At 41.5% G+C, this 72,089-nt stretch overlaps 1 protein-coding gene across 4 annotated transcripts; it reads right to left on the bottom strand.

Moving 5' to 3' along the window:
* Positions 1 to 14,838: 14,838 nt before the first annotated feature.
* LOC143291702 (vang-like protein 2-B) lies at positions 14,839 to 66,326 on the bottom strand. 4 transcript variants are annotated; one of them, XR_013056567.1, is made up of 8 exons: positions 65,044 to 66,326; positions 64,279 to 64,389; positions 57,222 to 57,262; positions 54,874 to 54,942; positions 29,690 to 30,081; positions 27,676 to 28,666; positions 19,741 to 21,652; positions 14,839 to 18,700 (listed from the first exon to the last, which is right to left on the bottom strand). XR_013056567.1 is itself a non-coding variant. In XM_076601724.1 (8 exons), exons 6-8 carry the CDS (start codon positions 30,011 to 30,013, stop codon positions 21,225 to 21,227), a joined length of 1,743 nt encoding a protein of 580 aa, XP_076457839.1. In that variant the 5' UTR covers positions 30,014 to 30,081; positions 54,874 to 54,942; positions 57,222 to 57,262; positions 64,279 to 64,389; positions 65,044 to 65,159; positions 65,944 to 66,326; the 3' UTR covers positions 14,839 to 21,224. The 4 variants fall into 4 exon arrangements, 3 of the variants coding, with proteins under 3 accessions (XP_076457839.1, XP_076457838.1, XP_076457840.1); XM_076601724.1 differs by having other exon boundaries at positions 14,839 to 21,652; positions 65,044 to 65,159; positions 65,944 to 66,326; XM_076601723.1 differs by having other exon boundaries at positions 14,839 to 21,652.
* Between the last annotated feature and the right edge of the window lie 5,763 nt (positions 66,327 to 72,089).

The following is a 72,089-nucleotide window of genomic DNA, read 5'->3' as shown; positions in this document are numbered from 1 at the left end:
TACACCACACCACACCACACCACACTACACCACACCACACCAGACCACACTACACCACACCACACCACACTACACCAGACCACACTACACCACACCCTACACCACACCAGACCACACTACACCACACTACACCACACCCTACACCACACCAGACCACACTACACCACACCACACTACACCACACCCTACACCACACCACACCAGACCACACTACACTACACCACACTACACCAGACCACACTACACCACACCCTACACCACACCAGACCACACTACACCACACTACACCACACCCTACACCACACCAGACCACACTACACCACACCACACTACACCACACCCTACACCACACCACACCAGACCACACCCTACATCACACCACACCACACCACACCACACCCTACACCACACCACACCACCACACCCTACATCACACCACACAACACCACACCACACCGTACATCACATCACACCACACCACACCACACCACATCACATCACACCACACCCTACATCACACCACACCACACCCTACACCACACCACTCCACACCACACCACACCGCTTCACACCCTGCACCACACCACACCACACCACACCGCTTCACACCCTGCACCACACCACACCACAATATAGTGTATTCATTTTACATCATAATAACAATGCAGATTTGTGCTTAAACTTCTTAGGCAGGAGACTTGTGGCCTTTACAAAAAAAAAGAAAAGAAAAAAAAAGAGTGCACATGTACATAACTGATTCAAGTTCATACTTGAGCAAGCATGTGCACTCATAAATGCTCAAAGAAACATATCTGCAGATGCACACACATTAGCAGAAAATGTCCAAAAAGCACATCAGTCAGTAAGATGGTAGGTAGGATTGAAGAGCTGTGTTTTGAGATACATTTTGAACTGAACTGGGAAATATATTTTGAACTGAACTGGGAAATACATTTTGGGAAATACATTTTTAGCTGAACTGGGAAATACAATACATTTTGAACTGAACTGGGAAATCCATTTGACTGATTGAGAAGGACAGTTTGTCCCATAGTACTGGGCCAAGTGGGCAACATGACAGTCTGTGTGACAGCCTGTGTGGATTTACAGTGTGAACTTGTTATTCCCCCTTCCCGCCATGGTCTTTTACCCCCACCCTCCTCCCTGTTTTCTGCAGGCGTCACCAGAGCAGCACCTTGCTGACTTGACAGTTGTTGTCAGGAGGGAGTGGGGGGGAGGGGGGGGGGTAACTTCACATCCTAGTGCCTTTCCAAGGACACAACAACAGACTGAAACAGGGCTTCAAACCCTCATCACTGGTGAACACTGGATCAGAAGTCCAATGCCTCACCATCTGTGCCACGGTGCTTGCTGGGATGGGAGATAAGGTGTTGCTTTTGGACCACAGCCAGACAGCATGGTACCAGAGAGGATGGACAGCAGAAATCTGACTGAGGACTTGGACTCCAGCCTGTAAAGGGGTGGACAACTCCAAATGTGTCTTGGTTGAAAACATGGGCCATGTGCTGAGTGCTAATCGTTTATGTTCCAGGTGATGTTCCAGACTTGGGCAAAAAGACTTGCCACTGTTCTGCTGAAACTACCGTTAATTCTGTGTAAAATTTACTATGTGTCTGTTCTTTCTTTTTGTTTGTTTTTACTTTTGCATTTACTTGCTGGTTTGATGAAAGTGCTAAATTTATAACAGTTGTGCATTACAACCCCTGAATCATTAGTTTCTCAGAAATTAAACCCAAGGGTGCTTTACTGAACAAAAATCTGAAACAGCTAACAATTAACTCATTGCTTATTTTTACCAGAGTATGTAATATTTTGCTTTGGATTTTTTTTTTTTTTTTTTTTTTTTTTAAATTTTGTGAATGGTGAAATATAAATCTTAAATTTTTTTTTTTTTAAAGGATCTGGATGTATAAAATCCTGTCAGTCATTAATAGAAATATATCAGAGGATACCAGTGACTGACCTTTTGTTCTGTATCCCAGTGGTGAAGAATCCTCAAAACATTCCCAGTGGTCTCAATACCAGTCCAGATCTGAAGAATCCTTTAACAAGTACTTGGTCCCTATACCAATCCAGATCTGAAGAATCCTTTAACAAGTACTTGGTCCCTATACCAATCCAGATCTGAAGAATCCTTTCTAAACATTCCCTTTATCCCATGGAATGATACCAGTCCAGATCTGAAGAATCCTTTAACAATTATGTGGTCCCTATACCAATCCAGATCTGGAGAATCCTTTCTAAACATTCCCTTTATCCTATGGACTCAAAACCAGTCAAGATCTGAAGAATCCTTTAACAAGTACTTGGTCCCAATACCAATCCAGGTCTGAAGAATCCTTTCTAAACATTCCCTTTATCCCATGGACTCAATACCAGTCCAGATCTGAAGAATCGTTTAAGTTTAACAGTTACATGATCCCTATACCAGTCCAGATCTGAAGAATCATTTAAGTTTAACAGTTACATGATCCCTATACCAATCCAGATCTGAAGAATCGTTTAAACATTCCCATGGTCCCAGTAACAATCCACATCAGTCCAGCGGCTTGGTTTGTGGCCTACATCTGACAACTTGAGGAAAATCCGCCCCACCTGTCTGCCTGTTGTGGACAGATAGACAGTAGAGGGTGGAGGTGACTCCTTCAGGCACACCATTGGAAAAAACATGAGGAAGTGTATTACATGGATTTCTTGTTAAAAAAAAAGAAAAAAAAAAGAAAAAGACCATTGTCATCTGCAGAGTGTTGTTAGGATATCACATAAAGGGGAGCATTATTTCATATCACATGGGGGAGAGCATTTGTGTTTCACATGGAGATGTTCCGTTATTGCTGAGAGATGTGGACAACACGGTGTGGGGTGGGGTTGTGTGAATTCACATCAGGGCCTTCTTTGTGGTGGAGAAAATGAAGGGGAAGACAACTGAGATTGCTCATGCTGTGCTGATAGACGGCATTTCTGTTTGTAGTGATCTGCTTTCTTCCAGCTGAAGGTAAAGAAATTCAGTTCATTATATGCCAATGCATTGATGAATGACAGTTTGAATAGAAGAAAGTGCATGTGGGAGAGTGTGTGTACACATGTGTCTGTCTGCATGTGTGTGTGTGTGTGTGCGTGTGACTATGTTTGTGGGTAGTTGGTTGAACATGTTATCCACTGGAAGCTTTACATTTCCAGAAAACAGAAAGATTCCCAGTCCTGTTTTCTGTGCATTCCAAATTTCTGTTGTTTTGGGGATGTGAAAGACAGATTTTGTGTATCTAGCTTTAGTTTTTATTGTAATGACAAATGAATGTTTCCTTTTCCATTTTCCAAAATAACCATTCCCTTTTGGGAATGAAAATTATGTACTTTTATCTTTTTCAGTACAACTATTATTCAGCATTTTTCTTATACAATTTGAATGCAACGTTGTTCAAACTTTTATATTATTTTGTAATGATATGGAGTTTCATTTCCTGCATCTGTTTTCAATGAATGCCAAAACATGCTTATCAAAAACTATATATGTGTTAATTGGTTAACTTATTAGTGCACTTTCACTGATGGTACTAAGGGTTTTGTGACAATCTGACAGATGATCCTGGTATTATTTGACCTATCTTCAAACTTTAGGTAGTGTCTGTTATTTTATTATTTCAGTGATGGTGATGATGATGAGGGTGATGACAGTGCTTTTGTAGGGGCCCATTTAGGTCTGGAACTATTTGACAAGGCTGATCTCTCATAATATATCCCGACATCAACCATGCTCAGAAATACGCACACCTGCAGTGTTGGTCAGGAAAGTTGAGCAACATTCCCCAAAGACGCATTTGTGGAATGGATAACCCTTGACTGTTTAGTTTCACTCTTCCCATTTGAGTTCATATCACTCTCAACTTTGGGTAGGAGCCAGTATGCTCCTGGTATGCTGAACTGTCTTTGTTTTAAGCAGGACTGATTGAGTATTTCCTGACCAGTGGGAATGCCACATACCTGCAGTATAAACAGTTTTCATCATCTGGAAGATAACTGTGCGCTAGAGATTTCCTCTTTTCTATTGCTGTCCTTGTGGCTTTTTCCACTTCTTTGTGTCACATCTGTCTTTTGTCTTTTCCTACATTGCTTCTCACTAAACCATTACTTTTCTTGTAAAAATGGTCATGCTTTCTTTTCTCCTGAATTTAGTAATTTGGCTTTTGCTGTATTATATTTGTAAACATCCAGTTGTTGACTTAATGTTCAGCACTTACTATGTTTTATTTGTTCACACCCAATAATTGACTAAATGCTTGGCACTTTTTATGTTGCATTCACGTCCAGGAGTTGACTGAATGCTTGGCACTTTTTATGTTGCATTCACGTCCAGGAGTTGACTGAATGCTTGGCACTTTTTATGTTGCATTCACGTCCAGGAGTTGACTGAATGCTTGGCACTTTTTATGTTGCATTCACGTCCAGGAGTTGACTGAATGCTTGGCACTTTTTATGTTGCATTCACGTCCAGGAGTTGACTGAATGCTTGGCACTTTGTTGTATTTGTTAACATCCTGGAGATGTCGTTTGCCCATTAGCAATGTTCAAATGAATTAAGTGTAGTTATTCTCTCATATTTGGTTTTGTTATGTTGGTTGTTGTGGAGAGAAATGTTATGGAGAGAAATGAAAATTGCAGTCAAAGCCAGAACTCGGGACTTTTGAGGGGGAATGTTACTACTTGTGTTCAAGTTTCTCTTCTAGGTGATTTTCTGTTCAGGATTCATGGGACTAACATTGACCCTGTTATTTTTAGACATGTCTTGACCAGAATGTTTTCAGCCCTGTCTGGTCAGCTGGACATGAAGCCACATGGAACAGCACTGTGCATTCTGTGGGATGGAGCAGGTCCCATTCACCTGTTCCCGACTCACCTATTCTTTGACCACCCAAGGTGTTCTCTTTGGAGTTTGACTCATTGTCCTCTTTTGCCCGCCTGCTATTCTATTTCACCTTTTCAGCCTTTCTCTGTTAAACACACACACACACACACACACACACACACACACACACATGCTCTAGATATGGATGAATATTAAAACGTGTTTGTTAACAGTTTCCAGTGCTCAAATCACTAACAGAACAAAAAGGCGCGGAAATAGAAAAATTTGGATCACCAATTTAGTGAAAAGTGAATGGGGAACATGAGAATCAGGATGACATGTGATATAACACTGCAGCCATGCAAATTCTAATGTTGCTGCATGTGCATGCAGAGCCTTCACTGTTAACCCTTGTGCTGCTGAATCTTTGTCACCATAAACTGGTCTGTCAACTGTTGTGTTTTTTGTGTGACTGACATGTATTTGTGTGCACCCGTGCGCAATGCTGCCAAGTGATGCCTCGAGTGTCTACGAGATGCAAATGATGTTGTGTGTGTGTGTGTGTTTATGGTGGGGCCTGGATTTGTCAGTTGAGCGTTTGTCCTGGGTGTCTGCGAGTCTGCCCACTATGTATTTCTGTGTGTGTGTGTGTGTGTGTGTGTGCGCATTTTCACACTTGTGTGAGAATGAATGCTTCTCTGGGTGGGCACAGTATCAGTATCAGTATCAGTAGCTCAAGGAGGCGTCACTGCGTTCGGACAAATCCATATACGCTACACCACATCTGCCAAGCAGATGCCTGACCAGCAGCGTAACCCAACGCGCTTAGTCAGGCCTTGAGAAAAAAAATTAAAAAAAATCTATATATATATATTATGATGAAAAAAAAAAAAGATAGTAGTAATGAAAATAATGATAAAATAATAATAATAATAATAAATAAATAATTAAATAAATAAGACAACAATGATGATAAATAAGCAAATAAATATAAAACATGAAGACACACATTCACACATACACCCACACATGCATAACAGATATGCCCCAAAAACGCAGTTTCATAGATATGAAAGCACAGTCAAATACATATAAACGTACATGAGCTCCAACACACACACACACACACACACACACACACACCACAAATTTCCCTGCACCTCCTCTACCCCCTCCTCCACACACTCGGAGTTTCTAGTCTATGTATCGCAGCTTCCACGGCACACACACACACACACACACACACACACGCCCATATCTCCCACCCCCAACCCGTTCCAATATCCTGATGCTCCCACAGTGTAGGCATGCATACACTCACATACCTCATCCTCTATCTCACCTCCTCCCTGCACCCCCACCTCCCCCTCACACACACACACACAACACACACACACACACACACATGCACAGAACTCTCCTGACACTTGTGTACACTTACACTCTCACGCATGCACAAACGCACTTGAAAACACAGACCCACACATACGCACAAACACACACATACACACACGCACAGAGGCTGCCACTGATTGGCCGCAAGAGGGATGGGAAAAGATCTCTGATGCCAAGAATGTGGCGTCTTGTGTGTTGCTCAGTCTACTGTATTTGGAAAAGCCCACAGAGACTCTGTTCCGTTTTGAAGAAATTTGCGCAATGTTGGTTTGGAAATGATGCCGATATTTGTTTGATTTGCAAAGCATCGTGCTCTACCTTTCATGTTAGACTTACGGCCGCTCCCGCTCTCTGCTTTTATTTCTTTGAGGCGATCGATGGTGTAATGGCCTTGTACCTGTTCTTTATATTCTTTGACTTTTCTGAGGATTTCCAATTTTCCTAGATGTAGGCCCCTCGTTGGTGTTGCGTTACCAGCAAGTCTGTCAGCTCGCTCATTTCCCTTAACTCCTGCATGTCCCGGGCAGTATGACCATGTGAGTTTTTTTATCTGAAAATTGCGCATTGCCTTATGCCACTCTGGGCTTCCCATTCCGTTTTCAATTTTCTGTATGAGGTTCATTGAGTCTGTTAGAATCATGGCATGTTGGTTTCCGGGCGTATGGATGGACGATAGCCACTGGAGGGCATGTGTCACAGCTTCAACTTCCATCGTTAGGCTGGAGGTTGTGACTTTGTAGGCAACATTCTCTTCCCTAACTGTTTTTCCATTTTGTTTCGCAGTGAATCCCCAACCGGATTGGTCTTTGGTGACTGAGCCATCTGTGTATATGATGATGTCCTCTTCTTTACTGTTTTCTTCTATGAGTAGCTTCACTTCCGCATCAGTTTTGCCCTCTGGCCATTCCTGACAATGTCTTCCTAGAGTGGGTGAAACGGCTGTGTTGAATAGATGGTTGAGGTTTTCGGGGTTTTTCTCCCATTCTTTTGTTTCTTTCAGGTCTTGTAGTCGGCATACTAGCTGGATTGTGTCTTCTGCTTGCCCCATCCATGATCTTCCTCGCCCTAGACGGCTGCCTTTTGGTTCTTTGACTGCATCATGCAGTGGGTTTTGAGGGTTTTCTAATGCTTTGAAGTAGGTCTTGACCTGTTCTAACTTGTTTCTGGCCTGCACTGAAGGAAGGTCAAGCAGGTATCGCATGGTTTCTGTGGGCGTGTCTTTTGTTGTTCCAAGGATCAGCCTCATAGCTTCATTTTGTACTCTTTCTAATTTTAGGAGGTTGCTTTGAGACGGTGTTGTTAGCCCAAGTCCGTAGTCGATCACACTGAGGACGAGTGATTGGTATAGCAGGAAGAGGTGGCATTGTTCAATACCTTTGGTTGCCATTGCCTTTAAGACTGAAAGGCCTTTTTTGCATTTGAGAACAGTACAGAACTGGCTGAATGTGACCCTTTTTACTTGGTTTACTTCAGTCATTGGCCTTCTATATTTCATTTTATAATTTAAGACATTTACTTCTTCTTTTTTCCATTTATTTCCTTACCCTTTTTTTTTTATAAAAGGGTATTTCCTTACCCTTTTTTTTTATAATACTTTATAGAAACCTAGGGTGGGCTGTCAAGGCCTGACCAACACATTGGGTTTATGCGAAAGACAGACATCTGCTTCTCTTTGCTTTATTTTTTTTAAGCAGATGGGGTGTTGTGGTGCAGTGTACATGGATCAGGCTGCACGATCTGACACCTTCATGAAACAGAACCTGTGTGAATGCAGTGTATCTGGTGACTGGCTGGGTGCTCACATTAACTGCTGTTCTACCCTTTGTTTTCATTAACCTGAATAAGAAACGTTCAAAATACTACTGATAATAATAATGCTAGTAAATTACAGTGCACCTGATCTGTGCTTCTCAGTGAATGCTTGAAAAGAAATGACTAATCTTTGCAACATTCTGACAGTCTTTTATTTGTTGGTATTGTACCCAGTCTGCAGAGACTGTTCCTTTCATTCTCACCTCTTCACTTCATCTCGGGACAAAAACCAAGCTGGAAATAAATGGGCACTGTGCATTGGCAGATTTGAGTTCAGTGGCCTATTGTTTGACACTGTGAAGGTCAAGTAATGCATGGTTTGGGTCAAAAGTGACCTATTGTCTGATATTCTGAAGGTCAAGTGATGGTTTGGGTCTAAAGTGACCTATTATCTGACATTCTGAAGGTCAAGTGATGGCTTGGTTCTAAAGTGCCCTATTGTCTGACACACTGAAGGTCAAGTGAAGGCTTGGTTCTAAAGTGACCAATGTCTGACATTCTGAAGGTCAAGTGATGGCTTGGTTCTAAAGTGACCAATGTCTGACATTCTGAAGGTCAAGTGATGGTTTGGGTGTAAAGTGACCTATTGTCTGACACACTGAAGGTAAAAGTGATGGCTTGGTTCTAAAGTGACCTATTGTCTGACACACTGAAGGTCAAGTGAAGGCTTGGTTCTAAAGTGACCAGTGTCTGACATTCTGAAGGTCAAGTGAAGGCTTGGTTCTAAAGTGACCAATGTCTGACATTCTGAAGGTCAAGTGATGGCTTGGTTCTAAATTGACCAATGTCTGACATTCTGAAGGTCAAGTGATGGCTTGGTTCTAAAGTGACCAATGTCTGACATTCTGAAGGTCAAGTGATGGTTTGGGTGTAAAGTGACCTATTGTCTGACACACTGAAGGTAAAAGTGATGGCTTGGTTCTAAAGTGACCAATGTCTGACACACTGAAGGTCAAGTGATGGTTTGGGTGTAAAGTGACCTATTGTCTGACACACTGAAGGTCAAGTGATGGCTTGGTTCTAAAGTGACCTATTGTCTGACACACTGAAGGTCAAGTGATGGTTTGGGTGTAAAGTGACCTATTGTCTGACACACTGAAGGTCAAGTGATGGCTTGGTTCTAAAGTGACCAATGTCTGATGCACTGAAGGTCAAGTGATGGTTTGGGTGTAAAGTGACCTATTGTCTGACACACTGAAGGTCAAGCGAAGGCTTGGTTCTAAAGTGACCAATGTCTGACACACTGAAGGTCAAGTGATGGTTTGGGTGTAAAGTGACCTATTGTCTGACACACTGAAGGTCAAGTGATGGCTTGGTTCTAAAGTGACCAATGTCTGACGCACTGAAGGTCAAGTGATGGTTTGGGTGTAAAGTGACCTATTGTCTGACACACTGAAGGTCAAGTGAAGGCTTGGTTCTAAAGTGACCAATGTCTGACATTCTGAAGGTCAAGTGATGGTTTGGGTGTAAAGTGACCTATTGTCTGACACACTGAAGATCAAGTGATGGCTTGGTTCTAAAGTGACCAATGTCTGACGCACTGAAGGTCAAGTGATGGTTTGGGTGTAAAGTGACCTATTGTCTGACACACTGAAGGTCAAGTGATGGTTTGGGTCTAAAGTGACCTATTGTCTGACATTCTGAAGGTCAAGTGATGGCTTGGTTCTAAAGTGACCTATTGTCTGACACACTGAAGGTCAAGTGATGGCTTGGTTCTAAAGTGACCTATTGTCTGACACTGAAGGTCAAGTGATGGCTTGGTTCTAAAGTGACCTATTGTCTGACACACTGAAGGTCAAGTGATGGTTTGGGTGTAAAGTGACCTATTGTCTGACACACTGAAGGTCAAGTGATGGTTTGGGTGTAAAGTGACCTATTGTCTGACACACTGAAGGTCATGTGATGGTTTGGGTGTAAAGTGACCTATTGTCTGACACACTGAAGGTCATGTGATGGTTTGGGTGTAAAGTGACCTATTGTCTGACACACTGAAGGTCAAGGTATTAGGAATTGGGTTTTTAGGGTTCTAGAAGTGAATGGCCTGGAAGAAATATTAAAGTTAAAAATGAATTAATGATTGGGAGGGGGGGGGGGGGGGGGGGCTTTTTTATGGGAATGTCGGCCATCAACTTAAGAGTAGTTTTGTTCTTGTTGTTGGTCGTGGGTGGGTGGGGGTGTTTAATAACTTTTTTTTTTTTTTTTTAATTCTTCCAAATCCTCACCTTTTTAGATTTGTTCAGTTATCTTCCAATTCTCTCACTTTACAGAACTTAGCTTTCTTCAGAGTCCTCCCCCTTTACTGTTCAGTTTTCTTTTGAATCCTCTCTACTACACTCCAGTTTTCTTCCAATATTTTTTGCCCTTTTATACTTTTCAGTTTTCTTCAAAATTACCTTTTAAACTGGCTTTGAGACTGGGAAAATATATCACCAAATCAAGAGTTGTCCATCAACTGTGGACAGAACAGCGCGCGCGTGTGCGCACACACACACACACACACACACTGCTCAATACCAACATGACCATCCACCGAAAAGTGTTTTAACACCATTCCGCCGAAAAGCGTTTATAAAAGTTTCCAACTCAATATTCTCTAATCAGCTTTTATTTAAAAAAAAAAAAAAAAAAAAAAGTATCAAAATAATTATTTTTAAAATAGCTATGGTACACATCTTCCAAAAACATGATTTCTACATGACAATGTTATAAATATTGGAGACCAAAGAAACTGTTCATGACATATACATATATGGTAAGAAAATTAATAAAACTTCATGACACTCAGATCAATATGGACAAGTCAGTTGAATTACAACTGAAAGCAAAAAATCAAAGATTAAAAACAGACAAATACACAACTGAACAATTCACATACTTCTTTACATGCATCATGTTTTTCACTGGGCCAGTTACTGGAATGTGAACTATTACATGTAACATTACACTATTGTGACCGTCCACAACCCTGGCTGACAGATAGGTCGTCAACCAAGAAACAAAATAAAACATCCACAGAAATAAATGAACAAGAATATTATTGTCTGTCTCCTGACAGAAACATCTAACAGGATTTCTGATTGACTCTATTTTACAGATTTACATACTGACAGAAAACTAACTTCAGTCCCGATTAAAGTACACGAAACAAGATTTTTCTCAGAAAAGTACACAAAATGAGATACTTTACCTAAGCAAATGTAGTGAAATATATATATATAATACTCTCAAATACTTTATGGGTATTTATCTTTTTACTATCTCATGTTTTCTTTTAGCTGTTTGTGTTGTTGTTGTCCCCCATCCCACCCCCACCCCCACCCGAGATCTTCATCTTTGAATGTAGAACTCACTATGCTCAAAGCTTTGACAATGACCAGTAAATCCCTTTTCTCAGTATCATTCTGAAAACCCACTTTGACAAATATTCCAATTTAGAAAACCAGTATATACCTTTCAGATGAATCTTCTAGTTGTGCATCCACTTCAAACCATTGATCAGACTATGCACAAAGTCATGGCACATTAGTTAGTATATTTTAAATCACACATCATGATACAGAACAGGAAAAAGCATTATACACTTTTCTTTAGCGGTTTATATAATGAATATTTTATTTCAGTAAGCTCGAACCTACTTGGTGCTGAAAACACAAAAGGAGTGGGTGATGTAAGCAAGCCAACTCCAGAAGAGAACTAAGGCAAAGAGCACAGACATGAACAGTATCAACATTAACAACACTGACAGAAATACATAGTATAATGCATACCTCATCCATCTTGTTCCATATCCTTTTACAGCCATAGGGACAGTCAGTTCATATCCACTCTGTCTTGGACACAGAGACAGGACCCAATCCTCTCCTTCCACTGTTTTAATCTTCCCTATCAAAACCAGGCACCCATTTTCACCTCTGGTTGGGTGAGGAAAATCAAAGTAAACTCTTTTCCCAAGGAGACACCACCATGCTGGAACAGAGCCTTGAACTCTGATCACTGGTAAACACTGGGTAAGAAGTGCAACATCTGACCAATGCTGCCTGTGGAGTGACAGCATTAAATGAACTCCACTAACAGCCTGGAAAGGCATGATAAGGTACTAAGGGGGAAGACTGTTCCCTTCCCTACCTCCTTTCCACCTTAAAGACGTGTGTGTGAGTGTGTGTGTGTGCCATTGGGACGTTTTGTTTCCTGTATTTTAAAGATGATGAATGATGTTGGGGTGATGAAGATGGGCCATGGCGGTCCATGTATGTTCGGACTACCTGACCTGGCTGCACTCTTCATAATGTATCATGTTGTCAACCAAACTGAGATACAGACAGCTGCAGTGTTGGTCAGGGAATTAGACCAACACACCCAAAGACGAATCCATGAAGTGGATGACTTTCAACTGTGTGGTCCCAATCTTCCCATCTGAACCCATGGCACACTCAGCTCTGGGTTGGAGCCTATCACCGACCAAAAAACAAAACAAAACAAAACCCCCCAGCTTAGATGGAGATCACAATCTGAAGCCTCTGGTGACTGGTCTGGCTGCTACGATAAACTGAAGACTGATGAAGCAAGCAGTTAACTCCTTTTCAGGGTCTTTTTTTTTTTCCTTCCTTTTCCAGTCTACCAAGGAGCTTAAATGCATGGTGAACATTTCTACAACAGATATAGCTAGCCAGAAAACAATTTACTTGTTCAGAAGAGAAAGATTTGTTTAGAACTTTCCATGTCATACATGATTCTATACCAAACATGATTCTATGCCATACATGATACATATTTCCTTCAACATCACCAACATGGAATGATGGATAAACACTAGTCAAGACTGGTCAGTTCCCCCCCCCCCCCCCTTTTTTTTTTTTTTTTTTTTTTAAACGAAAACAATGTTGCAGAATTACCCAAACCAATTAACTCTGAATAGAATATGTTTTGAAACAAATGGCCAGACAGGTGCTGTCATATATGTAGTTGACACTTATGAACCCAGCAATTCTGAGTCTTGTGAAACTGTGCTTACTAGTTCCCCAGACAACCAAAGTACGCATTGTTTTTCTTCTTCTCTCTATATACTTGTAAAAGACTGAAAGAATGAGGTAAAGCAAAATAACCTTTTCCACTTTCTGTTATGTTTACTATAAAAATAAAAAGGATTTTTTTCTAAATCTGTGATATTTATTTTTACATCTCCGCATAATGTCAATTACAGGAAAACCGAATGCACAAAGCTGGAGTTTCTTTGAATCAGCTGGACGTGTGTTGACCACTCTGCCTCAGACTTTCTCTCACCCCCTCTTCCCCTCACACACACGCACACTCCACGTGAGTTTCTTTGAATTAAAAGATGGCACTGAAGGATACACGTCTAATACTGATGCCTAAAAATGTCCAGTCTTTAAATGTAACATATAAATATCTACCACAGTCTGCCAATAGAAGAAATTTATGCAAATAAATGGATTGGTGGGTGCTGTAATAATTACACTGTCATCAGTAAATGGCAAACAAGCAAAGAAAAGAGCACAAACTGAAAAAAATGAAACCAAATAATATACAGAATTATACACACAAAAAAAACCAAATAGATGATCAGTCTGATTATACTCATAAATATTAGTTTTCACAAAATCGAACAACAGACAGCAGACAATATTTTATGGAACAAGGCAAACGTACACACACACACGCACATGGCACTTGTGCACACACACACACGTTTTATAGGTATAGCTGCTGTTGTGGATTCACATACACCCCAACCAAAAGAAATATTTTCTGGAATGTTTTACAATAGTCGTTACTATTATCATCACCAAAAGTCACAATACATAAATGGCTTCACAGCAACTGGCATTTTCTAACCGGTACACAAGTCGAAAATGTATTATTCACATAATGTACATGAAATTAGCATAGTCTATTCATATCTATTCACATTTTGTCTTTTTACTTCCCAATGGTTTTATTTCCTTTACAAAAAAAAAAAAAAAAAGGCAATTGGTTTTATTTCCTTTAAAAAGAAACTGCCTGTATTTTCTTTCTTTATCTTCACTTTCTCTGAAAAAGATAAATCTGTATGTGGACTGGGCACTGAGGTTATTCAGCTCTCTTTACTGAGAAAAATGTGTTTTCACAGCACGCTACTCATCTGGGATTTTATCCCCCACAGATGTCTTTAAACCTTAAAAAATTGCCATCAATTCATTCACAAGATTTAATACAAACGCTTAACCCTTTGACTTCTGTTGATGAGTAAACTCATCAGTGAAGTGATGTTGCCCACTGAGAAAGTCATGGTCTAAGACAGGTAAATAGGATGCTGGTCAATATTATTCACTTGGACTTAGGATGGCATCACCTTCATTAATTAAAATCAATTACCTCATTTAAAAGTACACTAGAAGTCAATCCTGCACCTGGAATTCTCGTCACACAGATCATGTTTAAGTAGAGAAGGGGTTAATGGTTAGTGCAAAGGGTACAACACTGAATAAAAAGAAATCTTCCCTGATCAAAGTCAAGACATGCAGTGACATGAATGCAACACAGATCTCAGGAAGACGAAATGCATGTACCTTTCACAAAAATTCATTTTCACAGGCAGTAATTTGGAATGTATCATACTCCACTTTTTAAAACTGTCAGCACATAATTATTGTTTTCAAGTTTAAATTAAAACACACAAAATATCATGAAATGTGACACCATATTTCAGTCATGTTCAGAATTGTCCATGAAAGCGTTACAAGACAACAGTTTATTGTGCACTGAACGTCTTTTACAAAGCCTCTGATATCTTCTCCAGACTAATCCACACCTTTCACTTTAACCCTGTGGCTGCTGCTGACAACCATGCTCATCACATCAGGCTGTGGCTTCAGCGAGACAGGATTCAGATTACAGACCACAATGTCAGTCACCATTTTCCTCTCAGCATAATAGTACCTTTGTTCAGCAAAGTCAACTACATAACTGTAATGTACACAGAGAAAATGCAATGCAACTGATGCAACACAGATCATTTCACCAAGGGTCAGCAGTCGAGGGGTTAATGAGACAGCAACATTTACACACTAAAAATTACAGCAATGTCTACATGCTAAAAAAGTACATAATATCTGAATGATGCAAACATAAACATATAATCAAACAGGTGCAGTCCTATTAGATTTTCATGCACAGGGCAGATGGATGATGGAGTGTTTCAATGTCAGCATGAGCAAACACTGGATGTTGTTCTGAGCACCCATTTTTTTTAACCAACAGTATCATTTTGCTGCATGTCCACAGATAAGCTGGACTCAACATGTATCTCACCCTGGGCACTCTTCCCCTCTTTGTTGCCAAACAATGCATACATGTGTGCTAAAGGGTATGTCATATTTTCTTTGCAGACAGGTGTGCTATTGTACACTCACATCCCACAGCAATGAACTGTTCCTTCACAGAAACCATGGGTCACTGCACACCCACAGTGTACAGCAAGGTATTGTTAATCTACAGTGAAAATGGGCAACTACACACCCACAATGGCCAGCAAGGTATTGTTAATCTACAGTGAAAATGGGCAACTACACACCCACAATGGCCAGCAAGGTATTGTTAATCTACAGTGAAAATGGGCAACTACACACCCACAGTGTCCTACATGGAGTATATTCCTCTACAGACACCACAGGTTTTCTGCACATCACGACATACTGTGCACAAAATTTTAAGTGACATACAAGAAAGGTTAACACACTGCATTCAACACCACACAGTATTGATGTGCTAATTTCAGAATGCATCATTCACACAATACAAGTGCCAGGGCTGAGTTGCACAAATGATCTTATCAGTGCTGAACAATGCTCCCAAGTCTATGGAATTAGTGCGTACTTATGGATGATGGATTAGTGTGTACTTGTGGAATGATGGATTAGTGTGTCCTTGTGGAATGATGGATTAGTGTGTACTTATGGATGATGGATTAGTGTATACTTGTGGAATGATGGAGTAGTGTGTCCTTGTGAATGATGGATTAGTGTGTACTTATGGATAATGGAATAGTGTGTACTTGTGGAATGATGGATTAGTATGTCCTTGTGGAATGATGGATTAGTGTGTACTTGTGGATGATGGATTAGTGTGTACTTGTGGAATGATGGATTAGTGTGTACTTGTGGATGATGGATTAGTGTGTAATTGTGGAATGATGGATTAGTGTGTACTTGTGGATGATGGATTAGTGTGTACTTGTGGATGATGGATAAGTGTGTCCTTGTGGATGATGGATTAGTGTGTACTTGTGGATGATGGATTAGTGTGTAATTGTGGAATGATGGATTAGTGTGTCCTTGTGAATGACAGATTAGTGTGTACTTGTGGATGATGGATTAGTGTGTACTTGTGGAATGGATTAGTGTGTACTTCAGACTAACGGTGGACTAGTGGTAATGCACCTGACCAGGAAGTGAGTGTCAGCAGGTTTGAGTCCCACATATGAACCAGAACTTTTACCACCCCTCCTTCCACTAGACCTAGAGTAGTCGTCTGGGTGCTAGTCATTCAGATGAGACAATAAACTGAGGTCCTGTGTAGTGCCAGTAAAAGAACCCATGATGAAATAAGCGCTGACCCTGTCAAAATTCTGGAAAACAATCCACTCTGGTAATGGAACAAGTAAACTTGCAGACAGGGAAAAAAAAGGTTGGCACTGCTCTGTGGCAACGCACCATTCCCAGGAACAGTAACCCAAATTCTACACTGAGAAATCTGTTGCGACAAAAGGTAATACAATACAACACAATATGACCTGTGCATGGGAGAGCAGCCACACACACAGTTTTCACATGGCTGTGCTTAGCTTTATTCATCAATACTTGGGTCATTTCCCAGCTTCCTGTCAGATTCACATCAACAATGAAATAAAATTACAAAAAATGAGGAATAAATAATCTTTTTATCTAAATGTCAGAAAATGTTATCAGATCTTTTAATCTTTGGCTACAACAAATCAATGAACTCTACATGCACGCCCCTGCTCTTCCTAAGAGTACAAATAAAGTACTCTGCCTACTCACTCCTTCCCAAACTATAACACTGTAACACAAAGATGTGTCACCACACATCTCCACCTAAAACACACACTGTCCAAGCCACACAAACCATTTATTCTACAGTTTGAGTTTCAGTTTCTAAGTATTCTGATTCTGATCTATACATGCTAAATGTCTACTTTATTAAGAAAAATACTTCTTTTTTTTCAAATGAGCAGATGCCTAACCTTTGCATAAACCCAACATGCTGGTCAGGTCTTGAGAAAACAACTCTTTACTCATTAACTACCGTGACCAGTCTGCATGATGTAAACGTAGTCTCTCCATATTCTCAATGTTTCTTCACTGCAGTGTGAACTTCCAGTCATCTTGAGCCAAAGGCGGCAAAAAACACTTCATACACTGTTACAGTCAGCCTGGAAAGTCTGTGAAATTTTGGCTTTTCATCTCAGGACTGACAAATCCTCATCAACTAGGAATAAAAGTGAACTGAACGGCTGAACAAGAATATGTCAATTAATACATCGTCCTGTGCTTGGCTGGACACACCATTCCCAAGGTCCTTGATAAATGAAAAAGGAAATAACTTTTGATCTGACATACTGACCCACTGGCACAGACTCCAGTGGGCCTTGGATTCCTGTCCTGTGCTAGCTGTGTTAACTGAAAAAATACAAGTGTTACAATTTACCACAGACATGCATGAACACACACAAAGGACTGAGACAAATTACATAGAAACATTTAGTAAATTCCAGCGAATAATAAATCAAAACTGAGACATTGTTTCTTGTATTTTTTTTTATAGTCGTTAAAAAACTACATCAAGGGGTAAAAAAAGGTGCACTATTATTTCAAATGGTAGAAGTTAACATACAATGTATGAACTATGAGTATGATTGACATATCAATAATAGAAGAACATGTTTCAGACATAGACAGCAGGACAACTTGAAATTTCTTTTTACATTAAATTAAAAATATTGATCACCAATGTTCAGAACTGGTTAAAGATTAAGGGTATTTCAATCCTCTCCTGCCACCGTTTTCACTTTCCCCAACCAAAGTCACTCATTCACACCTGGGTCCAGTAAGGAAAGCTGGAGAAAGCACCTTTCCCAAGGACACAACATGATGTTGGAACAGGGCTTCAAACCCTGATCACTGGTCAACACTGGATCACACGTCCAACAACTAAACAACTTGCCTGTGGTGACTCCAAAAACTGACATCAGTCTGTCTCCACAGACAACAGTCTGTCTGTCTGTCTCCATAGACATCAGTCTGTTTCCATAGACATCAGTCAGTCTGTCTGTCTCCATAGACATCAGTCTGTTTCCATAGACATCAGTCAGTCTGTCTGTCTCCATAGACATCAGTCTGTTTCCACAGACATCAGTCGGTCTATCTACACAGACATCAGTCAGTCTCCATAGACATCAGTCTGTCTCCATAGATATCAGTCTGTCTATCTACACAGACATCAGTCAGTCTCCATAGACATCAGTCTGTCTCCATAGACAGTCTGTCTCCACAACACCAGTCTGTCTCCAAAGACAAGTTACCTGGGATGTCACCTGAAGGTTTTCATTAACCCCTAGGCTGCCTGCATGACGAGATAACTCGTCATGGCAAGCATGTATGCTTCGCTGCCTGCATGACGAGATAACTCGTCATCGAAATATTCTGACTTTTCCCTGCTTTGCATTCAGTTCGTTGACAAAAATGCTGGTAGCTTTAGCTTGGGGAATCTTTCTGGATTCTATTCATAGCTAGAAACACCATCTGCGTCATAAGGCAGTCCTTTATTTGAACGTTTTGGTTGGGTTACTGGCCGCAGTCTTTGCCTGGCTCCTCTTCTCGCTTGCTCAACAAAATGTCGGACTGACGCCGTGCTCAAGACACGCGATCGTGACGAACTAAATCAACCAAGATTACTTTCTTTAGCTAATGCTCAGAAAGAATTGGAGCATAAATTCGAAGGAGAAGACAGTGGTGAACATTTATAGGACGATTTGATAGAAAATAAAGGGAGCAATCAAGAGAGTGGCCAAGATACAACTATCAGTGAGTGATGCAGGCTGTTCAACTCTAGCAGACGAATTTTTAGCAGGGCACCGTATGAGCTATTGTCTTGGCACTCAGCCAACGCGGTCTGATGACGTGACGGTGTGAGAGGGGTGAAGAGGAGGGGGGTGGAGACTGAGGGGGCGTGGCCTCACATTCATATTATCACTTGCAGAAGTCACAATGCATCTATTTCTTTTTCAGTTTTTTTTTATATTGTGGCTGTTCTAGTATGATTTTGTGTGTGCAGATATCCATTTGTCCAGAAAATGATATTTTTGTGCAAATTACCAGACTAATGTTTGTAATGAACAAGTTGAAAATGTGACAAAAAACAAAACACTGATTTCAAAACAACAGCATGTCACTTAAAATGCATAAAATGGGAAAACATCATGTGTTTTGTATTCTTTATTCATTTCCCTTTCAGAAAATATATACTTTAATGGGTCTTTCTCCAATAACAAAGAGCACAGAATTTTTTGAAAATTTAGACCCGTTTTTTGTGAAAAAACCCTGGCAAATAGATTTCACTTAAATCTTATTTTCCTGGCAGCGAAAGGGTTAAACAAAAAACTTAGACCAGCCACAAGAAGTGTTCTTGTCCCTTAATTTTGCTTTTCATCAAAATGTCATCACTGGATACTAAGTGGTTGACTCATAAAATCAACTGTGTGTTTGTATAAACTGTCATTTATTTTTTTCTATGCTTTGTAATGCATTAATGATTAAGTAATGTATTTAAAATGTCAAAGTTGATTTTTCTGATGAGTGTTTGTGCACTTTTTGAAAGTATTAGTTAACCTGTCCAAGTTTGTTTTTGTTTTTTTTCCTCTCTCTTTTTTGAGGAAAGATATGTGCACTTTTTAAAAATGATACTGAACTAGTCAAAGTTTTTTTCTTTAGGGAGTGTTAAGGACACTGTCTCAAAGAAATACCTTAAATTTGACACCTTATGTTAAACAGACAAGTGGTGTGATGGCTAGCTGCACTGAGCATACATGTAGCAACATACTAACACAGAGAAACTCCTGGTTTCAGTAAATTACAACACAATACACTTTGACACAAAACAAAATGGAAAAAAAAACAGGATAAAAAAGGCTAAATCAAGTAACAAAAGTGAACACAAAGTCTAAAACTAGTAAAAGGTCAAGATTTTGTTTTCTCCATTCTGTAGAAGGCAGTTACTGGAGTTAGGATCAATGTCTTCACACTGACAACATTATATATATTTTTTTTACAAACAGAGTCTGATGTACACACCTGAACACATACTGTGCCAAGATGGTGTAAAGTCTAAAAGGAAATATGGCAAAAACATGTCTACACTTAAAAAACACATGATATGATGCACTGTAAAGCATATGTGTAGGGTACATTACTTAAACATAACCTAGTGTGTTAGTATGCAGCCAGTGAAACATACACCAACTGCTACCAATCACAGACACAGGCCACACTGATTCACCACTGCCAGTCACACACAGCAGTTTTTGATGGGATAAAAAAAAAAAGAGTTTTTTTAAGGGGGTCGGGGTAGGGTGTGGGGCTGGGAGATAAAATTCACAAAGATATTGTTGTAAACCACAGTGCTTCAAAATTCTACCATTCTGAGACTGTAGTGATGAACTGCCATCAAAGAACCAGCTTGGAACTTGTGGAAGTAAGTCTGATGAAATTAAAAATTCTGGAACTGGAAGGGAGAAGGAGCAGAAATGTACTTCAGCAATAGTCACCATTTGCATTAAAAGCTTTAGAAGCAAATTCCACATGCCAGACAAAGGGTTTCAGAACTAAGTCTCAAGACAAACTTATTCTTGGAGTTTCTAGCTAACCTGAGGGAAAATCCACTGCTAGACAGACACAGAGGTTTTTTAATTGAGTCTCGAGACAAACTGATGCTAGACAGAAGTTTCTGAATTAAGTCTCAAATAGACAGAATTTCTTAATTAAGTCTGAAGACAAACTGACGCTAGACAGAGTTTTCTAAATTGAGTCTCAAGCTGATGCTAGACAGAGGTTTCTGAATTAAGTCTGAAGACAAACTAATGCTAGACAGAGGTTTCTGAATTGAGTCTCAAGACAAACTTGTTGTTCTTGGGGTCTCTGATGTCCTCCGTCATGCTAAAATGCGGCAATTTGCGGATATAACACATGAGCGATATGTCGCCATGACGAAGCTGGAATTGCGTGCCCTCCTCCACCTCCCGCACCACATTCTGTTCACAGACAATCACCCAGCGGTCCACAGCACGCCGGTCGTGCTCACTCATGATGACGGCACCCTGCGTGAGGTAGCGGGCAATGAAGGCCCGGGGTGAAAGGTCATGGGAGATGCAGGTGGCCAGGTGGGCCAGCACGCTCTCCATGGAGTATCGTGGCTGCTGCCGGGTGATGCGTAAGTACTTCTGCAAAGCTCGTGCCATGGAGGGAAACACCGCCTGGGCTGCCTCCTGGGGATCCATGGGAATGGTGGGACCTGCAGCACACACACGGGTTTGTAGCTGCATCACCATTCAATCGTCAGTCAATCGTCTTAACGTTAGAAGGTAAAGGTCCCTTAGCAACAAACTTAATCTTTTATTGTATTATACAGGTTAGGCCTTTGTGACCGACTGTCATTCCCGCGCTGGTCTCTACAGCCATAAGCCATGCTGCTCCAGATGAGCAGATAGCCAAGATGAACAGGATATATATATATATGTATATGTATATGTGTGTGTGTGTGTGTGTGTATGCAAAACTGAAGTACAACTTAACAAGAGGAGATACTGGAGAAAATGCATATATATACTAACTGATTAAGTATGCAAAAGGTACATTTTGGGTGGAATGTAATTATGTATCTTTCCATAAATCAAATCAATCAAATCAAAATCAAAAACACTTTATTAATCCACATGGAAATTAAGTTGTGCAATCACAGGCTCATTGTAAACACTGGCATAAAATCATGCGCAACATAAGAAGAGATTAAAACTAGTCAAATAAGAATTCCCAATAGCTGACGATATACTAACCCCCCCCCCCCCCCCCCCCACACACATACTCATGTTAAGACAATAGGGTATTGCACAACAACATTAACAAATGAAAACATCCAACAAAAAAAGGGTATAAGATTACCAAAAATGACATGCGCGCACGCACGCACACACACCCACACACACATACACACACATGCACACACACACACACACACACACGTTAAGACCATAAGGTATTGTACAACAATACATAAATAAAAACATCAAGGGAATAAATCGTATATATAAGTAAAATGCACACACACACACACACACACACACACACACTCACACACACAACCAACGTATGCATGCACATAACATATGTCACGCCAATAAGATTAGAACATTAACATTAAGATACATGAAATCCAAGTAAAATAAGAAAATATTTAAAAATCACTTCCGATCACACACGCACAAAAATGCTTGCTTGCCCGTGCTCACCCGCTTACATATATATATATGTTACGCCCAACACTCAGCTTATATCACACATTCACAGATTGACATAAGTTTACATTTGAGCCAACAGCAAAGTGAGAGCTGTATTATCAATAGTTTCTCCAGTCAATGGGAAACCATTTACAGCTTAGTCTTTTGTGAAGGACTATGACTCTCAAACTAGGAGGCAAAATTGCACTGGCTCTTAGTGCTGCAGCCTTGTGGGCTAGTTGGCCTTTGGGAACCATCCCAACGCCGACTGTCCTAAAACCCTCTTGGCCGAGAGAGTGGGGATGTACTTGGGCAAGACACTCTCCACTATAATCAAATTCTAGCCCAAACAGTCGGAACAACAGTTGCCTCCTCTGCAGTTCTGATGGTCATATATATATATATATATATATATATATATATATATATATATATATATATATGTGTGTGTGTGTGTGTGTGTGTGTGTGTGTGTGTGTGTGCGTGCGTGTGTGTGTATATATATATTTTATATATATATATAAGCAAAACAACTGTGAATATATGCATAAATCATTTCAATAAGTCATCAAATATATATATATATTTCATTACAATACTGTACATGTATATATATGTATATGTACCATATCTATGTATGACATTATGTTTGGTTTATTTTCATCTTTGGTTTGTCTTCTGCTTGCTACATATCCAATTTGTCCTTTTTTCTGAAATACACATAAATTTATGTCAAATGTCTATTACTGTATTATTATTACTCTATCATCTATGTATTATAAGAATATTGAAATTGGAAAAAAAAAAGAAAAAACAACAAAAAAATTAACCTTATACTAGTTATAGTACCATCAGGGCGGTGAATTCACACCCACTGTGTCTAGGGCTCAGCAATGGAAGGTGGGGCCCAATCTTCTCCTTCCACTCTTTTTCACAACCTTCCCCATCTGAAGTCAGGAACCCATTCACAACTGGGTGGAGTGAGGAAAAACAGAGTAAAGTGCCTTTCCCGTGGACACAACTCCGTGTTGAAAGGGGCCTTGAACTCAGAACAGTGAATCAGAAGTCTGATGCCTAACCGACTCTGCCATGGTGCCTCCTTCAGTTTAAACACTGACTTCCCAATAAAAGTTCATCATCATTTAATGATTTATGGTTTATTCTGTAATTATGAAAATAAAATAAAAACCTCTTTGCCTGCCAAATTTTACATAATGGTAGCTGTTTCTTGTCAGAATTATTTCCTTCAACTGTCCAAATTCAGACAATGAACGTCTTCACATTTTCTCATTCTGCAAATTTATAATCCATACAGCAAACAACAATACTAATAAAAAAAAAATTTTTAATTTTAAATTAACTCTTTCGTTACTATTTTTCTATGAACTATTGCTCCCCCTTTTCCGAGATTCCTACAATACATATATTCCCTTCATTCCTGGATTTAGAGAAGAGAAAGAAAGCATGAAGCAGTGTACTTATTTCGGAGACTTATGGCATCGTTCTTTATTTATTATATATAGTCTGTTCATCTAAGATGATGATATTAGACTGAAAAAAAAGAGATATTATTATAATTTGGATTATTATCATTTCTATCATAATGATAATTGTTATCATTAATTAGAAATCGACATTTCTGTATATTCGAATGAAAAGGGGGGTGGTTGAGGTGGAAGGGAGGGTGGGGGGGATGGTGGGGGGGCAAGGAGGAGGGAACTAAGAAAGGAAGAGAGAGACAGACAGACAGAAAGAGACAGACAGACAGACAAACACACACAGAGAGAGAACAGAATGTGGAAAAGAGTACGAAATCTAAACTGATGGAGAGGGTGAGTGTCAGTGATTGGAAAAAGAAAAAAAACATAATATTGGAAGGGTGTGTGTGAGAGACGGGACGGGGGAAGCGGGATTCGGACAAAAAAATTATCAATAATCAAATACTGTATGCACTACTTCTGTAGATTATTATTTGAAAAGAGGTTCGTGTGGGGACCTACAATAAACAACCAACTGGACTATTTAACACATAGCTAGCTAACTTTAATAAAGAACAGTTTGAAATATATAACTTTTTTAAAAAAATGTTAACATTTGAAACTGGTAACACATGTTCCGCAATTTCTGGAGGCAAAAAAGGTTTCATTACTAAACAGCGGGTTAAAACATGCTCTACCGTTCAACGTCCCTTGCAAATGCATTCAATATTTTCACAATATTTTGTGTATGGAGCTTACGGCAAGTGGGTAACACTGCTTATTACAATACACCAAGATTGTCATATAATGTTGTGTACAGAACTGATGTGAGAAGTTGTCTGTGACCCTGTTAACACTATATGGTGACACCTCTGGTGACACTCAGGTGTAAAACAGCTGAGTCTGGAGTCAAACAGAATGCATACGAGTACACACCACATGCAGGACTGTTTTGCTTGCAGAGTATGCACATCATGCAGGTACTCACCGAGTATAAGTATCTCAGTGCCACACTGCTAGTCATATTGATAAAAAACTCACATTTGTCACTACTATTGTCCTTATCACATGATTTGAACATTGTCTCAAAGAGATATATGCCTTTCAATACACTAGCAGTCACTGAGCCAGAATCAGATCATTATCTACACAATTCTTGAACAAAAACTATTCAGAAACAATACTTTCTCTAAATGTGCATGTCCGTGTCACAGTCATCATGTAATATGCCACACAAAGGCGACATGTGTGATATACCTTGAAGCAGTCACGCTAGTTACTGCACAAATATACAGTAATACACCACAATTTTTCCACTTGCACTTCTTGAAGTTTTCATCACCTGCTATCAGTGCTTCTTCAGCAGCAGCTAACTGCACTCTCTCCTCATCATTCATTTGAAACAGATCGAAATCATTATCTGATAGAGCGTTGTAAAACTTATCAGAAAACTGGTCACAATCCGAACTTTCTACACATTCCATTTTTCTGTGTCCATGTGTCTATACAGCACAGCGGCAAGAATGTAGCGGCGCCCACTTTCCCATGGCCTAGGGAGGGGGAGGGGGGTGTCTAGCATCCATTCCACTCATAAACACTGCCCCACTAGTGACCCGGTCAAAGATAGTTGATGCGCACTGATGACGCGACTCGCATGAAGTTCAAAGTTCTGGGCTGCAGGAAGGAAAGGGGGAATTCTCTGCTGCACGGTTTTCTGGCTTCCTGGAATGAAGGGTAAAATTCCTGTAAACCGGAAAACCGTACTGCAGGAATGAAAGAGTTAAAAACTGGTCAATATTCAAGCATATTATTTTGCTAACTGAAAATTTCTTAAGTGACCAGTCAAGTTCAGAGACCAGCACAGTTGTAAACCATGTATGCTCTGAAATGCTTCAACAATTGAAAAGCACCTTTATAATCAAAAGGCTTTTTTTTTTTTTTTTAAACGCACTGCTGGTGGTGAGCAATTACATTACTGTTAAACTAATGTCTGTAAGAAAACGTAACTACTGTATGTGTAGTAATAGTACAAAGTAGTAGTAATATGTGTGTACAAAGACCAGAACCCCCGAAGAGGTACCTTTTATTCGCACAAGCTGGTTTCTTTTTTACTACTATAATACAACACATTAATCCATTCAGTGTCTTTGAGACACAAAATGTTGCCACAGTGCCTGTAACTTGAGTGTAAGACATCCACTGACATCCTGCATCTATTCCTATTAAACAGACTTGAAAGTTTAGTTTAATCAATTGGTGTGTCTGGATTATAAATTACTGAAAAAACATACTATATAAATGAGTATACGTCAGGTGGATGACTGGACCCCTTTCAGTTTCTTCTCCATGTTTTGCTAACTGGACTACATCAGCTGCATGAGAAAGGTGGGTCTGAATCATATATATATATATATATATATATATATATACATCAACTGCATGAGAAAGGTGGGTCTGAATCATATATATATATATATATATATATATATATATATATATATATATATATACACATCAACTGCATGAGAAAGGTGGGTCTGAATCATATATATCTATATATATATATATATATGTATATATATATATATATATATATATATGATTCAGACCCACCTTTCTCATGCAGTTGATGTAGTCCAGTTAGCAAAACATGGAGAAGAAACTGAAAGGGGTCCAGTCATCCACCTGACGTATACTCATATATATATATATATATATATATATATATATATATATATATATATATATATATATATATATATATATATATGTATATATATGCAAAAAGGGTATATATATATATATATATATATATATATATATATATATATATATATATATATATATCATTATATGCAAAAAGGGTGTCAGAAACTCTGTCCACCAAGGGCAGTGGTCACTGTCAATGGATCTAAACAATTTTCCAGGCTGTGCAGTTGATTGTGTACATGGTAATAATGATCTATCTTTCTTGTCTGATGACTGGTTTGAACAAGGTGGTGATGACAGGACAATGAAAGTGATAAAACTGACACAAGTGACAGCAATATCCGATGCTATGTCCAGTCCATCTATCCAATCAAGACATCAGTTTTGAGTAGGTGACGATGACTCTCATTGTGTCAGTAAGGGTGCAGTAATTTCGCATAATTTGAGAAGAGGGGGAGGAAAGAGGGAGGAACAGTGTAAGAAGATAGGTTTAAGACCACACTGATGGCATGAGAGTGAGTGTGGCCAAGACTGTCAGCAAACTGTCTTTCACAGTGTTCATGAATCTGGCAGGAACTGGACAACAGCCAATAAACCATGATTTTCATGAAACCCAGGGATGACAGAGACAATGGACATGAATTACAAATTCTTATTTTCATACTTTTTGTCACTGATTCGTTGACTGACTTCTTGGTAGAGAAGTCAAACCGGAAGCACAGCAACACTTTATTGGCTCAATCACAAGAAGAGAGTGTGTATCATCAAAGAGATTCCCCTGTAAAGGGGGGATGCTCTTCAGTGTTTAAAAAAAAAAAATGATGAAGCATGTGTCCTCCCCCTCTACAACTCACCTTGCTCTTCCTGCAGACGCTTGATGTGAGTGAAAGCTTCCTCCGCGGCCACCACCAGCCGGGCCTTGCGTTTCCTCACTCTTCTCTCATATTCCACCTCATCATAGAACCGGTCATTGTGACCTGAATCTCTGCGCCGGGCGGCAGCAGCAAACATGGCCCGGGACCGGCCCTGGCTCACTGACTGGTTCTGTTCAGTGCCGTCCACGTCATACACTTTGAATTCTGTCAAGTTCTGTTTACCTGAGCGTCGCCCCACCATGTCCAGGTAAGGGTTGTAGGCTGGGAAGTCACGGTAGTAATGTTCCAGAACCGTGACCGCCGCCCGCTGTACCGACAGAAGACCGATGTTATAACAACGGAACTCCCCGTCAGGGGACCGCGTCACCCTGACCACAAACTGAGGCTGGAGCTGTCGGATTTCCAACAGGACCACTGCCAGGTAATGAATGAAGAGAAGTCCATCCACCAGGCTATCAGCAAACTGCACAATCCTGTGATATTCTGTCTGTCCCTCCTGCACAATGCGCACACCATAGAACAGCCAGAAGGCAAAGGTCAGCACGAAGACCAAGAACAACACCACGGCACGGAACACAAACATGCGGGGCATGGTCGCTTTTGGGTGACGGAAAAACACTGCCAACGTGCCCAGCAACAGAATCAGCAGTTTGAAGGAAAAAGAAATCAGCAGGCCCTCGCACTGTGGAGGACAGCGCTTCATCTCCCACTCACTAAGCTCTCCATATGACCAGTCAATAATGTTGAGCCGAGGCAGGATCACCATGGCGATAGGAGACAGAAAGCCGAAAAGGGAGAGGATGACGGCCACTGCTGTGCCCAGGTAGTGGACACAGTTGAAGCCCTCCCTGCCAGAGAAGTCATTATGGGAGTGAAACTTGTTGAGGTTTTCCATGGAAAAGCCCGTCTCACTGGTGTTGCCCGTCACTGCTGTCGTGTTGTCACCCCAGTTGTCGTCCTGAGGTATCACCTGAACAACAAAAAGGCAATAAATAGATAATTAAAAATATACATGAAAAATCAAACCCTTTTATCAATATAAATCATCTTACTCATCAGTTTATATTCCTGGAATATCACTGACAATAATCCAGTACTAACAAACTTTTCTCCTTGATTCACTTTCTGGTACAATCATCTGAATAGTGAGTATCATCACTTCCGAGAGGAGACAAGATGATGATGCCCATCTGCTCATTCCAGTTCCCTACAAACAGCCCCAGGCTGTGCACAGCAGTCAGCAACAAACACAACACTTGGACATGTCCTAAATAAATTCCATCACCAATCCATGTTTGTCGATTACTATAACTGACCATGTACAATATACACTGTGAGGATTTACGCACAAATGATCTTAGGATTTCTACTGAAAAAACAACTTGTTTCATTCATGCTATTACAATTGATATATTTATTACACTGCAGAGAAAATTTCATAATACAGCAATCAACTCTCGATGTTACAATGTAAAATCTTTTCAGCATTCCTTAACATTCCCACCACAACACAATAAACCACTCAGAGCTCATATTTTCTTTGACTGTAAACTGTGTATGTCTTTGTCGTCTTTAGAAACATAAGGGAAAATAATCCACTCTGCAGCCTGTAAGATTAGTTCTTCTTTGAAGGGAGGAGATGTATGCATGCACACCCAAAAGTGTGCATGGAACTGATTGTGTGGTTTTGAATGCCGATGTAAGCATGTGCATATGCATGGACCCAAGCATATTCAGCAATCCATTCTAGTCTCATGTGCATATTTATCTGCATGTTTGTATACACGTATGCTCAACATTCAAATATGAAACAAATAGCTTTCATACACTTTGAACGCTTTTACTTCCATTCAATCATATTACAATTTGAAACAAGTCTACAAATAATGGTATCAAAAATGAAAAAAAAAAAAAGAACTGGGGGAAAAACAAAGGGTGATCATAAACAATAATGGGAAAACTCAATGTCTTGATACTGCACAGCCCGACTCACCTGCACCTCAATGCGTTCCTCCCGTGGTCTGTGGTTCTCCACATCTGACTCCTGACCCGAGAGATGACCCCTTGCCATGTAATGGTCTCCCTCCCCTCCACCCCTCTCCCTGTCTCGCCCACTCCCATGACGACTGTGGGCATGACTGGAGGCCGAGGAAGGGTGACGACGAGGGTAGGGGTGGGGCATGGGGTGGGGGTGGGCGTCATGAGGGGGTGACTGTGGGGGCGGAGGGGGGGCCTGCCAGTGGGGTGCGGAATGGTAATAACTGCTGCCCTGGCTGCGAGTGGAGCGCTCAGAGCGCACAGACTCCGCACCATCCATGGCACCAAGGGTCACTGATGGTCTGTATCACTGAGGTCAGGGCAGGCAGGTTAGCGTTCACAGCTAGGCTGTAACAGAGAAAACATCAAGCTGAGAGAAACTGTGGTTTAACATCAACACTGTGTCTTTAACACAGAGAAAACATTATGCTGACATAATATGTGGTTTAACATCAACAGCTGGTCTGCTGACACAACCAAAACTCTCATTTGTGCATTGGTCTTGACAAAACTGGATTATACTGTAATTATCTGCTTTAGTGCTTGCTAGTTCTCCACTGTACATTTTTTCAAAAACCGCATATAGTCCAAAACTCAGGTGCCGGTCTTCTTCTGAAGCGCCACAAGAGAAAGAGTAACCATATTCAGCCTCTTCTGAAACAACTCCACTGGTTGCTGATACAGTTCAGGATTGAACATAAACTCTCCACATACTGCTTTCACACTTTCTCTGGTTCTTCACCAAACTATCTTCCTGATCTCTTCACTGTTTACATTCCAACAAGACATCTATGTTCATCATCAGACAATCACATTCTCCAAATTCCCTCTGTTAAGACTAAGTCCTTTGGTCAAAGATTTGCATTCATACTTGCTGCCGTAGCGAAGTGGTTAGCATCGTGGACTGACGGATGGCGGGACGTGGGTTCGAATCCCAGCGGAGATGGGTTTTTCAGCCCATGGCCAGCTCCTACCTAGAGTTGAGTGTGCTGTGGGCTTAAATGGGGAGACTGGGACCACACAGTCGAGTGTCATCCACTTCAAGGATGCGTCTTTGGGCGTGTTGCTCGAATTACCTGACCAACACTGCAAGTGTCTGTATCTCTCGGGCCTGGTTAACGCTGGGATATCATTATGACAGGAAGCGTAGAGTACAGCCTTGTCACGTAGTCCCAAACCAAAATGGACCTCCATAGCAACATCGTCATTGTCATCCTCCTTCTCCTTCATAATCATCAATATAAACAAAACAGTCTCAAAAAGTCTGTGGCCTTTCATGCCCTGCTCTCATGGTGACCTCAGTTTCGATACCCCTCCACATCTGTGCTTGGGGTGAGTCCTGTCAATGTCTTCAGTGTCAGCAGATTCATGGGCGGCTGTTGTTGGGACGTGGTGGCGGTCTCCACTCTGGGAGGGGCACTCACTCAGTCTGGCTCCGCTGCTAAGCCATTATTGTCGTTAATAAGGGGCTTAGTAGGTGGCGTCCTAAGTACGTTGAATCAGAACAGGCACCACTGAACACCACCGAAGTGACTCAGCAGCAGTGCAAGGCCTCCTCTGGTGTGTGGCCTCCTGGCGACCTAACATCATTGGTTCCCTGCAGACTGCCAACACTGGAACTGTGACAGATGAACCCAGGTGTAGCCGTGATGGGGGAATCTAGATAAGCGGCGTGGGAGTAATACCACTGAAATGGTGCAGATGATGGGGCAGCAAAAAAAAAAAAAGATTTGCCTTCATCGATCTCATCCAGTGGAACTCCTTGCCATATGAATTAAGACACTCACAGTCTCTTTCCACCTTCAGAACCAACCTCAAGACTCCAGCTTAAAACTGCTTTTAACCCTTTCGCTGCCAGGAAAATAAGATTTAAGTGAAATCTATTTGCCAGGGTTTTTTCACAAAAAACGGGTATAAATTTTCAAAAAATTCTGTGCTCTTTGTTATTGGAGAAAGACCCATAAAAGTATACATTTTCTGAAAGGGAAATGAATAAAGAATACAAAACACATGATGTTTTCCCATTTTATGCATTTTAAGTGACATGCTGTTGTTTTGAAATCAGTGTTTTGTTTTTTGTCACATTTTCAACTTGTTCATTACAAACATTAGTCTGGTAATTTGCACAAAAATATCATTTTCTGGACAAATGGATATCTGCACACACAAAATCATACTAGAACAACCACAATATAAAAAAAACTGAAAAAGAAATAGATGCATTGTGACTTCTGCAAGTGATAATATGGATGTGAGGCCACGCCCTCTCAGTCTCCACCCTCCTCCTCTTCACCCCTCTCACACCGTCACTTCATCAGACCGCGTTGGCTGAGTGCCAAGAAAATAGCTCATACGGTGCCCTGCTAAAAATTCGTCTGCTAGAGTTGAACAGCCTGCATCACTCACTGATAGTTGTATCTTGGCCACTCTCTTGATTGCTCCCTTTATTTTCTATCAAATCGTCCTATAAATGTTCACCACTGTCTTCTCCTTCGAATTTATGCTCCAATTCTTTCTGAGCATTAGCTGAAGAAAGTAATCTTGGTTGATTTAGTTCGCCACGAGCGCATGTCTTGAGCACGGAGTCAGTCCGACATTTTGTTGAGCGAGCGAGGAGAGGAGCCAGGCAAAGACTGCGGCCAGTAACCCAACCAAAACGTTCAAATAAAGGACTGCCTTATGACGCAGATGGTGTTTCTAGCTATGAATAGAATCCAGAAAGATTCCCCAAGCTAAAGCTACCAGCATTTTTGTCAACGAACTGAATGCAAAGCAGGGAAAAGTCAGAATATTTCGATGACGAGTTATCTCGTCATGCAGGCAGCGAAGCATACATGCTTGCCATGACGAGTTATCTCGTCATGCAGGCAGCCTAGGGGTTAATTGATCTCCTCATGCCTGCGATAGTGTAGGTGTGTGCTCATTCTGTTTTCCTTAGGGGTTGTTGAGGTGTTGTGTGGAGGGGAGGGAGTTTATGGTGTTGTTGAACGGTTTTGCTTGCTGGGCATTTGAATGTATATGCGACTGATTTGGATTGTTTTGAATGTTTTAACTGGGTACTGAATTCAGTATATAATTAAGTATTTTGGATCTGTTTTAAGTAGTGATTGGTTTTAAATATTCTGTGTATGCTGCTAAGGGGTTTGTTTGGGGACAGGGTGTTTTTAGGAATTGTGATTTTAGAATGCCTATTAAGTATTACTTCAGAATTGTGATGTATGTGACCAGTTTTAAATACTTGGTTTGGTTTTGAGTATTGTGATGTTTTAAGTCTTGAGATATTACTATTGGTGTTGGGTGTTTTGATATGTGGAAAGTGCACTGGTTGGGTATTATGGTGTGAGGTGTGTGTAGTAAGAGTGGTGTTGTGTGCAGTGTGTGTGTGTGTGTGTGTGTGTGTGTGTGTGAGAGAGAGAGAGAGAGAGAATATGCTCTGGTGTTTGGCTGGATGTCTGTGTTGGTTATGTTTGTTGGTTTTTCAGTTTGTGTTTTAATGTTTTACTCATCTGGTTTTACATTGTACAGTGCAACTGAGCATGTTTTTGCATGAGGGATGCTGTGTGGATTGGATGTTGTGTTGTTGTTGCTTTTGGTGCAGTGTCTTGTTGTGGTTTGTAGTGTTTGCTTCTTCACTGGATCAACCTGTGTGGATTATAATTATATGTTGTTGTTTTTTAATTGGAACTATTGGAACTGTAAAGTACTTGGAGCAAAATGATTTAATAAAACACTATATAAATAAACATTATTATTCATGTTCTATTAACATGGAAAACATGTCATGCTGTCAAAATGCGTGGTTTAACATTCAGACATACATACAGTCTGTAACAGTAACACAGTGAAAACATGAGGCTGACCATTCATGTGTGTGGTTTATTATCAACAGCTTGTCCATTGATAAGAGCTGGTATGTTAGGTGCAGGTCTGATTCACCTATACCTGTTTCACCTACACTTTGATCAATGGCCTCTTGAGAGTTTACTCTTCGTCCCATTTCGCCTACCCGCCACTGGCGCCAGTCTCATTCCGCCTGCTCAACCATTCTCTCTCTCTCTCTCTAGCACACACACCCACACCCACACACACTAATGTCTGTAGTTGTTTCAAAATCTTAACTCTGATTTTTTTCTTTCTTTCATTGCAGTGAATTCCGTGTGAATGTAATACAGTTCAGTTTAAGATAAAGCTTTGTCAGTATCCAAAGTGAGAGAGATGGACACATTTTGCTGTAGCAAAATTACAGATTCAGAGATCAGACTGTCACCAAAAGAGACTGAGCCAGCAATGAAGAAAATGAGCTTTTCGTTATTTTTTTAAAACATGCACAGTTGCACACACACAAAGTAATCTAGCACTGTATTGGTGAATCAGGAATATATGAATCAGGAAAACCAATTTAGTAATAGGTGAATTAAGAGAATTGGGAATAGGCAAAACCAGAATATATATATATGAATCAGGAATAGGCGAATCAGGACAACACGGTATGTAACATGGTGAAATCTTTTTTGTGTCACTGTGTGGTTTAATTCTAACAGCTGGTCTAAAGACATGCTAAAAGCTAGTCCATAATAAAGTTGAACATAAAATTTGCTGACTATTATTTTTCATGGTTTCTTTTTTCTTTTTATCCCTAACATTATCCCCCGTTTTTCTTCTGCCCTTCCACTCATCATCCTCCCCTGTACAATCCAACCAGAAACAGCTGGGGAAAATGTTACGAAACCTGAAGGATCATTTTGGAATTTTGCTCTTGCCAGAAATTTGCCAAATAAATGAAATAGCTGAACAGCAGCCAGTCTCCTCTCCCTCTCTCCCTCTCACCACATGCACACTCTAAACTTATGTATCTTTCAGAGCCTTTCTTCTTCTCCCTTCAATCATCCAAAAATCTCTTTTCCTAACAGCTGTTCCTATAGGTCTTCACCACACTGTTTTTCAAACTCTGGGGAGCCAGATGTTTCAAGTGCTACACCTGTGTAACTGTTTGTGACTTCTTTAGTGTGGAAAGGATTAGCCAGCAGTCACTCCCACAGTTCTAATCCCAACAGCCACGCACACAATCACACACCCTCTTTGTCCCTACCCTGTGAGCAAACAAACCTTGACATATACAGGTCTATGTTTGCACAGCAGATTTCACTTTGCTATTATTTGTTTGCTTTGTAAAACTGTGGGCATGCAGTCTGAGACAGTGGCACTGAACAGCACAAATCATGTCTTTTGTGGCTTGTCAAAGTGGTCATATTCTTTTTTTTCCTTTTTTTTTTTTTTTCCAATTTAAAGGTATAAAAGGGTACAGAATCAGATTCACTTGTTTTATTATGGATGTTTTTTGAGAGAAACATACATGTAATAAAGACATAAATACATGCAAGAGAAAAACCATGCAGAACTTTGTGAATACATGTGGTGGAGTGCGAGGGGGCGGGGAGGGAGGGAGGAATATATTGAATAATCAGAACATTATTGAATAATCAGAACATTCAAATGAGCCGGTCTCAATAATTATCACACTGTTGTGGGCTAACATATAGACTCAACAGATCCCCCTAAAACTGATGAACAACCTCCCATGTAGAGAAACACAACCTGAACCTCCAAAGCTGTTTCGTGTACATGAATGATACAACTTACTAGTATGGCTCTCGAGAACCTCATGAGGGCTTTCTAAAATCTTTAACTGTGTTTTAAGTCCATGAACTCCTTTAGCAAACCATCAATAAACCCAGGCGTGTGCACAGCACAGTAGACAAACATTCCAAGCCATACACATGAATGAAATGGAAACAAAATTCCAAGTACTGACTGATTTTTAAAGGTGACCTTTGCACTCTTTTATACTGGTTGTAGCAAGAAATCAGGTGTTGACTCTGTAACTATTGTAAGCATGATCACATTTTGTAAAGTCCAATTTAATTACTTACACAGATACAGGTAAACTCAAAGCATTCCATTTTCAGTAAAACAAATCTGATTTATTACAAAAGGTTTATCTGAAGTTTGTTGTTGTTTTTAAATATGATACAAATTACAATTGACAGACCTTGCAGGAAATAAACTGTAACCACACTACAAAAGTGCAATGGTATTATAATGTTTGTTACCAACCAAAATACACACACACTAATGAATGGATGGTAAAGCTGAATGGAAAAATATCTGTTACTAGTGTTAGTGAGGTGTGGTTAGACCTCCTGAAGGTGATTTATAATGTTCCACAAAAAAGAGAGATTATTAGCTGAAATGAAAGGTTGCAGCATGCATGATTTTTTCACGTGGACTCAATCTAACTGTCAGAACTCACTCACTCAGTATTGGTCATTTGGTGAAGCCAGATCAAAGAACACAAGTGTTACCGGAGAATGTGTACCCCACAGGTGTGCTAGGATCTACCCTGTTTATCTGGAGTGGAGTGGTGTAGTAATCTGTAATGTGTATGCCTAGAAAACAAGAAAATCATGAGGTACAAGATCCCATACTCACCAGAATCTTCCTCCCCTCCACTAGACCTTGAGTGGTGGTCTGGCTGCTTGTTATTCAGATAACACAATAAACCGAGGGCCTGTGTGTAGCACAAACTTAGCGCATGTAAAAGAACCTATGGCAATAAGACAGCTGTCCCTGACAAAATTTTGTAGTAAACACCACTCTAAAATACACAAGTGTGTGTGTGTGTGCACGCATGTGTGTGTGTGTGTGTGTGTGTGTGTGTGTGTGTGTGTGCAACTGAAGCCTGACTGAATGACACAGGAAATAAATGATGAGCAACTAAAGGCAGCTCTCACACCAGTCTCAGTCTCTCCACCCAGGTAACCAGCCTGTTGTGCAAATGACTGTCAGTCTATGTTTGTAAAGCATTTAGAGCTTGGTCTCTGACCAAGGATTGGGACAATAAAACATAACTTAAGGATCCACATCAATAATCACTCCATCAATTTCATCCTTCCTGTCTGTGCCAGACATTACAATCTGCTTCACAATGATGTTTGCTGAATATACTATTACTGTTTAAAACTAAAGCATCCGGTGTTCCTTATATTTTTCTATCCAATTACAAAACAGATCTGCATGGATGAACTAACAATTTGGTCAAGAGGACAAACTTGTGGCAATTATATATATATATGTAGAGAGAGAGATGTAAATGTGTGTGTGCGTGTGTGCGTGTGTGTGTGTGTGTGTGTGTGTGTGTGTGTGTGTGTGTGTGTGTGTGTGTGTGCAAAATAGTATTATATTGGCATGAATAATCTCAATCATTACTATGCCGTATACGTATTATTGTAACAACAACTACTGATGGCTGCCATCTAATATCAACTGATGCATAAAAAGACCTAAAAGTAGAATATAATACAGATTATAATTATATACTTTGCACAATGTACCATTCCCACAACTGACAACAACTGCAAAGATATTTGGCCAAAGGGCCTTTCAGTATTAAGCACTTTCTGTCTGGATTTTTCTTCCTCTGGATCTCTGTCATTTACCAACACTTGTCCTCTTTCAAAACAAATTTGAAAACCGACTGTTCAAACAAGCCTTTCACTCGGTTTCAGTGTGATGAAGCATAGCATAGCTGTTTGTATACAGTCCTCCTCCTCCCATTCCCTCCCCCACTGAAATGTATCATGTAGTGCGTGTGCCTTTTGGTGGATGTTTACTGTGTGTGCACATGCGCAAGTGTGTGTGTGTCTCTGTGTGTGTGTGTGTGTTCACATATGCAATTCACACTATTGTATTGGTGTATCATTAAACACATGTTATTTTTTTCAAGTGCAGAGGTATGTTATTATGGGGAGTTTGTGCCAAATGCAGTGTACTATTTCTATTATTCTTATCATCATGTCCAATTCAAATCAAAAGATAAAGCTGCACCATTTTCCAGAATTCTAGGTGACCATTCTCTTTTTCTGGAGTGTGACCATGATTGACAATCATAGAGTCTTGGATTATTTGACTTCCAACTGTCAAGACACCAAACTGTCAGTGTGTGTCAGATGGTAAGCAGTCTCAGTGTCTATCTACACTCTATACGGGTACTGAAACCCCCTCACAACTGTTTGTGTACAAACTACAGTGGTAAAATCAAGCAAAGTCGTTTAACTTTCTTCTTCACAGCATGGCAAATGTTTATGGAAAAGACCACCAGAGCGCAGTTCAAATAAACATGCTCAGAATGATCCAGGATAAACCAAGTAATTTTTCATATATGCACTCCTTCAATACTTAAAGCTGGCTGACAAGACTGAGAACAGGTAGTGCTGATAGACCTTACCAATAAGAATTTTCAGAACAGTCTTTTGTTGTTTACAATAATTATTATTAACAACTAAATGAAAATACATGCAACAAGTTTGTGTCTGGAGATATTTCTTGCAGGCACAAAGACAGCAGACTTTAACTCATACTGTCATTGGTCAGTCACTGTCATTGACTGGTCACAGTGGTATTCTATCCACTGCTACAGTAAACTAAGAGTAACCCTGGAGACTAGAAAATATCACAACTTTCCCATTGAGATGAAATGAGAAGTGTTTGCAACAAGGTGTGGACATTCACTCCACCAGTCACAGGGAAGCGGATGGGAAGAAAAGTGGAAATTGACCACACACACACACGCTAATTCGTGTGCTCTGTATGCTAGTATGCCCGGCTTAAAGTGTATGCTAAAATAGCCCACTACCTTACGTTTCATCCCAATCTCAGAAAGCTTCTGGGGTACGTCAGAACTGTAATCTGCACCAAAATCAATGAATCGCCAGTATGCACAAAGCGACATGTTATCTGTTGTTTAAACCTACAGATAAATAATGCACTGGGCCCTAAAACTGTTTATCAACTAAGAAAGTGACTAACAAAACCGCACCAGCAGAACTTTCTATCAGATCCAGATTATCATGCACGATCTTTCAGAAATCGTATCGGGTGAAAATTTAATTACCTTGCACTCAATGCAGCAGAGATATAATCGTTAGCTCATTTTCTTCGGTATCTTCTGTAAAACTGTGACATAAAAATCACTTACTAGCAAAAAAGAATGTATACAAGATTAAAAATGAATACACAGTTGTTCTGCAATCGCAGCTCACCTCCAAGCGGAAGCCGTCCTCCATACTTGTCAGGTGTTGCAGCACGACTTCTGAACTCGCTTGTGCGAGACGTGACAATCCTCTGTCCTATTAGCTCATCAGAGTTACCTGTCCATCAATACTGGCGTAAAACTAAAATTGTCCGGGTTTTGGCAACCAGGCCTACAAACTGTAGTGTTTGCGTAAAAGCGAACGACTACAAAGCTTTGGCAATAATATATATTTTCTGAGAGCGGGGGTTGAAATCAACTGCTTAACCAGCTTCCGGGGGAAATTATCTCCCCTGTTCATCACCCTCTCCTCTCCGCCTCTCTCACACCCACCCTGTGGACTGTCCAAACCGTGGATACGAAAGGCTGGGGTTGGGGGGGGGGGGGGGGGGGGGGTGGAGGGGGGAAGCACAGTACCCACCTGCCACATGGACTTTTTAATTAAGCTAATGACAAACTACCAAAGTGTCGCTTATCCCTTAGTAGTTTATTTTCCTTCAATTCTGTTTTTTCCTTTCTGTTCTATTTTATCTGTTTTGCACCATTTTTGTTCTGATTTGTACCCACTCTCACTAAAGCTTTACAGTTAATGACATTAAACATTTCAGTGTTTCAGTGTTTCTCTCTCGCACACACAAAGAAATGATACTCTCACTTGCAAAATATCAGTGTTTCCGAGGCAGCATACGGGTACTACACTAGTACGGCGCAGCAAAAAGTCATTAACGGCGATGGCTCCATGAAATACTGACTCAAAAGTTTTCAGTTTCAGTTTCTCAAGGAGGCGTCACCGCATTCGGACAAATACATATACGCTACACCACATCTGCTAGGCAGATGCCCGACCAGCAGCATAGCCCAACGCGCCGCTTTTATTCAGGCCTTGAGTACACATCAATGTCAGTGGATTTCTTTTTTTCAGAAATCAAGCCCTTTTAACAGAGACAACATTTTTGTTGCCATGGGGTTTTGTTTGTTTTTTTTCAGCCACGGTGTGCACAGTGCGTGGTGCACACAGGACCTCGGTTTATCACGTCATCTCATCCGAATGACTGGACGCTCAGTTTTATTTTCCAGTCACACGCAGGAGGACCAAGGGCGAGAGGTCACGCCGCGGGAAACGAACCCAGACGGCCCTTACGAACACAGTGTGTAGTGGCAACCGCCTTCCTAGCTCCTTCCTCCTCAGTAATCAAGGATCATTGCGGGTTCTGTTAAAGAAAGAAAAATATTAATAGATATATAGTAAGGCCGGTGACATTATGATGGTCACGAGTCATTTGGTCAATGTATTCATATCAGTGGTGTATTCCCGGCCTATGTTAAATCTCTGATGCTAAAATATCTTATAAATGATAATATGTGATGTTTTCCCTGTCAGTATTGCCATTTAAACTTTGGAGTCGAATGACTGGAAGAAAGGCAGCTGTATCCCCCTTTCACGTGGACTTAAAGATCATGACCGTAAAACTGAGTGTCGTTTTACTCAGTTTACTTGACTGACTGCAGTCCCACGGCAGTAGCGCTGTTTTTCTTTTCTGTCCCTATTCAGTTTCTTATTATTTTGCACCGTTACTGTTCGGACACACAAGATGTCACGAGAGCTGTAGGTTTACAGCTAATCACATTAAACATGATCAGTATTGCGTGTTCAGTGTTCATTCTCAGTCTTTTTCTGTCTATTTTCTCTCTTTCTTTCTTTTTGTCTTAGACAACAATCTCACTTGGATTCCTCACATAACTTCCCTTTGCAAAAAGACAGTCCAGAAGAACCATCAACTGTCCAAAATAAAGTATTTCCTTGACCTCCACTCACGGAAATTATTTTTTTCTAGCACATATCCAATCTACAATAGATTACGCATCAATACTATGGGACTCCGCCAGTGCAAATACCATGAAGCCATTACTAAATCTTCATAAACGGGGGCTCAAGCTGGTACTCCTAAAAAAGACTTCCCTATTGGATTCAGACTATAAACAAGCGAATATTCTCCCTCTAGTCCGTAGATTAGAGTACAACAAAGGAACAACAATGCACAAGATTATGACAGGAAATGCACCACCAACACTGATAAACAAATTCTCTGTAAATTCATCAAGGAATCCCCCTAAAGTCCATATCCCAAATCCCAAGAATTGATTTGTTCAAATCCAGTTGGATTTTCTCAGGCGCCACTTTATGGAACTCACTCCCAGCAACAGTTAAACAACACCGCTGTCCTACTAGTAACCTTCAAAAAACATTACCTTTCCCACCTTATGACAGTGTAATGTCCACTTTGTTCATACAGATTGACTCTTGGTGTGTACGGTTGCCCCACTTCCCCACCTCATCATATTGTATTGTACCCCTGTTTTTTATGGGTGTGAATTGAAGTATTATTTCATTATATTTCATTCGTTTGTAATGCATGGTACTTCTGTTTGCTTCTTCGGTTCTTTCATTTCTTTTCATTAATTGTAGTTATATATTCATTCAGTAGTTGCCAGTTGCTCCATTGTCAATTCGATGAATTGATATATGTGCACCAATAAGCGCATAGTCCTTATATATATATATATATATATATATATATATATATATATATATATATATATATCTGTGTGTGTGTGTGTGTGTGTGTGTTGATTAGATGATAAAATGCATGTTACTTTTTCTCCCTTACCGACCTGCTGTTCTCTATCACATGTAATATGAGGTTAGCTATTCGTTAGTTGATATTGTTTTATTCTCTCTCTCTCTCTCTCTCTCTCTCTCTCTCTCTCTCTCTCTCTGAGTCTCCAGACTCACGCGTGAAAACAGAAACACGGAATCACGAAACTTACAAAACTATAATTCATAGAAATATACCCTACACAAGGTAGGAGACACAATTCAAAATGTCTGTAATCAGCGTGAATGATCCAGTAACATGAAACAAAACGTCTCACTGAAATAAAATAGCGTAAGCCTAAAGTCTGAATGATAACAGCAGCATGATGAGAACTAAACCAAGGTCATATGGAACTAACCTACAATTTTGAACGATCTGGTAGCATGATGAGAAGAAAACAACTCTGAATGATCTAAAAGCATAATGAAAATGAAAACAAGGTCTCGTTTTATCTACGTCCTTGCAAACCAACAGTGTCTTAAACTAGGATAAATCAGCAGCCTACTGACACATGTCACAGACATACATTGAGAAATCTGTTTCGTTTGCACACTTATTGCGTACCAGCGATGACAGTTCATTTTGGATGTTGTCTTTGTGGGTGATGTGCACATCTAATATGAACAAAACAGGTGCTTCCTTTTGACGATGTGGATGAAACGAGCCAGCAGAAGATATCTTTTTTCCATCCAACCTTTTTCCTGGACTTCAAAACCAGTATAATTATCTCATTTCCTTCCGTTTCAAGATAGGTGGAGTGGGACACACACACACACACACACACACTCAACTCACACGTGTGACACTTGTTCCGCTCTCGGTACTCACAGCTGATCCAACTTGGACTTTGCCTTTTCTGGCAACTATCGTGCCGGGTTTGTGGACAGTGATCAACAGTGTTTCGTCCAAATCTATATACGTACTGGGCATCACATTCATACTTGTCAAGTATCGAATCCAGAATTTCATAAAAGCGTTTGAAACTTGCTTTGCTGAATTCTGAAGTACAGGCGAGCTGAAGGCTTCTCTTTTCTTTTTCTTTTTTTTAATTTTTTTTAAACCGCTTCTTTTCTCTGTTGACAAGACAGGCAAATGGGGTGGAATTTATTGAAGCAATTTGAAAACCAGTTCCTAGACAGTCGTTTTTGAAACACCAAACAGCATTTGTTCCAAATCCAGAATGTGATTTCTGAGATCTTTCTCTTGGTCCTTTAAGAGCATGGGTGGTCTGCCGAAATTCATATCTGCGCCCGATGCAAACGTGTTTGCGTCTCCAGAGTGTCTTTAGAGGGTTGTCCTGGGAACTAAGAAACGGTCGGCAGCTGTCTGAACATGTCTCCCGCGTCCTTTTACTGTCTGCACAGCAGCACACATCATCTCCTCCGTCCGTGCGTCCTACTTCAGCGGCCTCGTCATTCTCAAGTCAACCTACAAACACAGAGACAATATTTAGTCATTTAAGAGCCAAAATAAGAGCTGATCATCATTATCCCTTGCCACATAGGGCAATAACTCTCTCCAAATGAAAATATTTGGCAACAGTTTTCGAGCTCAATCAAGGTAATGTTCGAGTAATACGACGAGTGACATGCACACACCAAATCCAAATTTCTTTCATCCTTTCATTTGTCAGTTTAAATAAAAAAGATTTAATAATTTGTTTTTAAACTTTGTCCCCAGTGATTCAGACAGACGGACAAACAAGCTTGATCAGAATACCCCCGCACCATCATTGTGCAGGACATTAAAATAGGGAGGTTGTTATCTTTCTCGGGCTTTAGATTTGCCCCCACCCCCACCCCCCACCCCCCCACGCCCTCCTCCCTCCCCCACTCCCACCCCACCGAGTCGTTGATCAAGTCAAAATCCGCATGTGAATCATTCCCTATACTGGGCCTCCCTATTCCAGTATTGGGCCAGCTGGGCCTAATATAGGAATATTCTACTGTCCCAATATAGGCAGAGTTGGATGTCAAAAATAAGGATGCACCGTTTACAACTGAATAGCTGCACATCAGTTCATAAAGCTCTCTTGAACTTGAAAACACAGGGAAATATGTTTGTGTATCAGAGATGAAAACATTTCTGATACAGTTCAACGTTTGTTCCCAAGACGATTTATGGCATTAGTCATAACAAATATCAGAAAGTACCGAAACAGACAACATTAAATATTTCAACTCACCACTGTGACAGTCCTCTGAGAATGGATGAACCAGCCTCATCTGTGGCGGGAAACAATCTGGACCATGTTCAACGTTTTCCTCCCCATCGAACACACCGTAGGTGGGATGGCCCAATACAGGAAAAAGCCCAATACAGGAAAAGGCCCAATATTGGTACATCTGGCCTAAAGGGACTCAGTCTCAGTCGTCTCGCGGCTTACAAACGTCACAAAGGCCTATCGACAAAAATGTCGATGAACTGAAGTTGACTGAGTTTGCATGAAATTGCACGCGGCGCGCATTCCGACAATTGCAAATCAATCATCAAAGTCAAAAAGTATTTTTGCTTAAACTCGGTTTTGAGTGTGTCCTGGAGATTTTTGAAAGTGTTAGTTCTAAATTTACAATAAATACAGTAAGTACTCTTTCAGCATGCCGCTCGAAAGTTTAACATCTCGGAGGCGGTCAGTCAACAAAGACCAGATCGGTGCTGATTCCGGAATTCACTGGAAAGCAAAATTATCGGGTATTTTAACCCGAAACATCGCTGTATAGCTGTTCATGCGTTTAGTACGTTGTTCTTTGTTCTTCCACACATATTGTGCATAATCTAAACTATTACACTCGTGCGCCGCGCGCTTTTGATCACTGCAATTAATCTGTACAAACCTGGTCGGTATTCGTCGACCTCATCTGGACTTTAGCGATGTGGATGGTTCACTTACTATCAATGGCACATACCTGTTTGCAGACAGCCCGGACAAGACGTCTAACACCGATTCTCCCAACAATAAAGGCAGTACATTTGGACACCAGCCTTATGAGAATCTGGAGACAGCGAGAAATGATCAGAAAATGCAAGAGGTTGTCTCTACACAGTGTCTGTTAGTGCTCTCCTCAATAATTTATTGTGTATGGCTGTGAGACATAGACCTGAGCCACTAGTTAAGGTTCTTGGTATGAAATCGAAAGACAAATATCGAAACACACACACACACACACACACACACACACACACACACACACACACACACACACTCCCCTTCCTCTTTCTTTCATACGCACACACTCGACACACTCATAGTAGACACAGACACACACAGGCACATACACACAAATCACAAGCTTTGAAATACACTCTTGTGCAGCTACAATAGAATTCAGCAACAAAAAAGTTCTTAACGTTCTTTCTGTTTATCTTCCAAAAGGCCAAAACGACCGAAATACTGAGTGGCTTAGAACAGTACAAGAACAACAGCCCGGCATATGTATAATAGCGGGAGATTTCAATGCCCACTCTCCATTCTGGGAAAAGAACTGTAGAATTGTGACAAGCAATCGCTTAATCGAAAATATTGTTGACAGCCCCTTTTATCTTTTGAATGATGGTAGTGTCACTAGAATTCCTGACGTTTCTAAACACAGACCAACAGCAATTGACCTAACACTTATATCCCCAGAGCTAGCTCCATCATGTACCTGGGAAACACATAAAGATACTTTGGGAAGCGACCATGTGCCTATCATCATTACAACAGCTGATGATGATCATAGGCCTGATAATGATAACGTTGACATTGTACCAAAATATAACTATAAGAATGCAAATTGGGACTTATTTCAAAACATTCTTTCCTCTCAAGATTTTGAAAAACTTGCCAATCAAAGCATAGATGTAATGTATTCAAATTTTACAGAAGTTGTTCTATCAGCAGCTGATATGTCGATTCCAAAAGTAAAGGGTGTGAAGTCGGGTGACCGTTCAGGCAATGTCTGGTGGAATGATGCATGTGAAAAGGCTGTTAATTACAAGAAAGAAACATTTAAGAACTACCTCGCGGACAGTGAGCCCAAAAAGCACAAAGAAATGAAGAAAGCAAACACTCAGAGTAATATGACAGTAGCCCAAGCTAAAAAAGGATTAGTGGTCATCGTTTTGTTCAAAAGAAATTTCAGATCATAAAGACTTAAATAAAATTTGGACAAAAATGAAAGAAATGAAAAATGGAATCAAGTTACCAAGTTGCCCAATATCAAACGACTCACAAAACAAATTTCTATCAGATAAAGAAAAGGCAGAAATATTTGTTGAAATGTTTGCGCAAAATAGTTAAAAAAAAAAGAAAAAAAAAGAAGGTTTATCACAGGAGTGTAAGACACACAGAGACACAGAAGAAAACATTCCTTTATATAGTGATCCGACTCCGCAAAATGACTTGTGGTTTAATTCTCCTATTACATATGAAGAGCTACAAACCGCAATAGCTTCCCTTAGCAATAAAAAAAAAAAAAAAAAAAGTTCCGTTGGCATCAATGCAATATCAAATGAGATGATAAAAAAAAAAAAAAACATTCCAGAAAAATGTATCATTTTCCTTCACAAAATATATCAGAAATGTTGGATATCTGGAAGTATACCACAGATATGGAAAAGTCGATAGTAGTACCAGTTCTAAAAGCAGGAAAACTTAAACGTAATAAAAATAGCTATAGGCCTATTGCTTTGACCTCGCATGTCAGTAAAATAATGGAAAAAAATAGTCCTGTTCAGAATAATAACTTACTGTGAAAAATACAATATCATTCCAGTGAACCAGGCAGGCTTTAGAAAAGGAAAATCAACAGTCGAACACCTAGTAAAATTAAAACTCAAATAAAACGTCAGTTTGCCCGCAGAAAAAGTGTCTTGGCAACGTTTTTTGATGTTAAAAAAGCCTACGATCAGGTTTGGCACAAACGTCTGCTATATAAACTGAAATCAGTCGGAATATCTGGTAATCTCTATGAGTATATATAAAGCTTTTTATCTAATAAAACTATCCAAGCGAGGGTGGGAACACATTATTCTTTACAACATAAACTTGACATGGGAATTCCACAGGGCTCAGTTATAGCTCCTATACTTTTTAATATTCTTATTCAGGATCTCCCAAAGGTATTGTTAAATCGTGTAGTTATAGTACAGTATGCTGATGACATTTGTATGTGGATGGGTGTCACTCTAAAAAAAAGTCAACCCCACAAAGAGCACAGAATTACATACGGCGTTTGTATCAATCTGATCTTGACAACCTTAGTAACTATATGTTTGAAAATGGTCTCGCCTTGTCGACAGAAAAAAAAGCATGTATGATGTTGTTTAATTCAAGTGGTAACCCATCTAGCATGCCAATTTTTAAATTACTTGGTGACGTCATTGATTATAAACAGGTGGTGAAGTTTTTAGGTGTTTATCTTACTTCAGAACTGACATGGAACATTCACTTTGATTACATCTTAACAAAGGCAAGGAAAAGTATCAATCTAATGAAAATTCTAAGCCGCTTACCTTGGGGAATGGATACAAAAACATTGATCCATCTTTCCATGGCTCTTGTGAGATCTAAGTTAACGTATGCACAAGAAATACTTTTTCAGTGCACCTAAATATCTATTACAAAAGATTCAAAGTGTAGAATGTAAGGCTATCAATTGCCCTCGGAGTGCCCTTTCATGCATCCAACCAGGAAACATACAAAACAGCCGGAATTCTTCCTTTAAATGAGCATCGTGAGTTAGCAACAGCAAAATTCGCTGTAAGATACACTTCTATGACCGAAAATTTCATTGCTGATGAACTGACAGTAAGATCTGACATTGATTTTCCAAAAAGAACTAAAGCTATTTCATCACAAGAAACAGTTGCAATTTACGTTTCAAATCTGTTAAAAGAATCTGGTGTTAACATGAACGAGTTAGCTATAACACGATCTTATACTCCTATTCCTTTTTGGGAAATGTTGAAAGCAGATTTTGATATCAACTATTCTGAAACAAAAAAGGAAGAAAACATCAATATCACAACGAGTACTGCCAGAATACACATAGCAGAAAAATACCAGAATCATCTCCATATATTTACAGATGGATCCGTTCTTGGTGACAAAAATGCTGGCACGGCTTTTACTATTCCCGCTTTTAAAGTTGAAAAATCTTACTTTATTGGAAAGAATCTTTCCATTTTTACGGCTGAACTTGTTGCTATTATACAAGCATTGACCTACTTAGTGAGCCATCAAATAGTTTTCTTGAAAATAGCATTCTTTGTTGATTCCAAATCAGTACTTTATGCTCTAGAATCATTTAGCCTTGAAACAAGACCTGACTTAGTTATTGCAAATCATTTGGTACATTGTTTGACGATTAAAGGTACTGATGTCAGTTTCTGTTGGGTGCCTTCTCATGTGGGCATTTATGGCAATGAAACTGCTGATAAAGCAGCTATAAGAGGAGCACAAGATTCAGAAAAATCGACAAAAATACTTGTCCGACTTTCCGTGAAAGAAGCATACACTATGTTAGAAAAAACAGCATGGGGTCGACTTCATAAATGAAGACAGAGTCTTCAAAACAGAAAGGGACATTATTCCCCGAACGTATTATTAAAGAAAAAATACCGAATTCTTCAACTTGTTATACAAGATTAATAACCTCTACTTTCTTCCGTATAAAACTTGACGCGCTGAAGACAAAATATAGTAAAAATGTTATATGCATTTGTGGTAAGCAGTTCGGCTTGCATCATCGTTTGTTTCAATGTCAGCAGTTATGTATCTTCTTGCCCAAGTATTTCACAGAGAGTAACTATTCTGCAGATGATTTGGGGGAAGTTATTCCTAACGAGGTTCTTTTAGCAGAACTTTCAAAGGCATTAGTTCATAGCCCTAATTCTACATTCCTTTAATGTACTTCATAACCATGTTAATGGTTTTAGTTATTATCATCATTGTTGAATTGTTACTGTTAAAGCTAATTTCATGTTAGTTATGCATATCTTAGTAGTTTTCTACCTTTACTGTTTTATTCTGACTTCTCTTTCCCCTCTCCCTACCCCTCCCCACCCCATTTTTTTTTCTTCTTTAAAAAAAAAAAAAAATCTTCTTTTTTTTAGTCTAATATCGCTAATAGTGAAAAGACGCTAAACTAAAGAACGAACACACAAATCATATTAAAGATATCAAATCCTCGTTGTTCTGTTTTTGGTGTGGGAAATATCAGTGTTGTTATCACACACACACAACCTCTCTCTTTCTTTCATATGCACACATTCGATACACTAACACACATACACATCCTCTTTGCTCACACACACACCCTCTTCGCTCACCCCCCCCCCCACCACACACACACACACACATGTATATATTCTTTTCTGTATATATATATACTTTTTTTTTAATATATGCAACGGAGCATACCTACTGAATCACAGCTAGTCTGGTGATGATCATAAAACAAATTAAAAAAATAATAAAACTCCCTCTTCGCTCACTCACAATGTATATATTCTTTTCTGTATAAATGGTTTTTTTTAAATTTATGTAACAGAGTATACCTACTCACCTGGTCTGGTGATGATCATAAAAGACAAAAACACAGAGAAAATAAACGAACACAGAGACACAAAAATCAGGAATGAAGAGAAAAAAGGAACCAAGAACGACAGAAGAAAAGACTGAAGAGAAGAGAGACGTCGAACGTAGGGATCATTACATACTTCTGTTGTCCTTTGGGTACAGGCCAATCGTTGAATACGAAATCATGATGAAATAAAATCGCAAAAGTATGCATGAAATCAGACAGCGGAGATCACTAGTGATAGTGGAAGAAAACAACTGTACAACATTTCTTCTGTCATAATATTGCTTTACCAAAATCCCCTCTCTCTCTCTCTTTCTCTCTCTAGTTTACTTCAAAACAATTTTTGATTAAGTAAGATGGGTTGTTACGAAGAAACGGTAAAGTTTGAGACGCATTTGTGATGGTGTGCTGGCTTGTGTGCCAGACACATTTTATCTTTTTTTTTTATATATATAATATATATACTGTCTCTGAGGTGTGATACAAGGTTGTCTGCTATGTCCCCATCTATTTCATCATTTTCCTTTTATCAGCTACCTGATTACTGGTTTGTCCAGAACAGGAAACCGTGGCATTCATCTTTCAATTGTTCCTCACGCAATAGGAATGCTTTGTTGTCTAACTCGGTTGTTGGGTTGCAGAATCACCTCAACTATCTAGAAAGGAAGTCAGACAGATTATATATGACAGCAACAAAACAAAATATAGATTTTAGGATGAGATGAAGGGACACCTGGCTAGCAGAGAATGGTGGTGCTATGGAAATGAGCATTTTAAGTGAAAATTCGTATAAATATTTAGGACTGTTTTTTGCAACAAACCAGTGTTGATTTTTCTTTATCTGTGGTATGCAGAAGAGGAGGAAAGGTGTTACAGGAATATTGAACTCTCTAAGAAATCTTGGAGTTTGGAGCCAAGTTTGTTTTGCCGGAAACTTTGTGATTACCAAATTGAAACTATCTTGGAAAATGAAGAAGTATCAGATTTTGAAAAAAAGAAGGTAAACAAACTGAAACAGTGCACAAGTTTGCCATTTTAAGATTCTTGGTTGCCCCTCTCCCCCCAACCCTCCCTCCGGCCCGCCCTCCCCACTATGCCTCAAACAAACAGCTCTGTGGAGAAACTGACAGGGTATCCACTGCACACAGAACACAAGTAAAATATTTAAGATGTTGATTAACAGTTGTTACTCACCAATGTCTAGACTGTGCAGATAGGCACATGAAATGCTTTTATCCCAACGTGAATGTGGACATATCAGCTGGGAATCCAATATCTAAATATAAAAAAATGTTGTCAGTATTTAAAGACAGGCAAATGTTTCATATTGCAAACAAAAGTGGTACTCGGGAATAGACAGGAACGAACGATGATTAAGTATGGTTTTATTGCTTCAAAGGTATCTTTCAAAATCACCACAAAAGTTGGCATATCTCACAACTATTGTGGCACAGAGATAACCTATTGGAATTTTGTTTCTGGGCTTGTGTTAATAAAAGTCGTGAGTGATGATTCTGAGCTGATCATGAAAACATACTTGATGTGAATTATCCATCATGTGAAAACGGACTCGAAGATGGTAACATTCATTGCATTGCCCACATAGTCGACTTCAGAACGAACTGTTTAAAACTGAGTTTGTTCTCTGATGTTCTTAATCAAAACAGTGTGGCAAATATTCTCTCTTGTGACCACAAACACGTCTGAATCAACAAAGCCAAACTGAACCAAAACAAACCAGTAAAACCAAATCAAATCATGTCACGTGACAGGTGAGCACTGACCTTCAGTCTATAGACCTTGTTCGTTAGAAGAAAAAAAAAGAGTAATTTGCCCTTGATTAAGCCGGAAAGAGAATTCGTGGGACGTCTCTAAAAGTGAAAGTTGCGAGTTCGTCGATTGTACTTGTGTAAATGCTTCACAATGGGTCTGGGGGAAAACGGGAGGAATGAAGTACTGTGTGTGCTTCAAAGGAAAAAAGATATCGCAACGAATACCAGCCACGAACTGATTGCCAAGAGCGTGGCGATCTCAGAACCACTTCGTGAACTGAACTGAAGCCAAGGACCGCACCCTCAGTGGCGATGATATTCCTTCACTTTTTACGAACAAGGTCTTCAAAACAAGCACGGTATGTGACATTTTGAATTGAATATTCATTTTTATGTTTCAAAATATATTTGTTTCAATTCAACAGCCAAGCCTAAGAATGTTTTGGGTCTGATTTCTCAAAGAGGTATGATTATACTGTCTTCATTTCTCACACACTTATCTGCCTAATGTTTGAATCCAAATGCACAATTTGACCTATAAAACGGAGAAGCTGGCCGGTCTTTTTCAACTTCCAGTCACCAATATTGTATCATTCAACTGGATTTGTGTGTGTGTGTGTGTGTGTGTGCGTGCTTTTCGTGCGTGCGTGCGTGTGTGTGTGTATGTGTGTGTGTTAGCTGTGATTTTTATTCAGCACAGATATATGCATCTCTGACACATAGTACAAAACTGACTAGTGTTCCCCTGAAACAAACACTACAAAGCATTTGTACAATGCAACATTTGTCAGCGCATACTTCTTTCAAGTGGAAATGCTTGCACATTTTCAGAAAGAACTGAAACAATGATACTGAGACAGTGAGATCCTTGCTACTTCCACAGGCAGTGTGAATGTTTACACACACACACACACACACACACATATATATATATATATATATATATATAGAGAGAGAGAGAGAGAGAGAGAGAGAGATAAGGCATAGTTATTGTTGCAAATTTAAACAACTCACTGGCTTGAGATTCTGCACATGCATAACGCAGTGAATAGATCTGACATTTTGGGGTTTGTATGCAGTTTGACTGAAAATGTGTAACTAAAACAAATGTCATAACATTCAAACTATAATCATATATTCTTTTCACAGCTGTCAGATGTGCTAGTCCAAGAAGACATCACTACTACTTCAGCATCAGCAGTGGAAACCAATGCTGCTGACAGTAAATTGAGTAATATTACAAAATTTAACAAATTTGGAAGTGAAAGAATGCAATGATCTGACAGCTTTGCTTCCCCCTTTTCACCAGTTTGACACTGATGACACAGTGAAAGATGACTTATTAGGGCTTTGAAGACTGTCATAAAATTTAGACTGAAGGGGGCTTACAGTAGTGGGTGTCAATTTGTAGGGTGTGTGTGTGTGTGTTAGTTGAGAGCAGATTGATTCAGAAGGATCATTCGTATTGACAAATTGTGTAACACAGTCAGATTATCATCTGTGTATGAAGATTTTTTAAAGCTTTCTTATTGGGAATTGTGGAGTTTGAATGCTCCTGATATTTTTTTTCATACTGATGTAAACTGTGGCTGTGATTTTTCTTCTATTTTCTTCTTCTTCTTCTCTTTGAGGGAGAAAGGTGGGGAGGTGCAGTATGCTTCAAATCAGCTGAGATAACACTGATCATGGAAAAAAATCAAAACTTTGTAAACATAGACACTGCACTTCAATACAGATGTAGATCTCTCTCTCACACACACACACGCACACACACACACACACACACACACACACACACACACAGAACATCCAAAACTAAATGGTGCTCACTTCATAAATAAATCAGATTGTTTAAACAATTGTTTATTATTTAGCATTTAGGTACGAATGAATGAAACAACAACAAAAAAGAAAAAAAGAAAAAAAGAAAATATCTTATTGAAGTGATTTTCTTCAAGTCTGTATGTGTTTGACTCAGACCTGTTTACACTGCATTTTGCAAACAGTCCAAATTTGATTAGCAATAAACAAATGAAATATATATTTATGATTTTAAAAGAAAATACAGGAAACAAAAAATGGGATGTGGGGCATGCATATGCAAATAAATGCAAATATTTACACAAAGAATTCACAGCACTACCAGTTTCTAAAAAATGGCAGCAAAGAGAAAGCTGGTATGTGTGTGTCAATCCTTTGGCCAGTTGTTAGATACAACAAACTTACAGATTTCCATAAAAGAAATACATATTTTAACCTGGTGAAAGTAAAGACATATCCATTTTGGGTGAACAGGTCAGCTGATTGTACCAGACTGGTGTGCCTGAATGTCTGGGAGTCTTGAGAAGACTTATCAATGCATGTCACTTGCAATGATGTATGAGTACTGTATGCACACATGCATGTGTGCTGCACCATAAGATGAAATCATTCTTTACTTTCAGTTAATCATCAATGCAACTGTGATGAAACACACATGAATCAGTCTTGATGATTATCATCTTTAATCAAATTCCATGCACAGCTCCACCACTCTTCTCCCCACAATTTCCATGCTGAACTGCACCACTCTTTTCCCCACAGATTTCCATGCTCAACTCCAACACTCTCTTCCCCACATATATGTATATTTATATAAGCTACTTCAATTAAAAAAAACGTAATGTGATAGAAAAGCCAGAAAAAGATCAAATTCATTGGAACAGCACTTCCCATTTTCTCAAGTCTGAAATCTGTTTTTAGAAGGCACACACACACACACACACACACACACACACACACACACACTAATACTATGTAGCAACAATATGAAATGCTGGAATGTATGCAGATTCTGAGTGAATGGGTCAAAAACAGGAGCGATACTTTTTTCTTCAGTTGTTAAAAATGTGCGTGAGGTTGATGTCGCTGTGACAGCAGAAATGTCTCTGTGACAGCAGAAACTGACTTGACTTCGCCTTCTTGTTTCTGGGTCCGTGACAGTTTCAAATTTTTGCACGACGAACAAGTTCAACTTTCGTGCCACTTATCATTTGTCCGTTCTTTTTTAAATACTCTTTCGGTTCTTTAACTTTCATGGAGTCCAGCGCACTTTCAGTTTCAGCGGACAGAGTCGCCATGTTGCCTTATCCGGACGTCCCAAGGTGAAGGGGCTGAACTTTTCACTGACTTCCTGTTTCCTAACGAACAAGGTCTATACTCAGGGTCTCATACTCTCTGCTGGATGACGTCACGTTCTGGGGAACAGAGGGTAGGGGAGGTAAGCTTCGGCGAGGGTTTGGGGCTTTGACAGAGGATGGAGACCACGTTTGCGGTGATCTTTGTGTTTGGCTTGGATCTCCAAATCTGACTTTCCCTGCACATGTGTTGAAAGGAAGGTTATCTTTGCGCAGTTCATCAGGCGTTATAGACAACCATACAGACATTTTCATTTGTGTAAGACAAAGCTAAAATTATAAAGTCAATCATCTATCGCAGCCATACATTTAGAATCGACTGACCAGCGGATTAAATTGAAATAGTCTTTTATCAGTATAAAGTGGAAAACAACAACAGAAGATTCACTTCATGGAAAACGCCAGAGTCCATATTAGGCCAAAAAGATATATATCAGTGTGACCACAGTGCCTGGAGAAGAACTCACAATTGTGGATTCATTCCTACGCGGTTTGCTTAATTATGCCCTATCGGCTTCCTCAGCCTGTCTCCGTAACGGTCTTCGGTGGTGTTTCCGCACTTGTCTCTGTCTTTGGGAACTCTGTTCATCTCCGCTAGCACCTCCACTGGATTTTCCATAGTTTGGCATTGATCCCATCCTCACCCCTCCGCACACGCCACACACACACACACACACACACACACACACACACACACACACACACTGCACACACACGGTGACAAGTTTGCACTCCAAAACAACTGACTGAGACGAGTCTAGTGGCGAAGAAATGATTAAATTTACAAACGGACTCACCAACTAAATAAGAACTTACACATCAACCATTCAACCAATTTACCGACCAACTGACTATTTAACTGGTTAACTATGGATGACGTACCCTCAGTACCAGTTGAATTGTTGAATGGTATAACCGTGTCGTATATCCCAGACAACGTACTGGATGATTCTGGGAGACAGAAGGAAAGAATGAATGCAGGAAGGAAGCGAAAGAAAGGGGAAAAGGGAAGACGAGAGAGAGGGGTTAGCGGGGAGGGGGAGGGGAGGGGGGGGGAGGGAATAAGAAAGTAAATATAAAAGAAAGAAAGGGAGAAAAAATAAAATGGAAAAGATGAATGAATGAATGCAGAGTTTGAGGTGCAAAGATCAATTATGTATGGCCTGTTATTACTTCTTTGCAAAATTCTCCTTCATTTTATTTTCTTCATAGTTCGAACATTACCTTTGAATGGGAGCTTCGGAAAGTCTGAATTGTGAGAATTCCTCCGCATAATTTTGGTATACCACTTAGTTATTTATGTATCTATTATAGAGGACCGTTGGAAAATCATGTTATAACAGTTTACCGGAACTTGTTTTCATCCACCATCATACTGTTTTGTTGAACTGACCAACCAGCAAAGTAACTAACCGACTGTTCTGTTGAATATTTCAGTCCTGTGGTGGGTAGCATTTCTCTATAAACTCTTCACCTGTGTTGGTGTACCTTTGCCTATAGCTGGGGTTACACTGATACAGGTGAGCTGACTACTCTTGCTGTACACTCATTTTGGCCTCCCTTGCATTCTGTTTGGACCACAATTATCAAAGACCAAATATAAGTTATTTCCCTTCTTCTTTTTTCTTTTAAATTATTTTCAAGACATATCTCATTTAAAAATGTTTTAGTTATCGTCATACTTCAGTGGCAGAATCGAGAGGTCTACACATTGTGTTTTTTCTCCATCACGGATCGGGAACACCACTGAACACACAAAAATACTGGTGTCTGTCCACCATCGGAGATTCTGAAACTCCAGTCATCTCAGGCGTGCTCCTTACAAAAAATTCAAACAGCCCACTGAGCTAAAAATAGACTGACCACGCTCACCAGCTCCGGGTAATAGCCCCAGTTGCTGCCTTTGACGGGTTTACGGCCGTTTGTTTTGAAGTACTTTGAAAAGATTTGTAAGGGTGTGGTGTTCAGTGGTGAGACCATGGTACGGCTGGAACGAGCAGAATATGTTCTGCTGTACTTGTGTTGTTAAACGAGCTAACCCTTGTCGCCCCTTGTCAATAGACCCTAATCGGTAATGACAATAAAATGTCGAAGTGTCAAGGTCTCTCTCTCTCTTCTTCTTCTTCTTCTTCTTAGTTGTTGTTATCATTACTATTATTATTATCATCATTATCAAAGAATCTTTGTAAAATAATTTGATGGAAGAAAAATAGTTCACCTGAATTTATCTGCATCGCTATCATATCAGTTTACCTATTATCTATCTAACTAACCAATCGACTAACAGCCACAAACTGACAAACCCATTGACTTGCTGAGGGGGAGTGGTTGGAGGTAGACGTCAGACGACACGCTGGATGACATTGAAACAAAGAAGAAGGAAGGAAAAAAGAAAGAAAATAGAGAAGAAGACAGCATCGAATGAAAAAAGAAATGAAAAGAAAACAAAAGAAAGAAAACAGCAACCCCGATCCAAAACAAACCACTCGTACACATATGAACTGAACTCTGTAGAAAGATACCATCTGCAACCATTTGCAAAAAGTTTCCTCTTTCTCTTCTTCTTCTTCGACTGGCCTCTACGCAACATTGTTTAACTGATTTGATTTAATTTGGAAGGCGGAACGGGGCAGGTTGAAATTAGTGTATCTTAATGAAAAAGGAAAAAGCATATTAACTGCATATTATATGCTCACTGACTGCATGTTCTTAAGAACATTAAACTGTTTCTTTCTTCAGGTAAACAGCCTTCAGCCAATGCTGCTTGGCCTGCCCATCATCTGGTCGGAAATAGGAAACGAGTGCGCACAGGTTCCAGTCCCATGTACGGACCATGATTTTTACTCCCCCCCCCCCTCCCCCGCCCCCCATCCCCCACCCACCCCCCTCTCCGCTAGACCTTCAGCGGTGATCTGGGTGCTAGTCATTAGGATGAGATGATAAAACGAGGTCCTGTGTGCAGCATGCACTTAGCGCATGCAAAATTAAAACAACCCATGGCAACAAAAGGTTTGTCCCTGGCAAAATTCTGTAGGAAAATCTATTTTGTAAACCAAATACACTTGTAGAAGTGACCCTGCACTGTTGCGGTGCGCTTTCCCCGGAGAGAGCAGTCGGGGTTTCACACAGAGAAACCTGTTGTGACAAAAAGTACAATGCAATACAGTACAAGATCTTGAGGAATCCATGTATGTAAAACACAAGAGATAAAGGAAGGTTTCATTTCATACCTTCAGATAGCGTGTACGTGTGTCTGGACTGCTGGATGTGCCTGAAAAAAAAGATTAGAAAACAGAAAGAAAGAAAACAACGAGTAAAAAATGACTGCATGGAAGAAAGGAAAAAAGCAAAAAGAAAGATTGTGAAGGACAGAAATGATTAAAAGGAATAGGGGAAGGCCAAGAACATAAGAGCGAGGCAGAAATTAAAAAAAAAAATTTAAAAAAGAAAGAAAGAAAGATAAGACAAAACAAGAACAAAATGGGAATGAATTAATGAAGGAAGAAAGGTGATGTAGCCAAGTGCTCAGCTGGCTACTAACTGTAGTTCAACTCACAGCACATGCCACAAAGCAGACGATAGTTTAACTGCAGTGACGGTGTCCAACCACTGACATGAGGAGGTAACTCTTGTGGCGTAAGGCTATTCAAGTTCGAATTTGAACTGAAAGCTGATGCACGTCCGCCAGTTACTTTCCGAGGTGCCGCTCTCAAGCACACATCGAGCATTTTGCACATAGTCGGCTGCCTAAACTTCCACTGCATTGTCTTCTTCTCCTTCTTCCTTATAACTATTGTAAAAATAAAACAACAGAAAAACCCTTTTGTGACTGGCCTGCTATATGTCCCCGGGCCGGTGCGTGGATCTTTTCTATCTTTTAATACAGTAAATCAGTAATTCTTTTGTACCGTCCCTTTTTATATATACCACTCAGTTTACAACACGGTGTAACTAGCTGAAACTGCCCCCCTTCCCAGTTTAACTCCCGGGAGTCAGTCTGGCACTGTCCCGTATTAACTCCCGGGAGTTAATCTGGGTCTGCACCAAAGCAGCCCCCCTAACAGGTCTAGAACCCCCCCCCCCCCCCCCCCCCCCCCCCCCCCCTCCATCTCTTCTTTCTGTTTATTTGGCCTGTTCCAGAACGAACCCCTACCAGTCTCAGAATTACTCCCGGGGAGTTGTTTTGAACCTAAAAATTTTTTACTCTAAACTCCCGGGAGTTCATTTGGGGCAATGCCAGATCAGCCCCCCAACCCCTTGGAGATTTAAACTGGTGCTGTTCCAAACTGACTCCCGGGAGTTCTTCTGGGTCCAAAATTTTCACATCAAAATGACTCCCTGGGAGGTAAACTGGCGCAAGTGGAAAGTTATTCCAGGACAGGCTCAGAACAGCCCCCACCCCCACCCCCCCTGGAGAGTTAAACTGGACCTGGCCCTTCTGGCGAGTTCATCTGGCACTGGCCCAGAACAGCCCCCCCTAGAGAGTTAGACAGGACCTGCACAAAAACAGCCCCCCTTCTGGGGAGTTCATCTAGTACTATCACACAACAGCCCCCCCCTAGAGAGTCAAACCGGACCTGCCCCAAAACAGCCACCCTAGAGAGTTGAACTGGACTTGGCCAAAAACAGCCTCCCTTCTGGGGAGTTAATCTAGTACTAGCCCAGAACCCCCCCCCCCCCCTTCCCAGACAGTTAAACTGGACCTGGCCCAGAACAGCCCCCCTCCTGGAGAGTTAATCTGGTACTAGCCCAAAACAGCACTCTAGAGAGTTAAACTGGACCTGCACCAAAACAGCCCCCCACCTGAGGAGTTAATCTGCCATCGGCCCAAAACAACCCACCAAGAGAGTTAAATTGGACCTGCCCAGAACAGCCCCACTTCTGAGACTTTGCTTAAAACAAACATTATTCAACCAGAAACATTTTGCAGCGAACATCAGAACATGGAGTACAAAAAGCGAAAACTAAATAGGAAGTTAATGTGGTACCTGCCCAGAACAGACCCCCCCCCCCCCCCCGCCCCCTCTACCCCGGAGAGTTAAACTGGACCTGATCCAGAACAGATCCCCCAACCTTGGAGAGTTAAACTGCACTAGGTCCAGGACAGCCCCCCCCCCCCCACCCCACCCCCTTTTGGTCAGTTAAACTGGACCTGATCCAGAACAGACCCCCCCCCCCCCCCCCTTGGAGAGTTAAACTGGACCTGGTCCAGAACAGTACACCCCCACCCCCCTTGGAATGTTAAACTGGACCAGGTCCAGAACAGCCCCCAGCCTCCTGGAAAAGTTAAACAGGACCTCATCCAGAACAGCCACCCCCCCCCCTCCCTTGGAGAGTTAAACTGGACCTGGTCCAGAACAGCCCCCCCCCCCCCCCCTTGTAGAGTTAAACTGGACCTGGTCCAGAACAGCCCCCCCCCCCCCTTGTAGAGTTAAACTGGACCTGGTCCAGAACAGCACCCCCCCCCCACCCCCTTCAAGAGTTAAACTGGACCTGGTCCAGAACAGACCCCTGCCTTGGAGAGTTAAACCGGACCTGGTCCAGAACAGCCCACCCCCGCCCCTTGGACAGTTAAACTGGACCTGTTCCAGAACAGTACCCCCCACACCCCCTGGAGAGTTTAATTGGACCTGTTCCAGAACAACCCCCCTCCCCCCCTTGGAGAGTTAAACTGGACCTGGTCGAGAACAGCTCCACTCCCACCCCACCTTGGAGACTTAAACTGGACCTGGTCCAGAACAGCTCCACTCCCACCCCACCTTGGAGACTTAAACTGGACCTGGCCCAGAACAGCACCCTTTTGAAGAGTTAAACTCGACCTGGTCCAGAACTGCCCCCCTCCCTTGGAGAGTTAAACTGGACCTGGTCCAGAACCCCCCCCCCCCCCCTCTAAGACATCTGGGGAGTTAATCTGGCACCGGACTGGAACAGCCACCCACTGGAGAGTTAAATTAAACCTGGCCCAGAACAGCCCCCCCACCCCCATTGGAGAGTTAAATCGGACCTGGTCCAGAACAGCCCCCCACCCTCCCCCTTGGAGAGTTAAACAGGTCCTCGTCCAGAACAGTCCACCCTCCCCCTTGGAGAGTTAAACTGGACCTGTTCCAGAACAGTACCACCCCCCCACCACCCCCCTTGGAGAGTTAACCTGGACCTGGTCAAGAACAGCCACCCCCCATGGAGACTTAAACTGGACATGGTCCAGAACAACCCCACCCCTAACCCCCCTTGGAGAGTTAAACTGGCCCTGGCCCAGAGTAGGCCCCTTTTGTAGAGTTACCCCCCCCCCCCCACCCTTCGAGAGTTAAACTGGACCTGGTCCAGAACAGTACACCCCCACCCCCCACCCTCCTTGGAGAGTTAAACTGGACCAGGTCCAGAACAGCCCCCAGCCTCCTAGAAAAGTTAAACAGGACCTCATCCAGAACAGCCACACCCCCCCCCCCCCCCCCCCCCCCCCCGGAGAGTTAAACTGGACCTGGTCCAGAACAGCCACCTCCCCCCCCCCCCTTGGAGAGTTAAACTGGACCTGGTCCAGAGCAGGCCCCCCACTCCCCCGCCACACCCTTCGAGAGTTAAACTGGACCTGGTCCAGAACTGCCCCCTCCCTTGGAGAGTTAAACTGGACCCCCACCCCCAGCCCCCTTCGAGAGTTAAACAGCCCCCAGCCTTGGAGAGTAAACTGGACCTGGTCCAGAGCAGGCCCCCCCCTCCCCCGCCACACCCTTCGAGAGTTAAACTGGACCTGGTCCAGAACTGCCCCCTCCCTTGGAGAGTTAAACTGGACCCCCACCCCCAGCCCCCTTCGAGAGTTAAACAGCCCCCAGCCTTGGAGAGTAAACTGGACCTGTTCCAGAAAAGTCCACCCCCGACCCTTGGAAAGTTAAACTGGACCTGTTCCAGAACAGTAACCCCCCCCCCCCCACCCCCCCACCCGCTGGAGAGTAAAACTGGACCTGTTCCAGAGCAACCCCCCCCACGCCCCCCCTTGGAGAGTTAAACTGGACCTGTTCCAGAATAACCCCACCCCCACCCCCACATCCCCCCTTGGAGACTTAAACGGGACCTGGTCGAGAACAGCCCCACCCCCACCCCCCACCCCTTGGAGAGTTAAACTGGATCTGGCCCTGGGGAGTTAATCTGGCACCAGACTGGAACAGCCACCCACTGGAGAGTTAAATTAAACCTGGCCCAGAACAGCCCCCCACCCCACCCCCACCCCTCACGGAGAGTTAAATCGGACCTGGTCCAGAACAGCCCCTCCTCCCCTTAGTGAGTCAAACTGGACGGTCCAGAGCAGCCCCCACCCCCCACCCCCCCTTGGAGTCTTAAACTGGACCTGGTCCAGAACAACCCCACCCCTAACCCCCCTTGGAGAGTTAAACTGGACCTGGTCCAGAACAGCGCCTGCCCCTTTGAAGAGTTAAACTGGACCTGGTCCAGAACAGACCCCCCGCTCCCCCGCCCCCCTGGAGAGTTAAACTGGACCTGGCCCAGAACAGCCCCCCCCCCCACCTCCCCCCGCCCTTGGAGAGGTAAATTGGACCTGGTCCACAACAGCCCCCCAGTCCCCCCGCCCCCATTTGGAGAGTTAAACTGGACCTCATCCAGAACAGCCACCCGGGGTGGGTGGGGGGGCTTTTTTTGGCCAGGACCAGTTTAACTCTTCAGGGGGGCTGTTCCAGGCTGGAGCCAGATTAACTCCCCAGGAGAGGGGGAGGGGCTGTTCTGGAACAGGTCCAGATTAACTCTCCAGTAGATGGGGGCTGTTCTGGGACAGGTCCAGTTTGACTCTCCAGAGGAGCTGTTCTATGCTGGTTCCAGATTAACTCCCCATGAGGAGGGGGGGGGGGGTCTGTTTTGGGCCATGACCAGTTTAATTCTCCAGGGCGCTGTTCCAGGCTGGAGCCAGATTAACTCCCCAGGAGAGGGGGCGGGGCTGTTCTGGGACAGGTCCAGTTTAACTCTCCAGGGGCGCTGTTGTACGCTGATGATGATGATGTAGTCTCCCGTCGGACCGACGGATGAATAGGCAGGCAGGCTTATCTGTCGGTGTTCTAGGCTGGTTCCAGATTAACTCCACAGGAGGAGGGGGGATCTGTTCTGGGACAGGTACAGTTTAATTCTCCAAAGGGGCTGTTCCAGGCTGGAGCCAGATTAACTCCCCAGGAGAAGGGGGGGGGGGCTGTTCTGGGACAGGTCCAGTTTAACTCTCCAGGCTGGAGCCAGATTAACTCCCCAGGAGGAGGGGGGCTGTTTTGGGACAGGTCCAGTTTAACTCTCCAAAGGGCCTGTTCTAGGCTGGTTCCAGATTAACTCCCCAGAAGGAGGGGGGAGCTGTTTTGGGCCCGAACCAGTTTAACTCTCCAGGGGGGGCTGTTTTGGGCCAGTGCCAGATTAACTCCCCAGGAGGAGGGGGTGCTGTTTTGGGCCAGTGCCAGATTAACTCCCCAGGAGGAGGGGGTGCTGTTTTGGGCCAGTGCCAGATTAATTCCCCAGGAGGAGGGGGTGCTGTTTTGGGCCAGGGCCAGTTTAACTCTCCAGGAGGGGGAGGGGGCTGTTCTGGGCCAGGTTTAATTTAACACTCCAGTGGGTGGCTGTTCCAGTCCGGTGCTAAATTAACTCCCCAGATGTCTTAGGGTGGCTGTTCTGGGCCAGGTCCTGTTTAACTCCCCAAGGGGTTGTGCTGTTTTGAGCCAGTGCCAAATTAACTCCCCGGGGGTTGTTCTAGTCCTGTCGGGGGCTGATTTGGTGCAAGCCCAGATTAACTCCCGGGAGTTAATCTGGGACAGTGTCAGACTGATTCCCGGGAGTCAAACTGGGAAGGGGGGCAGTTTCAGCACGTTACAACGGCTACAGTGAAAAAAAGAAGTAAAGTGGGAAGAAAGAAAGACTGTGACGGAAGGAAAGTAATATGAGACGAAGGACACAAGAACGGGAAATGGAAAGAAAGAAAGGAAGCGGGGAAGAAAGCACGAAAAAAGTTACAGAAGGAAGGAAGAAAAGAAAGAAAGAAATAGAAAGAAATAAACAAGGAAAGAAAAAAGAAAATATGAAATGACTTATACCTCTTTTCAAAATCTTGTTGTCAAATCATGTAACCCGGTTGTGTTAATGTCTAACACGAGTATCTTCACAATTCATTATGTTGTTGATGTATGTCCCAGGCAGTGCAGCCCAACCCACTATCTTCACAATTCATTATGTTGTTGATATAATATGTCACTGGCAGTGCAGCACAACCCACTATCTTCACAATTCATTATGTTGTTGATATAATATGTCACTGGCAGTGCAGCCCAACCCACTATCTTCACAATTCATTATGTTGTTGATATAATATGTCACTGGCAGTGCAACCCAACCCACTATCTTCACAATTCATTATGTTGTTGATATATGTCACTGGCAGTGCAGCACAACCCACTATCTTCACAATTCATTATGTTGTTGATATAATATGTCACTGGCAGTGCAACCCAACCCACTATCTTCACAATTCATTATGTTGTTGATATAATATGTCACTGGCAGTGCAGCACAACCCATTGTACTGTCTGCATGTCTGTTACCGTGGTTTCTTGCACGCTGCACACGAGACTGCGGTTTTTCGTCTCACCCGAATGACCTGCACCCAGACCACCACTCAAAGTCTTGTGGAGGGAGGAGGAGAGGGAGTAGAAATCACGGTCTGTATGTAGGACTCAAACCCACACAGTCATAGTCGGGTGCATAACCACTAGGCCACCACTCCACACTGATTGAGAACAAAATTAAATCAGAATGCTTACACAAATCAGGATGTCTTCGGGACAAAGTCAGAAATGGCCAGATCAGCATACAACACACGATCAGTGACCTGTATAGTTATGATGTTTACGGAAAATCGTGTGTCTGTGCACAGTTCAAACTATTGTCGTTTAAAACAACAGACAACAAAGAAACAATTATAATAATAATAGTAATGATAATCATCATCATCATCATCAACGACGGCGACGACAAAGCCCCCTTCTGTTTGAATTATCTAACGAAAACGAAAACTCGTTTGTTGTGAGCACTGACATCATAATGGCAGTATGCAAATTTGAATGCACCAGTCAGAATGATTGTAATTATTTCCTATGCGAGAGTCTGACTTCTCTGTGCTGACCCAGAACGCAGGGTCCCCTACAGGGAAGACGGGAACGACAATGCCCGGACTGATCTACTCCACTGTCGGAAACCAAGGAGTGGGTGTGGTGGGGAAGAGGGAAAATGGGTGGAGAGGGAGGGGAGATGACTTACGTGATAAATTGCCGGCTGTGAAGCTTGGCGCTGGGGGCGTGTAGGGTCTGTGGACATCCAGGTTGGCCACGCTGGGAGCCATGGGCGGTATGGCACGGCGATACTGTCGTCCTGCACGTGCGCAAAATAATAGCTATAACCGTTGCGACAAAGTTGTCTGCATCTGCCTCTGTGTGTGTGTGTGTGTGTGTGTGTGTGTGTGTGTGTGTTATCTTCAGATCTGTATTATTATAGTTGATATCACTTCAGGTAAAATGGCCGACTGGGATGGCCATCACAGGACTGTACAGCGAATGTAAATCATGACATCACTCTAATATCTACTGTGACGCACAACTTCACTCTATTACGTACAGTAAAGTGCGACATCACTCTAACATCCACAGTAACGCTGGTAGAGGAAGCCATTGCAGTAATGTTGCACATCACTCTGTGATACACTCACCTAGGGAACGGACGGTGCATATCACTATAATGTTGACATGGCGGGCGGCATTGTCCTATCTTTTTACGAGAATGCACGACATTACTCTTATACATTCTGTTCCGTTTGATACAGTACACTACTGACTCTTTGGAGACGGACAAAATCACTCTAAAACTGACGGCAGTGCAAGATGCAGTAGCACGCAAAATCTCTCTTCGACTTACAGGAACCCACGAAATTACCCAAACTTTCGCAAACGTATGAAATTACCCCTACACTTAACGCACAAAACCACTCAAAACAATTACGGTAACACATAGTATCACTCTAATACTTACGGAAATGTTTACACAGCAGGACAGAGAATGTGTTGACAGCACACACAACATACAGGAAAGCGACAGCTGTCCAGATGCTAGCTGTGTTCTCTGTCATCGTCTCTCCCGACGTGCAACTGAGAACAAAGAAAATAGAATGGGCGAGAACGGTGCGGAATTGAACAGATCAGAAAGTGCACATAAAACAGTGGAACGTATAACAAAGAAATAAAATGAATGTTGTTCCATGCTTTAATGTCTTTTCATGAGGGGCAGGTGGGGGTTGGTCTGCTCACTCATTGTGCAACCAGTGCTGTTTATTTCTGTTCTTGTCAGGGCCGTCCATCCGTTAGGCTGCGGCCATAGTAAACCCGGCCGTCCGGAGTTTTGACGGCCGTCTCTTTAGCCCGTAGAACGGGTCCGTCAAAGTGGCCATAGTAAACCCGGCTTTCCGGAGTTTTGACGGCCGTCTCTTGCTGAGGCCAAGTGCGGTAAAGGGAAATGTGAGTCGTCATTATCAAAATGGCGCGGACGAAACGGAACAGATCGTTGTTGTTGCTGTGGTGGTGGTGGAGGAAGCCTACGACGTTTCGCTGTTCATCCTATCAACAGATGGAGACACATGTATGGAGAATATCACCATCTGATGCCCCAGCTGCGCAATCACTTGGAGAAGTTTCATCAGAATGACACCTCATTCTTTTGATCATCTTCTTGAACTCTGTGCACCTGATCTTCGAGAAAAGTCAACTAACTTCTGCCGAGCAGTTCTAGTGTGTACATCTGCGCGCACATATGTGTGTGTGTGCGTGCGTATGTGTGTGTGTGAGAGAGAGAGAGAGAGAGAGAGAGAGAGAGAGAGAGAGAGAGAGAGAGACATGTGAATTTAAAAAAAAAAACCCAGCAATTTAGTATGCACACTTATCATTTTCCCCATTTTCGCAATGTTCTCCCATGCAACCGCCACAAGATCTCTGTCGGCATGTCTTTTGTCACTCCTGCTGTAAATAAATGTTCTGAGCCTCACAGCACTGATCAACTTCTCTTCGTCCATGTTTGCAAGGGAGATAAGTCATTGAAAAATTAGGAACGGAGTTCTTCCCCTTTCCCTTTTCCTTTCCGTCGACCCGGCAAACGGACGTTTTGCACGAAAGTCGAAACGACGGGTTGAAAATGCCGGGCCGGGCCTGCTCCACTATGGCCACCCACATCCGTCATTGGTGACGCCACAGAGCAATTAAGCCGGGCAGGTTCTTTTACCCGGGCCGGCAAAAAAGACGGCGGTAAAAAAACCGGGTTTACTATGGCCGCAGCCTTAGTCACACGTCCATGTTTTCAACTGACCCGGCAAACCTGAACAGTAAAATGCAGCTTTGGTCGATAAAATCAAACTGTTTGCAAGTTGTATTTATTTATTTATTCATTCATTCATCTTTTCAATTTGTAAGATTAGGGTTTTAAGTAAACTCGAACTTTGAAGCAGAAATACAGTTTCTGGATGCTTTCCATTGCTTCTCAAAGATCGTATCAACAATGAGAGATAAGTTCATTTTTCTCAGCAAATACTTTTTTTTTTCTTTCTTTTTTTTTTCAAATATATTTTTTCTTTACAGCGGGACATACTGTATGCCCAAAACGACAACTGAGAAAAACGAACCACTTCAGGCGAAATGACATTCCAAATAGGTATACAGGGCATTCCAGCTTGGACAGTACTGAGATATTCTGCCATGGTTAATCCGGCTTAGACAGTGACTTAATCCTGCCATGGAAATCATCACCCTTGCAACCAAAACCAAACTGAACATCTACAAATCAATGTCCGCCCTTTCCTATACGCCTCGAAAACCTGGAGAACGGACAACTGCGGAAACCGAAATCGACACAGAGGCTTCGAAGGACGGTGTCTCTGTCGGTTCCTCATAATTCACTGAAAAGAGCGTGATTCAGTTTCAGTTTCTCAAGGAGGCGTCACTGTGTCCGGACAAGTCCACATACGTCACATCTGCTAGGCAGATGCCTGACCAGCAGCATAACCCAAATTGCTTAGTCAGGCCTTGAGAACATGCATATATATATATATATATATATATATATATATATATATATATATATATATTTGTGTTCCTATCATAATTGATTTCATCTACAGAGTTTTGCCAGAGGACAACACTCTCGTTGCCATGGTTTCTTCATCAGTGCGCCAAGTGCGTGCTGCACACGGGACCTCGGTTTATCGTCTCATCCGAATGACAAGACGCTCAGCTTGATTTTCCTGTCAAACCTGGGAGAAAGGGCGAGAGCGGGAATCGAACCCAGACTCTCACGGACACTGTGTTGGCAAGTGAGATTATCAACTATTCAGCCACCAATGAAGAAGTGGGCAGACGCACAGGCATGAAAAAGAAATCGTGGATGAGACCTGGAACGAAATCAGCTGACTCGCTCAAAACTGCAATGGCTGGGAATGATTTGTTGGCACCTTATGCGCCAGTCGAGATGAAAAGTACGGATAAATCATATATCTGTTTCCCTCACATCCTTCAGACGTTGAGTGTCTATTTATGAGTTAAGTCAGTGCTGCTGTATGGGAACAGACATGAAGGATGGAAAAGACTACTCTCGACAAAGTGCAGACATTCATCAACAGCTGAGAAGAATCATCCAAATCCACTGGCCAGCCATGTACAGCAGCACTGACCTGTGGAAGAAGACACAACTGGTAGCTGAAAGCAAAACTGGAAGATGGAATGGATCGGGCACACAGAAAGCACACCAGCGTCAAGCTTCACCAGACAAGGCCTGACATGGATCCCCTAAGGGAAAAGAAAGGCCAACCGAGAAACACCTGGCGAAGATACCTCCAGGCAGACGATGGACCTTACCTGGAGCCAGACAGCAGCAAAGGCACGGAACAGGCGACTATGGAGGTCTCTTGTCAACGGCCTATACCCAGGACGGGTGAAAGGACTACGTATCACTTACGTGCACACAAAGACACACGGATATACGAGGACGGATCAAAAAGTTATTAGCCATACCAATAAAACTTGGCTGGAGAAACCCAACTTTTTCCTACTTTTCAATATGGTTTCCCCTGACTGCAGTGCGGTGTTCAAGCATTGTTATCCCTGCGTGAAAAACGTTGCATCCTGCGCCTACAAAAATGCTTCAACAGAATGACGTCATTATCATTCCCAAAGCGGCGACCAAGAACATGGGATTTCAGTTTGGGGAACATGAAGAAGTCAGATGAAGCCAGGTCTGGTGAGTAATAAGGGTGGGCCATAAACTAAAATCCACAGTTGGCAGCCTCAGCCACTGCCACTTGTGCAGTGTGAACTGATGCATTGTCCTGCAGCAAAAGACCCCTGCTCAGAGATTCCCTCGGCGGTTTTCTTTGATGGCTTCTTTGGTGCACTTATAGGACACAGTTGTCTCCTGTGATGGCGTGACCCTTTTGCAGGGAGTCAATCATTAGGATTCCCTCGCAGTCCCAGAAAACAGAAGCAATGACTTTTCCAACAGATGCCACTTGTTTAAATTTCCTTGGGAGGGGGGGAACCAAGGTGATTCCGTTGCTTGCTTTGCTTTTTATCAGGCTCAAGGTGGTGAATCCACGTTTCATCCTGGGTTGCAATTCTCCGAAAGAAGTTAACTGGGTCGGCCTGAAAACGAGCCAGAAGATTCCTTGAAGTTTCAAGTCTGGCCAGATCTCAACTGGCATCAAATTTCTGGGCACCCATCTTGCAGACAGCTTACTTATCCTAAGACGTCAGCCAAAATCACCTGCATTGAACCATAGCTAATGTCTATTGTGTTAGCCGACACTACGACAGACAAACGCCTGTCACCACAAGACCATAATTATGGGGAATGGCTTCCACTTGATCATCAGTGGTTGAGGTTGAGGAATTGTGCTCTTCCTGCCCCGCTTGAAGTCAGCAGCTCACTCCTTGATTGTTGAATAAGAAGGGGAGTCGTCACCAAGAGAATTACCATGTCTTCATGGATGTTTCTGGGTGTCATGTCCCTCTTTTTTTCTTCTTTTTACTTTTTTTTTTTTTTTTAACAAATATTTGATTATCGCACGGGGTTCTTTTTTGTCCATTTCTGCGTTTTCGCTACCCTTGGCAACTTTCAAAGACCTTCACCTGCAAACAAATGTGGACAGATACTTGTAACTTTGTGAAAGGCTTTTGAAGAGATTCCAGTTTATAGTTAAGCTCATGTTTCACGGTGCCATTGTTTCTATGTTAGACCAAGAACATTTTGATCTACACACACACACACACACACACACATTCACGCACGCACGCACACTCACGCACATACAGACACACACGCACGCACACAGACACAGACACTCACTTACCCGGCACCGACATTCCTGCAGACGACATCTCTTTCCAGTCATGGCAACTGAAGACTAATAATTTGTGTTGTCGGTTTGTTGATGTAGCGATAAGATCTACGTCGTCTATCCGATGATCCGCTTGTGTGCGTGTGTGAGAGAGAGAGAGAGGAGGGGATCATGACGCAACGAGTTAGACTTGGGGCACAACGAGAAAAAGATTTGTGACGCAATCTGACGAATCAATCCGTCGAAATATATTGTCAACACGTCGAAATATAGCATCACAGATGACCAGAGACGTTCGTGGTCCCGTTAACCTCGAACACTGCCGTTATCCTCGAACACAAAACGTGGAACTACACGAATCGTATGCTTAATTCATGAGGGATCAATGTAGAACTGACATACACATCTTTTTCACGGTTATATTGATATAAACGCGGCGAAACACAGCGAAATAATTGTAGATTCTAAATAAATGAACAGATGAATAAATAAAACCTCAGTCGAAACTTCCAAAAGAAAACAAGCACTTCCCAGGTGGTACCGCCCACTCCCAACTGGTACGCGTCACTCGGGGAGAAATTTTGCAACATTTTTACTCACAACACCTCTGCAAGAATGGGGTCCCGGGTCGTCCTGATCTATCTTGGGGTTGACTGCCTGTTTCTGTGTGTGGAGGGGGGTGGGGGGTAGTGTGTGTGTGTGTGTGTGTGTGTGTGTGTGTGTGTGTGTTTATTTACATTTATTTGTATAATTTGTTTTATATTGTTATTGAGAATAGCATTTATATCATTATTTTTTTCTGTAAGAAATATTTAATTTTATTTCATTTGTTTTTCTATTTGTCTTTGTATTTCTGTTTTTATTTATTATCTTAATCGATTAATCAACCAACTGAATTACTGATCTATCTATTCATTTATATATATTATTTTACTACATTCTATCTATTGACAAATAGATAAGTATTGTATTTTTTCTCAGAGCCTGAAATGACCTGAACTTTCCTGGCCGAATGCAGAAAGCCTGAAGTAACTTAACATTGATCTTCTCTTTAATAGATCTCGTCGCTCAGTGTAGCGGATGAGACTGAACTGTCTGTGAGAGGACAATAAATTGGCCTCCCATATGCAGCAGGAATGTTTCTTTCCGACTGTGCTGAACTGAGTGGAAGGGCTAGGTTATCTCCCTTCGACCACTTTGGCTTATACCTCAGAGCTCTCGGGAACCCAGGTTGAAAGACGTCTTGGGATGTCTAGAACTAATTAATGGGGGGGATGGAGGTGGTTGTTTTTTTGTTTTGTTTTTTTGTTTGTTTGTTTGTTTTGGTTTTGGTATGAAATTGAATACAAATTTCGATGCAGAATTGGACGTGAGTGTGGAACAAGTCTACATGGGTTCATGACACAACAACCCTTCACACCTCGTCCCCCTTCATGTCTCCTCCATGCAATGTTCTAGAACGAGCGCTGACGACAAAGACTATTGTATCGGCACAACACATCACTCGGCTGAGGGTTGAGCAAGGATCAGTTATTATTTCTGTTTGTGAATTTGGATAACAGGAGTTCGAGGAGACGTTCATGCAGAAGTGGGGGATCTTCCACCGAATGACTGCCCCCCCCCCCCCCCCCCAACCCCCTCTCTCTCTCTCTTTTCCGTGGGGAACTTGGAAAGAAGCGGATAATTCGGCTACTTTGCCATTTCTCCGCTGGTTTTGAGTTCAGATTTCACCAGGAAATAAGAGTGTTGATACCCGAATCAGTAATGAAGGTTCGTGCCAGAATAAAAAAACAAAACAAAAACAAAAAAAAACAAGAGAGGCAAGGCCTTCAAGACTCACTTGTGATACACTTAAAAAAAAAAAAATCTAATCGTTAAAATGTGTTCTGTATTTGTTATTATAAAGCTTCGGGTTAAAAAAAAAAAAAAAAAGTCCTAACCAGATTCGAACCCCGCGTGTTCGGGTGAGTAGAAACTGTCTAACCCATTACACTATCATGGCTCCTTAACTGACGTTCTAAAATTTAATATTTGAACATACTTTTTTAAAGGGCGATAAATCAATTGCGGTATTCGCAGTGAGAACGCTGTTTAAATCATATTATTCTGGTGTATCTTGGGCGTTCAAAAAATCTTTGAGGCAATTAAAAATTCTTTTTAAGTTTGCGGCAATCACATTCCAACATTTAGCCGTTTTCTCTAGATCTAGATAGATGTACAAGTTTAGTTACACCCGCCGGGAATGTAGTACGACACAGTCGATTCAATTTCTCTTTTATGTTCATTCTAGTTTTATAGTTTTAAAGTTGATATGAAAATTTAGTATTTTGTTAAACTAATAACATGTAGAGCCAAGTACAAGTACTTCTAAACGTCGTAATAAGTGAAAAGGACTTCATTTTGAGAAAAGTCAAGACTGGAAATTTTTGCGTTTCATCGTGATCAGTTCAAAGGTATTAACTCGCATGGTTTACAATTTTTAACTGTGAATTCCGACTGATTCTGTGGATATTTTTATGGCAGTTTGGGGCATAATCCAGTAAGTGATGAGGCGTTCACAAATCTTTCTCTGAATAAATATTTAACGGTCTCCTTCTCCAACTTTCCATCACATGTTATCGTGTATTGTCGATTGAATATAGAATTGAACGGGCAGGGCAACAACTTGAAACAAAATGGCGTTGTTCGCGTTCGCGAGGAATAT

The sequence above is a fragment of the Babylonia areolata genome, chromosome 17 (assembly GCF_041734735.1).
Source record: "Babylonia areolata isolate BAREFJ2019XMU chromosome 17, ASM4173473v1, whole genome shotgun sequence".
Lineage (NCBI taxonomy): Eukaryota > Metazoa > Mollusca > Gastropoda > Neogastropoda > Buccinidae > Babylonia > Babylonia areolata.
This window is presented reverse-complemented; position numbering and strand designations above follow the sequence as displayed.

What these genes read in the sequence shown, in the direction of transcription:
- LOC143291702 (XM_076601723.1), bottom strand. Translation starts at nt 30,013, where the DNA reads ATGGATGGTGCGGAGTCTGTGCGCTCTGAGCGCTCCACTCGCAGCCAG. An exon ending in AGGAACGCATTGAGGTGCAG is followed by an intron (nt 28,667 to 29,689) that starts GTGAGTCGGGCT and finishes TTTGTTGTTCAG; the next exon opens with GTGATACCTCAGGACGACAA. An exon ending in GCGTCTGCAGGAAGAGCAAG is followed by an intron (nt 21,653 to 27,675) that starts GTGAGTTGTAGA and finishes TGTGTGCTGCAG; the next exon opens with GTCCCACCATTCCCATGGAT.